Source organism: Petromyzon marinus, unplaced genomic scaffold, assembly GCF_048934315.1.
Source record: "Petromyzon marinus isolate PM22_M1 ecotype Great Lakes invasive population unplaced genomic scaffold, UKy_Petmar_22M1.pri1.0 PM_G_Scaffold_9, whole genome shotgun sequence".
Lineage (NCBI taxonomy): Eukaryota > Metazoa > Chordata > Hyperoartia > Petromyzontiformes > Petromyzontidae > Petromyzon > Petromyzon marinus.
In genome coordinates this window covers 3,926,282-3,998,370 of record NW_027423046.1, presented here as the reverse complement: position 1 = coordinate 3,998,370, position 72,089 = coordinate 3,926,282, and the positions used below count along the sequence as shown (strand labels likewise).

The following is a 72,089-nucleotide window of genomic DNA, read 5'->3' as shown; positions in this document are numbered from 1 at the left end:
CCGAACCCCCGGCAAGGCCATCTACTTAATGACGAGAGAAAATTCACACGAAATCTCCTTTTCAATGAAGTCTTCCAGATGTAAATTGATAAAAGCTTTTAATGAAGAAATAAAATCATCCAATTCAAAACACAACACAATTCAAAGATGTTTCATTTTACAACTTCAAAACGGAGCATGGGGTACTTGCGTGAATGCGTCCTTCGTGTGCAAATGTTGTGACTTTCCTGGCCTGAAGGCCGTCAATGTGTTGAACCCTTATTGGTGCACAGCGTCTCAACAACAGCAGTGGGGTTTGCTTCAACCGATAGGTAACGAACATCCAGACGTCAATCAGCAAGGTGCATTTCTAGCCCTAGTTAGACAAAATCTACGTCAACACGTAAGACAAAACTACAATTCGTGTTGTAGAGAATGTACCTCCTCCTATACGTGTAACTTTCAAGTGGTATGCCTTGTAACTCATGAATGATCCGAGTGTGCTACCTATTTCAAAGACAATGAGTTGCTCCAGAGGCAGATGCTTCGTGGAACACAAAAACACCCTTTGACCTGTATCACAAGAACAACGGGTCTCACCTGAGTTCTCTGTACAAGTTACTTTCAAACACACACACACACTTTGTCCTAACATCACTTATTCAATGTTTGACCCTTACAGATGAAATGTTACAAGTATGCACAAAACCAGACAAGTATACATTCTAAATTTATTGACAGGCATATTAACCATTACTGCAGTGAAATATACTGCATCACGTTACATCGTATTAACAAGAAGCTTTTAAAAAAAGTTGCACAGTCTGCTTCAAAGTGTATGTTAAACATACTATTGTGTCATTCAAAACGAGTAGGCCATTGCATGCTGGCGTCTGAGTGAAATTGTAGCAAATTCTAAACATTACCTACAAACTACACAACTGAGATGACACATCAATCATCGCCCCCTACTGACAGGCTCTTGTCCACATGCAGGCCGGTGCAGGGCCACCACCTTGTGCCACACAGGGGCAGCTGCTACTTGGGGATGCTCTTCGAGTGTTTCAGAAGAGGTACGACACAAAACTCCGAGTTGCTGAGGCAATTAAGCAAGCACCATGTAAAAGCAATTGTTATAACATAGTGAATGCTTGGGAGCTTATTGGCTCGTGCTCCTGGTTAGAGATCTACCCAACCCACGGGCCCACAAAGTGCTCAACTTCACATTACTGTCATTAAAGGCCTGTGACAAAGGTGCATCTATTGTAGCGACATCGTCTCTGGCTTACACATCTACCGGGTCTCCACTTGACTTTGTATTGTCTAGGAGCAAGTCCACCCACACCTCCACTTCCACAAACTGCTGGGAGTTGCCTCACTCTGCCTCAGTCAGAATTCTCCTCCTGCTTCACGTTGCCTTCATCAATGTAAAGGTCCCATTCTGGAGATGAATCTTCATCTTCACATTTTACCTTCACTTCTTCGCTTATCACTTCTTCACATTTCACCTTCACCTCTTCATATTTGACCTTGATACCTTTAAAAGTGTCCAAGCTGGGATTTTCGTCTGGTTCTTGTTTCATGTGGGATGGGCTCATTGCGGCACTTTGACTTTCACAAGCTGATTTCAGACTCCGACTCCGCTCCTTGTGATGCCTTTTTGTTCTCTGGTGTCTTCGAAGAGTTGATGAATCTGCAAACGGCTTCCCGCACAGAGTGCACTTGAAGGGTTTCTCTCCTGTGTGTGTTCTCTGGTGTTTTACAAGATCAAATGACTGTGCAAATGCCTTCCCACAAACACTGCACTTGAAGGGTTTCTCTCCCGTGTGTGTTCTTTGGTGTTTTACAAGATTACATGACTGTGCAAACGCCTTGCCACACACACTGCACCTGAAGGGTTTCTCTCCCGTGTGTGTTCTCTGGTGGATCTGAAAAACTGATGGCCATGCAAATGCCTTGTTACACACAGTACATTTGAAGGGTTTCTCTCCCGTGTGTGTTCTTTGGTGTACTTGAAGATTTGATGAATCTGCAAACGCCTTCCCACACACACTGCACTTGAAGGGTTTCTCTCCCGTGTGTGTTCTCTGGTGTTTTTTTACAACAGATGAACATGCAAACGCCTTCCCACACACAGTGCACTTGCAGGGTTTCTCTCCTGTGTGACTCCTCTGGTGCCGTGTCAGATTTCCAGTCCGGTCCGTGCTGTATGCACGCTGGTCGCATTGTTGACTTGTCATACCGAGCTGCGCTGAGTGCCTTTGCTCCATCAGAACAATTCTGCAGAGGAAGCGTCAGCTGTAGACATAAAAAAAGAATATCCACACCATCTACACGTCAGGCACAGAAGAATGCACACGTGACTTACACGTCTATACTTATTAATATATTCATGATGTAGTGAAAAAGTTTCCCAAATTCATCAGATCTGATGAACGTGCAAATGCCTTCACGCACAGAGTGCACCTGAAGGGTTTCTCTCCACGGGCTGTTATGGCACACAATGAGAGGGAAAATGTCATTAATATGCCTGGACGGCTTCATATCTTCAAGATGAATGTTAACCCAAAACTCTAAGCACACAATTTCGGCTGTCTGACTACAAAAGGAATATTTATGAAAGCTCAATTCAGCTGACATAGCAAAGGGTGTTGAAAACAATACTATTTGCAGAAATGCATAAATTAATGTTCAATCGCAACTTAGAGGTGTGAATCCAGGCTCAGATGTCCTTGAATGCTGGGATGAACAGATCCGACTTCAGCTGAATGTGTGTGCTGTGTTCACCTCCTGTTTCCATTCTTATTAAGAGTTCCAGAGGAAAACAAAAATAAAATATTTTTTTGATACAACCTCCGTGTTCAACAGAGTTAATAGACTTTACTGCAAACACAAACTTGACACTGTCACACACTGCCATGAGTAAACAGGTGGCGGTGTGACCAGCACCAAGCCTGGCCACCTTCATCTGCTCAGCATTAATTCTTCCTCACTCCACCAAGTAATGAATCGAGGATCATCAACATAGCCGAGGCTATCCGTGTCTCTGTCTCTCTCTCCCCGTGGTGAAGGTGTTCCCCTCCACACATTCAGAGTCAACAGCGGCACGCGCTTAGCGTCTATGACCGATAGATACATTGACACACGTATTGTTGGTTCTTTCAATAAAGTCACGTAGATAGAAAATAAAAATAACAGATTAAATTCAATAAGATAAAGACCACTTGTGCTGCGATCGAAACGTCGTGGGTTTATTGCTTTATTTAAAAATATATATTTTTGATTTAAATTATTGTTATTTTCATTTTATTATCTATCTACGTGACTTTACCGAAAGAACCAAGAATATTAATTCCTGCAGTCACCAAAGTTTTAAGTCAAAACATTCACACACGTTGACAAAGCCTCACCTTGTGTTGAGGCTGCCAGGCTAGGTGCTTCTGATAACAAGAGCGGTATAGCAGCTCAAGCGGGCTTGGCCTGCTAACAAAAGAACGAAAATAAAAACTGCGTGAATATTTACAATAAAACAAAGTTACAAAGTGGCGAGCCGGGTGAAGACAAATTAAACTTAAGCGAGATAATTAAAGTGAATGCAATCAGGCGAGGGCAGGAGGCAAGGCCCCGCGTGGCTAGGCCCCGCGTTGTAAAGTTCCAACCTGGACATCGATTCCCATGCTCGCTGCTACTCAACTGACATCCCTACGAGAGAGAGCGAGGCTCTACCTTGGTAAACAACAACCACCACAACCACCACCACAACAACCACCACCACAACCACAACAACCACAATCGCAATGAGAATTTCTCACCTCGGATTCCAGTGCAGGAAGCGATAGCTTCCTGTTACCTCATGACGTAACGCGGCAACAGGTGACGTGACGTCACTTCCAGAATACAAGACACGCTCCTCCTATAATGAGCTGCTCCGTAACTAATTAAATTAGAGAATTAATCAATTATGTTAATGTGACCCGTCCCATGTGTCGTGGGCAATGAACTGGTCGCAATAAACTCGCGACGGCTTTAACGAATACATTATGTTAATGAGCCACCAGTCACTGGGCGTAGCTTTGCCCAAATAAGGATTGGCACTGGAACGATATCGGCAGTGACGCAGACGGAGGGACGTCACGCTCAAGAGCGCAGTGGACGGATGAGGGATGAATACCTTGGTGACATGACGTCACTATCGAGGTACACCTCCCCCTGGCGTTTCACGCCGATGAAGTAATGCTGAGAGATGACGTCACAGAGAGGGATTGGAGTTTAAGTTGATTTAGATTCATTTTCCATTGCTCCCTCCCTTGGGTGCGTGGGCTCAGCTACAACAACAACGTGGACATTATTGTGTATACAGTGTGTGTGTACACTGTGTGTGTGTACACTGTGTGTGTGTATATACTGTGTGTACAATGTGTGTGTGTGTACACTGTGTGTGTGTACACTGTGTATACACTGTGTGTGTATACTGTGTGTGTGTACACTCTGTGTGTGTGTACACTATTGTGTGTACACTGTGTGTACACTGTGTGTGTGTACACTGTGTGTGTGTACACTGTGTGTATACACTGTGTGTGTGTGTACACTGTGTGTGTGTGTACACTGTGTGTGTACACTGTGTTTGTTTACACTGTGTATATACACTGTGTGTACACTGTGTGTGTGTACACTGTGTGTGTACACTGTGTGTGTGTACACTTTGTGTGTGCACTGTGTGTGTACACTGTGTGTGTGTACACTGTGTGTGTACACTGTGTGTGTGTACACTGTGTGTGTGTACACTGTCTGTGTACACTGTGTGTGTGTACACTGTGTTTACACTGTGTGTGTGTGTACACTGTATGTGTACGCTGTGTTTGTGTACACTGTGTGTGTGTGTACACAATGTGTGTGTACACTGTGTGTGTACACTGTGTGTGTATGTACACTGTGTGTGTACACTGTGTGTGTACACTATGTGTGTGTGTACCCTGTGTGTGTGTACACTGTGTGTGTACACTGTGTGTGTACACAATGTGTGTACACTGAGTGTGTGTGTACACTGTGTGTACACTGTGTGTGTGTGTACACTGTGTACACTGTGTGTGTGTGTACACTGTGTGTGTACACTGTGTGTGTGTGTACACTGTGTGTTTACACTGTGTGTACACTGTGTGTGTGTACACTGTGTGTGTGTACACTGTGTGTGTATACTGTGTGTGTACACTGTGTGTGTGTGTGCACTGTGTGTTTACACTGTGTGTATACACTGTGTGTGTGTACACTGTGTGTGTACACTGTGTGTGTACACTGTGTGTTTACACTGTGTGCGTACACTGTGTGTGTGTACACTGTGTGTGTGTACACTGTGTGTGTACACTGTGTGTGTGTGTACACTGTGTGTTTACACTGTGTGTGTACACTGTGTGTGTGTGTACACTGTGTGTGTGTGTACACTGTGTGTGTACACTGTGTGTGTGTGTACACTGTGTGTTTACACTGTGTGTACACTGTGTGTGTACACTGTGTGTGTGTACACCATGCAATATGGCTGACTTGGAAGTCACCTATACAATATGGCAACCAGCACAATGTCCCCCATACACTATGGCTGACTTGGAAGTCACCTATACAACACAACCAGCACAATGTCCCCCATGCAATATGGCTGACTTGGAAGTCACCTATACAATATGGCAAACAGCACAATGTCCCCCATGCACTATGGCTGACTTGGAAGTCACCTATACAACACAACCAGCACTATGTCCCCCAAGCAATATGGCTCACTTGGAAGTCACCTATAGAACATGGCAACCAGCACAATGTCCCCCATGCAATATGGCTGACTTGGAAGTCACCTATACAACATGGCAACCAGCACAATGTCCCCCAAGCAATATGGCTCACTTGGAAGTCACCTATACAACATGGCAACCAGCACAATGTCCCCCATGCAATATGGCTGACTTGGAAGTCACCTATAGGACATGGCAACCAGCACAATGTCCCCCAAGCAATATGGCTGACTTGGAAGTCACCTATACAAGACAAACAGCACAATGTCCCAAATGCAATATGGCTGACTTGGAAGTCACCTATACAACATGGCAACCATCACAATGTCCCCCATGCAATATGGCTGACTTGGAAGTCACCTATACAAGACAACCAGCACAAGGTCCCCCATGCAATATGGCTGACTTGGAAGTCACCTATAGGACATGGCAACCAGCACAATGTCCCCCAAGCAATATGGCTGACTTGGAAGTCACCTATACAATACAACCAGCACAATGTCCCCCATGCAATATGGCTGACTTGGAAGTCACCTATACAACATGGCAACCAGCACAATGTCCCCCATGCAATATGGCTGACTTGGAAGTCACCTATACAATATGGCAACCAGCACAATGTCCCCCATGCACTATGGCTGACTTGGAAGTCACCTATACAACACAATCAGCACAATGTCCCATATGCAATATGGCTGACTTGGAAGTCACCTATACAACATGGCAACCAGCACAATGTCCCCCATGCAATATGGCTGACTTGGAAGTCACCTATACAATATGGCAACCAGCACAATGTCCCCCATACACTATGGCTGACTTGGAAGTCACCTATACAACACAACCAACACAATGTCCCCCATGCAATATGGCTGACTTGGAAGTCACCTATACAACACAACCAGCACAATGTCCCCCAAGCAATATGGCTGACTTGGAAGTCACCTATAGAACATGGCCACCAGCACAATGTCCCCCATGCAATATGGCTGACTTGGAAGTCACCTATACAAGACAACCAGCACAATGTCCCCCATGCAATATGGCTGACTTGGAAGTCACCTATAGAACATGGCCACCAGCACAATGTCCCCCATGCAATATGGCTGACTTGGAAGTCACCTATACAACATGGCAACCAGCACAATGTCCCCAAGCAATATGGCTGACTTGGAAGTCACCTATAGAACATGGCAACCAGCACAATGTCCCCCAAGCAATATGGCTGACTTGGAAGTCACCTATACAAGACAACCAGCACAATGTCTCCCATGCAATATGGCTGACTTGGAAGTCACCTATAGGACATGGCAACCAGCACAATGACCCCCGTGCAATATGGCTGACTTGGAAGTCACCTATACAATACAACCAGCACAATGTCCCCCAGGCAATACGGCTGACTTGGAAGTCACCAATACAACACAACCAGCACAATGTCCCCCATGCAATATGGCTGACTTGGAAGTCACCTAAACAACACAACCAGCACAATGTCCCCCATGCAATATGGCTGACTTGGAAGTCACCTATACAACACAACCAGCACAATGTCCCCCATGCAATATGGCTCACTTGGAAGTCACCTATACAACATGGCAACCAGCACAATGTCCCCCATGCAATATGGCTGACTTGGAAGTCACCTATACAACATGGCAACCAGCACAATGTCCCCCATGCAATATGGCTGACTTGGAAGTCACCTATACAACATGGCAACCAGCACAATGTCCCCCATGCAATATGGCTGACTTGGAAGTCACCTATACAAGACAACCAGCACAATGTCCCCATGCAATATGGCTGACTTGGAAGCCAACTATAGAACATGGCCACCAGCACAATGTACCCCATGCAATATGGCTGACTTGGAAGTCACCTATACAACATGGCAACCAGCACAATGTCCCCCATGCAATATGGCTGACTTGGAAGTCACCTATAGAACATGGCCACAAGCACAATGTCCCCCATGCAACACGGCTGACTTGGAAGTCACCTATACAAGACAACCAGCACAATGTCCCCCATGCAATATGGCTGACTTGGAAGTCACCTATACAACACAACCAGCACAATGTCCCCCAAGCAATATGGCTCACTTGGAAGTCACCTATACAACATGGCAACCAGCACAATGTCCCCCATGCAATATGGCTGATTTGGAAGTCACCTATAGAACATGGCAACCAGCACAATGTCCCCCAAGCAATATGGCTGACTTGGAAGTCACCTATACAAGACAACCAGCACAATTTCCCCCATGCAATATGGCTGACTTGGAAGTCACCTATAGGACATGGCAACCAGCACAATGTCCCCCATGCAATATGGCTGACTTGGAAGTCACCTATACAATACAACCAGCACAATGTCCCCCATGCATTATGGCTGACTTGGAAGTCACCTATACAACATGGCAACCAGCACAATGTCCCCCATGCAATATGGCTGACTTGGAAGTCACCTATACAATATGGCAACCAGCACAATGTCCCCCATGCACTATGGCTGACTTGGAAGTCACCTATACAATACAACCAGCACAATGTCCCATATGCAATATGGCTGACTTGGAAGTCACCTATACAACATGGCAACCAGCACAATGTCCCCCATGCAATATGGCTGACTTGGAAGTCACCTATACAATATGGCAACCAGCACAATGTCCCCCATACACTATGGCTGACTTGGAAGTCACCTATACAACACAACCAGCACAATGTCCCCCATGCAATATGGCTGACTTGGAAGTTACCTATACAATATGGCAACCAGCACAATGTCCCCCATGCACTATGGCTGACTTGGAAGTCACCTATACAACACAACCAGCACAATGTACCCCAAGCAATATGGCTCACTTGGAAGTCACCTATAGAACATGGCAACCAGCACAATGTCCCCCATGCAATATGGCTGACTTGGAAGTCACCTATACAACATGGCAACCAGCACAATGTCCCCCAGGCAATATGGCTCACTTGGAAGTCACCTATACAACATGGCAACCAGCACAATGTCCCCCATGCAATATGGCTGACTTGGAAGTCACCTATACAACATGGCAACCAGCACAATGTCCCCCATGCAATATGGCTGACTTGGAAGTCACCTATACAAGACAACCAGCACAAGGTCCCCCATGCAATATGGCTGACTTGGAAGTCACCTATAGGACATGGCAACCAGCACAATGTCCCCCAAGCAATATGGCTGACTTGGAAGTCACCTATACAAGACAAACAGCACAATGTCCCAAATGCAATATGGCTGACTTGGAAGTCACCTATACAACATGGCAACCAGCACAATGTCCCCCATGCAATATGGCTGACTTGGAAGTCACCTATACAACATGGCAACCAGCACAATGTCCCCCATGCAATATGGCTGACTTGGAAGTCACCTATAGAACATGGCAACCAGCACAATGTCCCCCAAGCAATATGGCTGACTTGGAAGTCACCTATACAAGACAACCAGCACAATTTCCCCCATGCAATATGGCTGACTTGGAAGTCACCTATAGGACATGGCAACCAGCACAATGTCCCCCATGCAATATGGCTGACTTGGAAGTCACCTATACAATACAACCAGCACAATGTCCCCCATGCAATATGGCTGACTTGGAAGTCACCTATACAACATGGCAACCAGCACAATGTCCCCCATGCAATATGGCTGACTTGGAAGTCACCTATACAATATGGCAACCAGCACAATATCCCCCATGCACTAGGGCTGACTTGGAAGTCACCTATACAACACAACCAGCACAATGTCCCATATGCAATATGGCTGACTTGGAAGTAACCTATACAACATGGCAACCAGCACAATGTCCCCCATGCAAAATGGCTGACTTGGAAGTCACCTATACAATATGGCAACCAGCACAATGTCCCCCATACACTATGGCTGACTTGGAAGTCACCTATACAACACAACCAGCACAATGTCCCCCATGCAATATGGCTGACTTGGAAGTCACCTATACAACACAACCAGCACAATGTCCCCCAAGCAATATGGCTGACTTGGAAGTCACCTATAGAACATGGCCACCAGCACAATGTCCCCCATGCAATATGGCTGACTTGGAAGTCACCTATACAAGACAACCAGCACAATGTCCCCCATGCAATATGGCTGACTTGGAAGTCACCTATAGAACATGGCCACCAGCACAATGTCCCCCATGCAATATGGCTGACTTGGAAGTCACCTATACAACATGGCAACCAGCACAATGTCCCCAAGCAACATGGCTGACTTGGAAGTCACCTATAGAACATGGCAACCAGCACAATGTCCCCCAAGCAATATGGCTGACTTGGAAGTCACCTATACAAGACAACCAGCACAATGTCTCCCATGCAATATGGCTGACTTGGAAGTCACCTATACAATACAACCAGCACAATGTCCCCCATGCAATATGGCTGACTTGGAAGTCACCAATACAACACAACCAGCACAATGTCCCCCATGCAATATGGCTGACTTGGAAGTCACCTAAACAACACAACCAGCACAATGTCCCCCATGCAATATGGCTGACTTGGAAGTCACCTATACAACACAACCAGCACAATGTCCCCCATGCAATATGGCTCACTTGGAAGTCACCTATACAACATGGCAACCAGCACAATGTCCCCCATGCAATATGGCTGACTTGGAAGTCACCTATACAACATGGCAACCAGCACAATGTCCCCCATGCAATATGGCTGACTTGGAAGTCACCTATACAACATGGCAACCAGCACAATGTCCCCCATGCAATATGGCTGACTTGGAAGTCACCTATACAAGACAACCAGCACAATGTCCCCATGCAATATGGCTGACTTGGAAGTCACCTATAGAACATGGCCACCAGCACAATGTACCCCATGCAATATGGCTGACTTGGAAGTCACCTATACAACATGGCAACCAGCACAATGTCCCCCAAGCAATATGGCTCACTTGGAAGTCACCTATACAACATGGCAACCAGCACAATGTCCCCCATGCAATATGGCTGACTTGGAAGTCACCTATAGAACATGGCCACAAGCACAATGTCCCCCATGCAACACGGCTGACTTGGAAGTCACCTATACAAGACAACCAGCACAATGTCCCCCATGCAATATGGCTGACTTGGAAGTCACCTATACAACACAACCAGCACAATGTCCCCCAAGCAATATGGCTCACTTGGAAGTCACCTATACAACATGGCAACCAGCACAATGTCCCCCATGCAATATGGCTGACTTGGAAGTCACCTCTACAACATGGCAACCAGCACAATTTCCCCCATGCAATATGGCTGACTTGGAAGTCACCTATACAACATGGCAACCAGCACAATGTCCCCCAAGCAATATGGCTCACTTGGAAGTCACCTATACAACATGGCAACCAGCACAATGTCCCCCATGCAATATGGCTGACTTGGAAGTCACCTATACAACATGGCAACCAGCACAATGTCCCCCATGCAATATGGCTGACTTGGAAGTCACCTATACAAGACAACCAGCACAATGTCCCCCATGCAATATGGCTGACTTGGAAGTCACCTATAGGACATGGCAACCAGCACAATGTCCCCCAAGCAATATGGCTGACTTGGAAGTCACCTATACAAGACAACCAGCACAATGTCCCCCATGCAATATGGCTGACTTGGAAGTCACCTATAGAACATGGCCACCAGCACAATGTCCCCCATGCAATATGGCTGACTTGGAAGTCACTTATACAACATGGCAACCAGCACAATGTCCCCCAAGCAATATGGCTGACTTGGAACTCACCTATAGAACATGGCAACCAGCACAATGTCCCCCAAGCAATATAGCTGACTTGGAAGTCACCTATACAATATGGCAACCAGCACAATGTCCCCCATACACTATGGCTGACTTGGAAGTCACCTATACAACACAACCAGCACAATGTCCCCCATGCAATATGGCTGACTTGGAAGTCACCTATACAACACAACCAGCACAATGTCCCCCAAGCAATATGGCTGACTTGGAAGTCACCTATAGAACATGGCCACCAGCACAATGTCCCCCATGCAATATGGCTGACTTGGAAGTCACCTATACAAGACAACCAGCACAATGTCCCCCATGCAATATGGCTGACTTGGAAGTCACCTATAGAACATGGCCACCAGCACAATGTCCCCCATGCAATATGGCTGACTTGGAAGTCACCTATACAACATGGCAACCAGCACAATGTCCCCAAGCAACATGGCTGACTTGGAAGTCACCTATAGAACATGGCAACCAGCACAATGTCCCCCAAGCAATATGGCTGACTTGGAAGTCACCTATACAAGACAACCAGCACAATGTCTCCCATGCAATATGGCTGACTTGGAAGTCACCTATACAATACAACCAGCACAATGTCCCCCATGCAATATGGCTGACTTGGAAGTCACCAATACAACACAACCAGCACAATGTCCCCCATGCAATATGGCTGACTTGGAAGTCACCTAAACAACACAACCAGCACACTGTCCCCCATGCAATATGGCTGACTTGGAAGTCACCTATACAACACAACCAGCACAATGTCCCCCATGCAATATGGCTCACTTGGAAGTCACCTATACAACATGGCAACCAGCACAATGTCCCCCATGCAATATGGCTGACTTGGAAGTCACCTATACAACATGGCAACCAGCACAATGTCCCCCATGCAATATGGCTGACTTGGAAGTCACCTATACAACATGGCAACCAGCACAATGTCCCCCATGCAATATGGCTGACTTGGAAGTCACCTATACAAGACAACCAGCACAATGTCCCCATGCAATATGGCTGACTTGGAAGTCACCTATAGAACATGGCCACCAGCACAATGTACCCCATGCAATATGGCTCACTTGGAAGTCACCTATACAACATGGCAACCAGCACAATGTCCCCCATGCAATATGGCTGACTTGGAAGTCACCTATAGAACATGGCCACAAGCACAATGTCCCCCATGCAACACGGCTGACTTGGAAGTCACCTATACAAGACAACCAGCACAATGTCCCCCATGCAATATGGCTGACTTGGAAGCCACCTATACAACACAACCAGCACAATGTCCCCCAAGCAATATGGCTCACTTGGAAGTCACCTATACAACATGGCAACCAGCACAATGTCCCCCATGCAATATGGCTGACTTGGAAGTCACCTCTACAACATGGCAACCAGCACAATTTCCCCCATGCAATATGGCTGACTTGGAAGTCACCTATACAACATGGCAACCAGCACAATGTCCCCCAAGCAATATGGCTCACTTGGAAGTCACCTATACAACATGGCAACCAGCACAATGTCCCCCATGCAATATGGCTGACTTGGAAGTCACCTATACAACATGGCAACCAGCACAATGTCCCCCATGCAATATGGCTGACTTGGAAGTCACCTATACAAGACAACCAGCACAATGTCCCCCATGCAATATGGCTGACTTGGAAGTCACCTATAGGACATGGCAACCAGCACAATGTCCCCCAAGCAATATGGCTGACTTGGAAGTCACCTATACAAGACAACCAGCACAATGTCCCCCATGCAATATGGCTGACTTGGAAGTCACCTATAGAACATGGCCACCAGCACAATGTCCCCCATGCAATATGGCTGACTTGGAAGTCACTTATACAACATGGCAACCAGCACAATGTCCCCCAAGCAATATGGCTGACTTGGAACTCACCTATAGAACATGGCAACCAGCACAATGTCCCCCAAGCAATATAGCTGACTTGGAAGTCACCTATACAAGACAACCAGCACAATGTCTCCCATGCAATATGGCTGACTTGGAAGTCACCTATAGGACATGGCAACCAGCACAATGTCCCACATGCAATATGGCTGACTTGGAAGTCACCTATACAATACAACCAGCAAAATGTCCCCCATGCAATATGGCTGACTTGGAAGTCACCAATACAACACAACCAGCACAATGTCCCCCATGCAATATGGCTGACTTGGAAGTCACCTAAACAACACAACCAGCACAATGTCCCCCATGCAATATGGCTGACTTGGAAGTCACCTATACAACACAACCAGCACAATGTCCCCCATGCAATATGGCTCACTTGGAAGTCACCTATACAAAATGGCAACCAGCACAATGTCCCCCATGCAATATGGCTGACTTGGAAGTCACCTATACAACATGGCAACCAGCACAATGTCCCCCATGCAATATGGCTGCTTGGAAGTCACCTATACAACATGGCAACCAGCACAATGTCCCCCATGCAATATGGCTGACTTGGAAGTCACCTATACAAGACAACCAGCACAATGTCCCCATGCAATATGGCTGACTTGGAAGTCACCTATAGAACATGGCCACCAGCACAATGTCCCCCATGCAATATGGCTGACTTGGAAGTCACCTATAGAACATGGCCACCAGCACAATGTCCCCCATGCAATATGGCTGACTTGGAAGTCACCTATACAAGACAACCAGCACAATGTCCCCCATGCAATATGGCTGACTTGGAAGTCACCTATAGAACATGGCCACCAGCACAATGTCCCCCATGCAATATGGCTGACTTGGAAGTCACCTATACAACATGGCAACCAGCACAATGTCCCCAAGCAACATGGCTGACTTGGAAGTCACCTATAGAACATGGCAACCAGCACAATGTCCCCCAAGCAATATGGCTGACTTGGAAGTCACCTATACAAGACAACCAGCACAATGTCTCCCATGCAATATGGCTGACTTGGAAGTCACCTATACAATACAACCAGCACAATGTCCCCCATGCAATATGGCTGACTTGGAAGTCACCAATACAACACAACCAGCACAATGTCCCCCATGCAATATGGCTGACTTGGAAGTCACCTAAACAACACAACCAGCACAATGTCCCCCATGCAATATGGCTGACTTGGAAGTCACCTATACAACACAACCAGCACAATGTCCCCCATGCAATATGGCTCACTTGGAAGTCACCTATACAACATGGCAACCAGCACAATGTCCCCCATGCAATATGGCTGACTTGGAAGTCACCTATACAACATGGCAACCAGCACAATGTCCCCCATGCAATATGGCTGACTTGGAAGTCACCTATACAACATGGCAACCAGCACAATGTCCCCCATGCAATATGGCTGACTTGGAAGTCACCTATACAAGACAACCAGCACAATGTCCCCATGCAATATGGCTGACTTGGAAGTCACCTATAGAACATGGCCACCAGCACAATGTACCCCATGCAATATGGCTGACTTGGAAGTCACCTATACAACATGGCAACCAGCACAATGTCCCCCAAGCAATATGGCTCACTTGGAAGTCACCTATACAACATGGCAACCAGCACAATGTCCCCCATGCAATATGGCTGACTTGGAAGTCACCTATACAACACAACCAGCACAATGTCCCCCAAGCAATATGGCTCACTTGGAAGTCACCTATACAACATGGCAACCAGCACAATGTCCCCCATGCAATATGGCTGACTTGGATGTCACCTATACAACATGGCAACCAGCACAATGTCCCCCATGCAATATGGCTGACTTGGAAGTCACCTCTACAACATGGCAACCAGCACAATTTCCCCCATGCAATATGGCTGACTTGGAAGTCACCTATACAACATGGCAACCAGCACAATGTCCCCCAAGCAATATGGCTCACTTGGAAGTCACCTATACAACATGGCAACCAGCACAATGTCCCCCATGCAATATGGCTGACTTGGAAGTCACCTATACAACATGGCAACCAGCACAATGTCCCCCATGCAATATGGCTGACTTGGAAGTCACCTATACAAGACAACCAGCACAATGTCCCCCATGCAATATGGCTGACTTGGAAGTCACCTATAGGACATGGCAACCAGCACAATGTCCCCCAAGCAATATGGCTGACTTGGAAGTCACCTATACAAGACAACCAGCACAATGTCCCCCATGCAATATGGCTGACTTGGAAGTCACCTATAGAACATGGCCACCAGCACAATGTCCCCCATGCAATATGGCTGACTTGGAAGTCACTTATACAACATGGCAACCAGCACAATGTCCCCCAAGCAATATGGCTGACTTGGAACTCACCTATAGAACATGGCAACCAGCACAATGTCCCCCAAGCAATATAGCTGACTTGGAAGTCACCTATACAAGACAACCAGCACAATGTCTCCCATGCAATATGGCTGACTTGGAAGTCACCTATAGGACATGGCAACCAGCACAATGTCCCCCATGCAATATGGCTGACTTGGAAGTCACCTATACAATACAACCAGCAAAATGTCCCCCATGCAATATGGCTGACTTGGAAGTCACCAATACAACACAACCAGCACAATGTCCCCCATGCAATATGGCTGACTTGGAAGTCACCTAAACAACACAACCAGCACAATGTCCCCCATGCAATATGGCTGACTTGGAAGTCACCTATACAACACAACCAGCACAATGTCCCCCATGCAATATGGCTCACTTGGAAGTCACCTATACAAAATGGCAACCAGCACAATGTCCCCCATGCAATATGGCTGACTTGGAAGTCACCTATACAACATGGCAACCAGCACAATGTCCCCCATGCAATATGGCTGCTTGGAAGTCACCTATACAACATGGCAACCAGCACAATGTCCCCCATGCAATATGGCTGACTTGGAAGTCACCTATACAAGACAACCAGCACAATGTCCCCATGCAATATGGCTGACTTGTAAGTCACCTATAGAACATGGCCACCAGCACAATGTCCCCCATGCAATATGGCTGACTTGGAAGTCACCTATACAACATGGCAACCAGCACAATGTCCCCCATGCAATATGGCTGACTTGGAAGTCACCTATACAAGACAACCAGCACAATGTCCCCATGCAATATGGCTGACTTGGAAGTCACCTATAGAACATGGCCACCAGCACAATGTCCCCCATGCAATATGGCTCACTTGGAAGTCACCTATAGAACATGGCAACCAGCACAATGTCCCCCATGCAATATGGCTGACTTGGAAGTCACCTATACAACATGGCAACCAGCACAATGTCCCCCAGGCAATATGGCTGACTTGGAAGTCACCTATACAACATGGCAACCAGCACAATGTCCCCCATGCAATATGGCTGACTTGGAAGTCACCTATACAACATGGCAACCAGCACAATGTCCCCCATGCAATATGGCTGACTTGGAAGTCACCTATACAACATGGCAACCAGCACAATGTCCCCCAAGCAATATGGCTCACTTGGAAGTCACCTATACAACATGGCAACCAGCACAATGTCCCCCATGCAATATGGCTGACTTGGAAGTCACCTATAGAACATGGCCACAAGCACAATGTCCCCCATGCAACACGGCTGACTTGGAAGTCACCTATACAAGACAACCAGCACAATGTCCCCCATGCAATATGGCTGACTTGGAAGTCACCTATACAACACAACCAGCACAATGTCCCCCAAGCAATATGGCTCACTTGGAAGTCACCTATACAACATGGCAACCAGCACAATGTCCCCCATGCAATATGGCTGACTTGGAAGTCACCTCTACAACATGGCAACCAGCACAATTTCCCCCATGCAATATGGCTGACTTGGAAGTCACCTATACAACATGGCAACCAGCACAATGTCCCCCAAGCAATATGGCTCACTTGGAAGTCACCTATACAACATGGCAACCAGCACAATGTCCCCCATGCAATATGGCTGACTTGGAAGTCACCTATACAACATGGCAACCAGCACAATGTCCCCCATGCAATATGGCTGACTTGGAAGTCACCTATACAAGACAACCAGCACAATGTCCCCCATGCAATATGGCTGACTTGGAAGTCACCTATAGGACATGGCAACCAGCACAATGTCCCCCAAGCAATATGGCTGACTTGGAAGTCACCTATACAAGACAACCAGCACAATGTCCCCCATGCAATATGGCTGACTTGGAAGTCACCTATAGAACATGGCCACCAGCACAATGTCCCCCATGCAATATGGCTGACTTGGAAGTCACTTATACAACATGGCAACCAGCACAATGTCCCCCAAGCAATATGGCTGACTTGGAACTCACCTATAGAACATGGCAACCAGCACAATGTCCCCCAAGCAATATAGCTGACTTGGAAGTCACCTATACAAGACAACCAGCACAATGTCTCCCATGCAATATGGCTGACTTGGAAGTCACCTATAGGACATGGCAACCAGCACAATGTCCCCCATGCAATATGGCTGACTTGGAAGTCACCTATACAATACAACCAGCAAAATGTCCCCCATGCAATATGGCTGACTTGGAAGTCACCAATACAACACAACCAGCACAATGTCCCCCATGCAATATGGCTGACTTGGAAGTCACCTAAACAACACAACCAGCACAATGTCCCCCATGCAATATGGCTGACTTGGAAGTCACCTATACAACACAACCAGCACAATGTCCCCCATGCAATATGGCTCACTTGGAAGTCACCTATACAAAATGGCAACCAGCACAATGTCCCCCATGCAATATGGCTGACTTGGAAGTCACCTATACAACATGGCAACCAGCACAATGTCCCCCATGCAATATGGCCGCTTGGAAGTCACCTATACAACATGGCAACCAGCACAATGTCCCCCATGCAATATGGCTGACTTGAAAGTCACCTATACAAGACAACCAGCACAATGTCCCCATGCAATATGGCTGACTTGGAAGTCACCTATAGAACATGGCCACCAGCACAATGTCCCCCATGCAATATGGCTGACTTGGAAGTCACCTATAGAACATGGCCACCAGCACAATGTCCCCCATGCAATATGGCTGACTTGGAAGTCACCTATACAAGACAACCAGCACAATGTCCCCCATGCAATATGGCTGACTTGGAAGTCACCTATAGAACATGGCCACCAACACAATGTCCCCCATGCAATATGGCTGACTTGGAAGTCACCTATACAACATGGCAACCAGCACAATGTCCCCAAGCAACATGGCTGACTTGGAAGTCACCTATAGAACATGGCAACCAGCACAATGTCCCCCAAGCAATATGGCTGACTTGGAAGTCACCTATACAAGACAACCAGCACAATGTCTCCCATGCAATATGGCTGACTTGGAAGTCACCTATACAATACAACCAGCACAATGTCCCCCATGCAATATGGCTGACTTGGAAGTCACCAATACAACACAACCAGCACAATGTCCCCCATGCAATATGGCTGACTTGGAAGTCACCTAAACAACACAACCAGCACAATGTCCCCCATGCAATATGGCTGACTTGGAAGTCACCTATACAACACAACCAGCACAATGTCCCCCATGCAATATGGCTCACTTGGAAGTCACCTATACAACATGGCAACCAGCACAATGTCCCCCATGCAATATGGCTGACTTGGAAGTCACCTATACAACATGGCAACCAGCACAATGTCCCCCATGCAATATGGCTGACTTGGAAGTCACCTATACAACATGGCAACCAGCACAATGTCCCCCATGCAATATGGCTGACTTGGAAGACACCTATACAAGACAACCAGCACAATGTCCCCATGCAATATGGCTGACTTGGAAGTCACCTATAGAACATGGCCACCAGCACAATGTACCCCATGCAATATGGCTGACTTGGAAGTCACCTATACAACATGGCAACCAGCACAATGTCCCCCAAGCAATATGGCTCACTTGGAAGTCACCTATACAACATGGCAACCAGCACAATGTCCCCCATGCAATATGGCTGACTTGGAAGTCACCTATAGAACATGGCCACAAGCACAATGTCCCCCATGCAACACGGCTGACTTGGAAGTCACCTATACAAGACAACCAGCACAATGTCCCCCATGCAATATGGCTGACTTGGAAGTCACCTATACAACACAACCAGCACAATGTCCCCCAAGCAATATGGCTCACTTGGAAGTCACCTATACAACATGGCAACCAGCACAATGTCCCCCATGCAATATGGCTGACTTGGAAGTCACCTATACAACATGGCAACCAGCACAATGTCCCCCATGCAATATGGCTGACTTGGAAGTCACCTCTACAACATGGCAACCAGCACAATTTCCCCCATGCAATATGGCTGACTTGGAAGTCACCTATACAACATGGCAACCAGCACAATGTCCCCCAAGCAATATGGCTCACTTGGAAGTCACCTATACAACATGGCAACCAGCACAATGTCCCCCATGCAATATGGCTGACTTGGAAGTCACCTATACAACATGGCAACCAGCACAATGTCCCCCATGCAATATGGCTGACTTGGAAGTCACCTATACAAGACAACCAGCACAATGTCCCCCATGCAATATGGCTGACTTGGAAGTCACCTATAGGACATGGCAACCAGCACAATGTCCCCCAAGCAATATGGCTGACTTGGAAGTCACCTATACAAGACAACCAGCACAATGTCCCCCATGCAATATGGCTGACTTGGAAGTCACCTATAGAACATGGCCACCAGCACAATGTCCCCCATGCAATATGGCTGACTTGGAAGTCACTTATACAACATGGCAACCAGCACAATGTCCCCCAAGCAATATGGCTGACTTGGAACTCACCTATAGAACATGGCAACCAGCACAATGTCCCCCAAGCAATATAGCTGACTTGGAAGTCACCTATACAAGACAACCAGCACAATGTCTCCCATGCAATATGGCTGACTTGGAAGTCACCTATAGGACATGGCAACCAGCACAATGTCCCCCATGCAATATGGCTGACTTGGAAGTCACCTATACAATACAACCAGCAAAATGTCCCCCATGCAATATGGCTGACTTGGAAGTCACCAATACAACACAACCAGCACAATGTCCCCCATGCAATATGGCTGACTTGGAAGTCACCTAAACAACACAACCAGCACAATGTCCCCCATGCAATATGGCTGACTTGGAAGTCACCTATACAACACAACCAGCACAATGTCCCCCATGCAATATGGCTCACTTGGAAGTCACCTATACAAAATGGCAACCAGCACAATGTCCCCCATGCAATATGGCTGACTTGGAAGTCACCTATACAACATGGCAACCAGCACAATGTCCCCCATGCAATATGGCTGCTTGGAAGTCACCTATACAACATGGCCACCAGCACAATGTCCCCCATGCAATATGGCTGACTTGGAAGTCACCTATACAAGACAACCAGCACAATGTCCCCATGCAATATGGCTGACTTGGAAGTCACCTATAGAACATGGCCACCAGCACAATGTCCCCCATGCAATATGGCTGACTTGGAAGTCACCTATACAACATGGCAACCAGCACAATGTCCCCCATGCAATATGGCTGACTTGGAAGTCACCTATACAAGACAACCAGCACAATGTCCCCATGCAATATGGCTGACTTGGAAGTCACCTATAGAACATGGCCACCAGCACAATGTCCCCCATGCAATATGGCTCACTTGGAAGTCACCTATAGAACATGGCAACCAGCACAATGTCCCCCATGCAATATGGCTGACTTGGAAGTCACCTATACAACATGGCAACCAGCACAATGTCCCCCAGGCAATATGGCTCACTTGGAAGTCACCTATACAACATGGCAACCAGCACAATGTCCCCCATGCAATATGGCTGACTTGGAAGTCACCTATACAACATGGCAACCAGCACAATGTCCCCCATGCAATATGGCTGCTTGGAAGTCACCTATACAACATGGCAACCAGCACAATGTCCCCCATGCAATATGGCTGACTTGGAAGTCACCTATACAAGACAACCAGCACAATGTCCCCATGCAATATGGCTGACTTGGAAGTCACCTATAGAACATGGCCACCAGCACAATGTCCCCCATGCAATATGGCTGACTTGGAAGTCACCTATACAACATGGCAACCAGCACAATGTCCCCCATGCAATATGGCTGACTTGGAAGTCACCTATACAAGACAACCAGCACAATGTCCCCATGCAATATGGCTGACTTGGAAGTCACCTATAGAACATGGCCACCAGCACAATGTCCCCCATGCAATATGGCTCACTTGGAAGTCACCTATAGAACATGGCAACCAGCACAATGTCCCCCATGCAATATGGCTGACTTGGAAGTCACCTATACAACATGGCAACCAGCACAATGTCCCCCAGGCAATATGGCTCACTTGGAAGTCACCTATACAACATGGCAACCAGCACAATGTCCCCCATGCAATATGGCTGACTTGGAAGTCACCTATACAACATGGCAACCAGCACAATGTCCCCCATGCAATATGGCTGACTTGGAAGTCACCTATGCAAGACAACCAGCACAAGGTCCCCCATGCAATATGGCTGACTTGGAAGTCACCTATAGGACATGGCAACCAGCACAATGTCCCCCAAGCAATATGGCTGACTTGGAAGTCACCTATACAGGACAAACAGCACAATGTCCCAAATGCAATATGGCTGACTTGGAAGTCACCTATACAACATGGCAACCAGCACAATGTCCCCCATGCAATATGGCTGACTTGGAAGTCACCTATACAACATGGCAACCAGCACAATGTCCCCCAAGCAATATGGCTCACTTGGAAGTCACCTATACAACATGGCAACCAGCACAATGTCCCCCATGCAAATGGCTGACTTGGAAGTCACCTATACAACATGGCAACCAGCACAATGTCCCCCATGCAATATGGCTGACTTGGAAGTCACCTATACAAGACAACCAGCACAATGTCCCCCATGCAATATGGCTGACTTGGAAGTCACCTATAGGACATGGCAACCAGCACAATGTCCCCCAAGCAATATGGCTGACTTGGAAGTCACCTATACAAGACAACCAGCACAATGTCCCCCATGCAATATGGCTGACTTGGAAGTCACCTATAGAACATGGCCACCAGCACAATGTCCCCCATGCAATATGGCTGACTTGGAAGTCACTTATACAACATGGCAACCAGCACAATGTCCCCCAAGCAATATGGCTGACTTGGAACTCACCTATAGAACATGGCAACCAGCACAATGTCCCCCAAGCAATATAGCTGACTTGGAAGTCACCTATACAAGACAACCAGCACAATGTCTCCCATGCAATATGGCTGACTTGGAAGTCACCTATAGGACATGGCAACCAGCACAATGTCCCCCATGCAATATGGCTGACTTGGAAGTCACCTATACAATACAACCAGCAAAATGTCCCCCATGCAATATGGCTGACTTGGAAGTCACCAATACAACACAACCAGCACAATGTCCCCCATGCAATATGGCTGACTTGGAAGTCACCTAAACAACACAACCAGCACAATGTCCCCCATGCAATATGGCTGACTTGGAAGTCACCTATACAACACAACCAGCACAATGTCCCCCATGCAATATGGCTCACTTGGAAGTCACCTATACAAAATGGCAACCAGCACAATGTCCCCCATGCAATATGGCTGACTTGGAAGTCACCTATACAACATGGCAACCAGCACAATGTCCCCCATGCAATATGGCTGCTTGGAAGTCACCTATACAACATGGCAACCAGCACAATGTCCCCCATGCAATATGGCTGACTTGGAAGTCACCTATACAAGACAACCAGCACAATGTCCCCATGCAATATGGCTGACTTGGAAGTCACCTATAGAACATGGCCACCAGCACAATGTCCCCCATGCAATATGGCTGACTTGGAAGTCACCTATACAACATGGCAACCAGCACAATGTCCCCCATGCAATATGGCTGACTTGGAAGTCACCTATACAAGACAACCAGCACAATGTCCCCATGCAATATGGCTGACTTGGAAGTCACCTATAGAACATGGCCACCAGCACAATGTCCCCCATGCAATATGGCTCACTTGGAAGTCACCTATAGAACATGGCAACCAGCACAATGTCCTCCATGCAATATGGCTGACTTGGAAGTCACCTATACAACATGGCAACCAGCACAATGTCCCCCAGGCAATATGGCTCACTTGGAAGTCACCTATACAACATGGCAACCAGCACAATGTCCCCCATGCAATATGGCTGACTTGGAAGTCACCTATACAACATGGCAACCAGCACAATGTCCCCCATGCAATATGGCTGACTTGGAAGTCACCTATACAAGACAACCAGCACAAGGTCCCCCATGCAATATGGCTGACTTGGAAGTCACCTATAGGACATGGCAACCAGCACAATGTCCCCCAAGCAATATGGCTGACTTGGAAGTCACCTATACAAGACAAACAGCACAATGTCCCAAATGCAATATGGCTGACTTGGAAGTCACCTATACAACATGGCAACCAGCACAATGTCCCCCATGCAATATGGCTGACTTGGAAGTCACCTATACAACATGGCAACCAGCACAATGTCCCCCATGCAATATGGCTGACTTGGAAGTCACCTATAGAACATGGCAACCAGCACAATGTCCCCCAAGCAATATGGCTGACTTGGAAGTCACCTATACAAGACAACCAGCACAATTTCCCCCATGCAATATGGCTGACTTGGAAGTCACCTATAGGACATGGCAACCAGCACAATGTCCCCCATGCAATATGGCTGACTTGGAAGTCACCTATACAATACAACCAGCACAATGTCCCCCATGCAATATGGCTGACTTGGAAGTCACCTATACAACATGGCAACCAGCACAATGTCCCCCATGCAATATGGCTGACTTGGAAGTCACCTATACAATATGGCAACCAGCACAATGTCCCCCATGCACTAGGGCTGACTTGGAAGTCAGCTATACAACACAACCAGCACAATGTCCCATATGCAATATGGCTGACTTGGAAGTAACCTATACAACATGGCAACCAGCACAATGTCCCCCATGCAATATGGCTGACTTGGAAGTCACCTATACAACACAACCAGCACAATGTCCCCCATGCAATATGGCTGACTTGGAAGTCACCTATACAACACAACCAGCACAATGTCCCCCAAGCAATATGGCTGACTTGGAAGTCACCTATAGAACATGGCCACCAGCACAATGTCCCCCATGCAATATGGCTGACTTGGAAGTCACCTATACAAGACAACCAGCACAATGTCCCCCATGCAATATGGCTGACTTGGAAGTCACCTATACAAGACAACCAGCACAATGTCCCCCATGCAATATGGCTGACTTGGAAGTCACCTATAGAACATGGCCACCAGCACAATGTCCCCCATGCAATATGGCTGACTTGGAAGTCACCTATACAACATGGCAACCAGCACAATGTCCCCAAGCAACATGGCTGACTTGGAAGTCACCTATAGAACATGGCAACCAGCACAATGTCCCCCAAGCAATATGGCTGACTTGGAAGTCACCTATACAAGACAACCAGCACAATGTCTCCCATGCAATATGGCTGACTTGGAAGTCACCTATACAATACAACCAGCACAATGTCCCCCATGCAATATGGCTGACTTGGAAGTCACCAATACAACACAACCAGCACAATGTCCCCCATGCAATATGGCTGACTTGGAAGTCACCTAAACAACACAACCAGCACAATGTCCCCCATGCAATATGGCTGACTTGGAAGTCACCTATACAACACAACCAGCACAATGTCCCCCATGCAATATGGCTCACTTGGAAGTCACCTATACAACATGGCAACCAGCACAATGTCCCCCATGCAATATGGCTGACTTGGAAGTCACCTATACAAAATGGCAACCAGCACAATGTCCCCCATGCAATATGGCTGACTTGGAAGTCACCTATACAACATGGCAACCAGCACAATGTCCCCCATGCAATATGGCTGACTTGGAAGTCACCTATACAAGACAACCAGCACAATGTCCCCATGCAATATGGCTGACTTGGAAGTCACCTATAGAACATGGCCACCAGCACAATGTACCCCATGCAATATGGCTGACTTGGAAGTCACCTATACAACATGGCAACCAGCACAATGTCCCCCAAGCAATATGGCTCACTTGGAAGTCACCTATACAACATGGCAACCAGCACAATGTCTCCCATGCAATATGGCTGACTTGGAAGTCACCTATAGAACATGGCCACAAGCACAATGTCCCCCATGCAACACGGCTGACTTGGAAGTCACCTATACAAGACAACCAGCACAATGTCCCCCATGCAATATGGCTGACTTGGAAGTCACCTATACAACACAACCAGCACAATGTCCCCCAAGCAATATGGCTCACTTGGAAGTCACCTATACAACATGGCAACCAGCACAATGTCCCCCATGCAATATGGCTGACTTGGAAGTCACCTATACAACATGGCAACCAGCACAATGTCCCCCATGCAATATGGCTGACTTGGAAGTCACCTCTACAACATGGCAACCAGCACAATTTCCCCCATGCAATATGGCTGACTTGGAAGTCACCTATACAACATGGCAACCAGCACAATGTCCCCCAAGCAATATGGCTCACTTGGAAGTCACCTATACAACATGGCAACCAGCACAATGTCCCCCATGCAATATGGCTGACTTGGAAGTCACCTATACAACATGGCAACCAGCACAATGTCCCCCATGCAATATGGCTGACTTGGAAGTCACCTATACAAGACAACCAGCACAATGTCCCCCATGCAATATGGCTGACTTGGAAGTCACCTATAGGACATGGCAACCAGCACAATGTCCCCCAAGCAATATGGCTGACTTGGAAGTCACCTATACAAGACAACCAGCACAATGTCCCCCATGCAATATGGCTGACTTGGAAGTCACCTATAGAACATGGCCACCAGCACAATGTCCCCCATGCAATATGGCTGACTTGGAAGTCACTTATACAACATGGCAACCAGCACAATGTCCCCCAAGCAATATGGCTGACTTGGAACTCACCTATAGAACATGGCAACCAGCACAATGTCCCCCAAGCAATATGGCTGACTTGGAAGTCACCTATACAAGACAACCAGCACAATGTCTCCCATGCAATATGGCTGACTTGGAAGTCACCTATAGGACATGGCAACCAGCACAATGTCCCCCATGCAATATGGCTGACTTGGAAGTCACCTATACAATACAACCAGCAAAATGTCCCCCATGCAATATGGCTGACTTGGAAGTCACCAATACAACACAACCAGCACAATGTCCCCCATGCAATATGGCTGACTTGGAAGTCACCTAAACAACACAACCAGCACAATGTCCCCCATGCAATATGGCTGACTTGGAAGTCACCTATACAACACAACCAGCACAATGTCCCCCATGCAATATGGCTCACTTGGAAGTCACCTATACAACATGGCAACCAGCACAATGTCCCCCATGCAATATGGCTGACTTGGAAGTCACCTATACAACATGGCAACCAGCACAATGTCCCCCATGCAATATGGCTGCTTGGAAGTCACCTATACAACATGGCAACCAGCACAATGTCCCCCATGCAATATGGCTGACTTGGAAGTCACCTATACAAGACAACCAGCACAATGTCCCGATGCAATATGGCTGACTTGGAAGTCACCTATAGAACATGGCCACCAGCACAATGTCCCCCATGCAATATGGCTGACTTGGAAGTCACCTATACAACATGGCAACCAGCACAATGTCCCCCATGCAATATGGCTGACTTGGAAGTCACCTATACAAGACAACCAGCACAATGTCCCCATGCAATATGGCTGACTTGGAAGTCACCTATAGAACATGGCCACCAGCACAATGTCCCCCATGCAATATGGCTCACTTGGAAGTCACCTATACAACATGGCAACCAGCACAATGTCCCCCATGCAATATGGCTGACTTGGAAGTCACCTATACAACATGGCAACCAGCACAATGTCCCCCATGCAATATGGCTGCTTGGAAGTCACCTATACAACATGGCAACCAGCACAATGTCCCCCATGCAATATGGCTGACTTGGAAGTCACCTATACAAGACAACCAGCACAATGTCCCCATGCAATATGGCTGACTTGGAAGTCACCTATAGAACATGGCCACCAGCACAATGTCCCCCATGCAATATGGCTGACTTGGAAGTCACCTATAGAACATGGCCACCAGCACAATGTCCCCCATGCAATATGGCTGACTTGGAAGTCACCTATACAACATGGCAACCAGCACAATGTCCCCAAGCAATATGGCTGACTTGGAAGTCACCTATAGTACATGGCAACCAGCACAATGTCCCCCAAGCAATATGGCTGACTTTGAAGTCACGTATACAAGACAACCAGCACAATGTCTCCCATGCAATATGGCTAACTTGGAAGTCACCTATAGGACATGGCAACCAGCACAATGTCCCCCATGCAATATGGCTGACTTGGAAGTCACCTATACAATACAACCAGCACAATGTCCCCCATGCAATATGGCTGACTTGGAAGTCACCAATACAACACAACCAGCACAATGTCCCCCATGCAATATGGCTGACTTGGAAGTCACCTAAACAACACAACCAGCACAATGTCCCCCATGCAATATGGCTGACTTGGAAGTCACCTATACAACACAACCAGCACAATGTCCCCCATGCAATATGGCTCACTTGGAAGTCACCTATACAACATGGCAACCAGCACAATGTCCCCCATGCAATATGGCTGACTTGGAAGTCACCTATACAACATGGCAACCAGCACAATGTCCCCCATGCAATATGGCTGACTTGGAAGTCACCTATACAACATGGCAACCAGCACAATGTTCCCCATGCAATATGGCTGACTTGGAAGTCACCTATAGAACATGGCCACCAGCACAATGTCCCCCATGCAATATGGCTCACTTGGAAGTCACCTATACAACATGGCAACCAGCACAATGTCCCCCATGCAATATGGCTGACTTGGAAGTCACCTATACAACATGGCAACCAGCACAATGTCCCCCATGCAATATGGCTGCTTGGAAGTCACCTATACAACATGGCAACCAGCACAATGTCCCCCATGCAATATGGCTGACTTGGAAGTCACCTATACAAGACAACCAGCACAATGTCCCCATGCAATATGGCTGACTTGGAAGTCACCTATAGAACATGGCCACCAGCACAATGTCCCCCATGCAATATGGCTGACTTGGAAGTCACCTATAGAACATGGCCACCAGCACAATGTCCCCCATGCAATATGGCTGACTTGGAAGTCACCTATACAACATGGCAACCAGCACAATGTCCCCAAGCAATATGGCTGACTTGGAAGTCACCTATAGAACATGGCAACCAGCACAATGTCCCCCATGCAATATGGCTGACTTGGAAGTCACCTTTACAATACAACCAGCACAATGTCCCCCATGCAATATGGCTGACTTAGAAGTCACCAATACAACACAACCAGCACAATGTCCCCCATGCAATATGGCTGACTTGGAAGTCACCTAAACAACACAACCAGCACAATGTCCCCCATGCAATATGGCTGACTTGGAAGTCACCTATACAACACAACCAGCACAATGTCCCCCATGCAATATGGCTCACTTGGAAGTCACCTATACAACATGGCAACCAGCACAATGTCCCCCATGCAATATGGCTGACTTGGAAGTCACCTATACAACATGGCAACCAGCACAATGTCCCCCATGCAATATGGCTGACTTGGAAGTCACCTATACAACATGGCAACCAGCACAATGTCCCCCATGCAATATGGCTGACTTGGAAGTCACCTATACAAGACAACCAGCACAATGTCCCCATGCAATATGGCTGACTTGGAAGTCACCTATAGAACTTGGACACCAGCACAATGTCCCCCATGCAATATGGCTGACTTGGAAGTCACCTATACAACATGGCAACCAGCACAATGTCCGCCAAGCAATATGGCTCACTTGGAAGTCACCTATACAACATGGCAACCAGCACAATGTCCCCCATGCAATATGGCTGACTTGGAAGTCACCTATAGAACATGGCCACCAGCACAATGTCCCCCATGCAACACGGCTGACTTGGAAGTCACCTATACAAGACAACCAGCACAATGTCCCCCATGCAATATGGCTGACTTGGAAGTCACCTATACAACACAACCAGCACAATGTCCCCCAAGCAATATGGCTCACTTGGAAGTCACTTATACAACATGGCAACCAGCACAATGTCCCCCATGCAATATGGCTGACTTGGAAGTCACCTATAGAACATGGCAACCAGCACAATGTCCCCCATGCAACACGGCTGACTTGAAAGTCACCTATAGAACATGGCCACCAGCACAATGTCCCCCATGCAATATGGCTGACTTGGAAGTCACCTATACAAGACAACCAGCACAATGTCCTCCATGCAATATGGCTGACTTGGAAGTCACCTATAGAACATGGCCACCAGCACAATGTCCGCCATGCAATATGGCTGACTTGGAAGTCACCTATACAACATGGCAACCAGCACAATGTCCCCCATGCAATATGGCTGACTTGGAAGTCACCTATACAACATGGCAAACAGCAAAATGTCCCCCATGCAATATGGCTGACTTGGAAGTCACCTATAGGACATGGCAACCAGCACAATGTCCCCCATGCAATATGGCTGACTTGGAAGTCACCTATACAATACAACCAGCACAATGTCCCCAATGCAATATGGCTGACTTGGAAGTCACCTATACAAGACAACCAGCACAATGTCCCCCATGCAATATGGCTGACTTGGAAGTCACCTATAGAACATGGCCACCAGCACAATGTCCCCCATGCAATATGGCTTACTTGGAAGTCACCTATACAACATGGCAACCAGCACAATGTCCCCCAAGCAATATGGCTGACTTGGAAGTCACCTATACAACATGGCAACCAGCACAATGTCCCCCAAGCAATATGGCTGACTTGGAAGTCACCTATACAACATGGCAACCAGCACAATGTCCCCCATGCAATATGGCTGACTTGGAAGTCACCTATACAACATGGCAACCAGCACAATGTCCCCCATGCAATATGGCTGACTTGGAAGTCACCTATACAACATGGCAACCAGCACAATGTCCCCCAAGCAATATGGCTCACTTGGAAGTCACCTATACAACATGGCAACCAGCACAATGTCCCCCATGCAATATGGCTGACTTGGAAGTCACCTATAAAACATGGCCACAAGCACAATGTCCCCCATGCAACACGGCTGACTTGGAAGTCACCTATACAAGACAACCAGCACAATGTCCCCCATGCAATATGGCTGACTTGGAAGTCACCTATACAACACAACCAGCACAATGTCCCCCAAGCAATATGGCTCACTTGGAAGTCACCTATACAACATGGCAACCAGCACAATGTCCCCCATGCAATATGGCTGACTTGGAAGTCACCTCTACAACATGGCAACCAGCACAATTTCCCCCATGCAATATGGCTGACTTGGAAGTCACCTATACAACATGGCAACCAGCACAATGTCCCCCAAGCAATATGGCTCACTTGGAAGTCACCTATACAACATGGCAACCAGCACAATGTCCCCCATGCAATATGGCTGACTTGGAAGTCACCTATACAACATGGCAACCAGCACAATGTCCCCCATGCAATATGGCTGACTTGGAAGTCACCTATACAAGACAACCAGCACAATGTCCCCCATGCAATATGGCTGACTTGGAAGTCACCTATAGGACATGGCAACCAGCACAATGTCCCCCAAGCAATATGGCTGACTTGGAAGTCACCTATACAAGACAACCAGCACAATGTCCCCCATGCAATATGGCTGACTTGGAAGTCACCTATAGAACATGGCCACCAGCACAATGTCCCCCATGCAATATGGCTGACTTGGAAGTCACTTATACAACATGGCAACCAGCACAATGTCCCCCAAGCAATATGGCTGACTTGGAACTCACCTATAGAACATGGCAACCAGCACAATGTCCCCCAAGCAATATAGCTGACTTGGAAGTCACCTATACAAGACAACCAGCACAATGTCTCCCATGCAATATGGCTGACTTGGAAGTCACCTATAGGACATGGCAACCAGCACAATGTCCCCCATGCAATATGGCTGACTTGGAAGTCACCTATACAATACAACCAGCAAAATGTCCCCCATGCAATATGGCTGACTTGGAAGTCACCAATACAACACAACCAGCACAATGTCCCCCATGCAATATGGCTGACTTGGAAGTCACCTAAACAACACAACCAGCACAATGTCCCCCATGCAATATGGCTGACTTGGAAGTCACCTATACAACACAACCAGCACAATGTCCCCCATGCAATATGGCTCACTTGGAAGTCACCTATACAAAATGGCAACCAGCACAATGTCCCCCATGCAATATGGCTGACTTGGAAGTCACCTATACAACATGGCAACCAGCACAATGTCCCCCATGCAATATGGCTGCTTGGAAGTCACCTATACAACATGGCAACCAGCACAATGTCCCCCATGCAATATGGCTGACTTGGAAGTCACCTATACAAGACAACCAGCACAATGTCCCCATGCAATATGGCTGACTTGGAAGTCACCTATAGAACATGGCCACCAGCACAATGTCCCCCATGCAATATGGCTGACTTGGAAGTCACCTATAGAACATGGCCACCAGCACAATGTCCCCCATGCAATATGGCTGACTTGGAAGTCACCTATACAAGACAACCAGCACAATGTCCCCCATGCAATATGGCTGACTTGGAAGTCACCTATAGAACATGGCCACCAACACAATGTCCCCCATGCAATATGGCTGACTTGGAAGACACCTATACAACATGGCAACCAGCACAATGTCCCCAAGCAACATGGCTGACTTGGAAGTCACCTATAGAACATGGCAACCAGCACAATGTCCCCCAAGCAATATGGCTGACTTGGAAGTCACCTATACAAGACAACCAGCACAATGTCTCCCATGCAATATGGCTGACTTGGAAGTCACCTATACAATACAACCAGCACAATGTCCCCCATGCAATATGGCTGACTTGGAAGTCACCAATACAACACAACCAGCACAATGTCCCCCATGCAATATGGCTGACTTGGAAGTCACCTAAACAACACAACCAGCACAATGTCCCCCATGCAATATGGCTGACTTGGAAGTCACCTATACAAGACAACCAGCACAATGTCCTCCATGCAATATGGCTGACTTGGAAGTCACCTATAGAACATGGCCACCAGCACAATGTCCGCCATGCAATATGGCTGACTTGGAAGTCACCTATACAACATGGCAACCAGCACAATGTCCCCCATGCAATATGGCTGACTTGGAAGTCACCTATACAACATGGCAAACAGCAAAATGTCCCCCATGCAATATGGCTGACTTGGAAGTCACCTATAGGACATGGCAACCAGCACAATGTCCCCCATGCAATATGGCTGACTTGGAAGTCACCTATACAATACAACCAGCACAATGTCCCCAATGCAATATGGCTGACTTGGAAGTCACCTATACAAGACAACCAGCACAATGTCCCCCATGCAATATGGCTGACTTGGAAGTCACCTATAGAACATGGCCACCAGCACAATGTCCCCCATGCAATATGGCTTACTTGGAAGTCACCTATACAACATGGCAACCAGCACAATGTCCCCCAAGCAATATGGCTGACTTGGAAGTCACCTATACAACATGGCAACCAGCACAATGTCCCCCAAGCAATATGGCTGACTTGGAAGTCACCTATACAACATGGCAACCAGCACAATGTCCCCCATGCAATATGGCTGACTTGGAAGTCACCTATACAACATGGCAACCAGCACAATGTCCCCCATGCAATATGGCTGACTTGGAAGTCACCTATACAACATGGCAACCAGCACAATGTCCCCCAAGCAATATGGCTCACTTGGAAGTCACCTATACAACATGGCAACCAGCACAATGTCCCCCATGCAATATGGCTGACTTGGAAGTCACCTATAAAACATGGCCACAAGCACAATGTCCCCCATGCAACACGGCTGACTTGGAAGTCACCTATACAAGACAACCAGCACAATGTCCCCCATGCAATATGGCTGACTTGGAAGTCACCTATACAACACAACCAGCACAATGTCCCCCAAGCAATATGGCTCACTTGGAAGTCACCTATACAACATGGCAACCAGCACAATGTCCCCCATGCAATATGGCTGACTTGGAAGTCACCTCTACAACATGGCAACCAGCACAATTTCCCCCATGCAATATGGCTGACTTGGAAGTCACCTATACAACATGGCAACCAGCACAATGTCCCCCAAGCAATATGGCTCACTTGGAAGTCACCTATACAACATGGCAACCAGCACAATGTCCCCCATGCAATATGGCTGACTTGGAAGTCACCTATACAACATGGCAACCAGCACAATGTCCCCCATGCAATATGGCTGACTTGGAAGTCACCTATACAAGACAACCAGCACAATGTCCCCCATGCAATATGGCTGACTTGGAAGTCACCTATAGGACATGGCAACCAGCACAATGTCCCCCAAGCAATATGGCTGACTTGGAAGTCACCTATACAAGACAACCAGCACAATGTCCCCCATGCAATATGGCTGACTTGGAAGTCACCTATAGAACATGGCCACCAGCACAATGTCCCCCATGCAATATGGCTGACTTGGAAGTCACTTATACAACATGGCAACCAGCACAATGTCCCCCAAGCAATATGGCTGACTTGGAACTCACCTATAGAACATGGCAACCAGCACAATGTCCCCCAAGCAATATAGCTGACTTGGAAGTCACCTATACAAGACAACCAGCACAATGTCTCCCATGCAATATGGCTGACTTGGAAGTCACCTATAGGACATGGAAACCAGCACAATGTCCCCCATGCAATATGGCTGACTTGGAAGTCACCTATACAATACAACCAGCAAAATGTCCCCCATGCAATATGGCTGACTTGGAAGTCACCAATACAACACAACCAGCACAATGTCCCCCATGCAATATGGCTGACTTGGAAGTCACCTAAACAACACAACCAGCACAATGTCCCCCATGCAATATGGCTGACTTGGAAGTCACCTATACAACACAACCAGCACAATGTCCCCCATGCAATATGGCTCACTTGGAAGTCACCTATACAAAATGGCAACCAGCACAATGTCCCCCATGCAATATGGCTGACTTGGAAGTCACCTATACAACATGGCAACCAGCACAATGTCCCCCATGCAATATGGCTGCTTGGAAGTCACCTATACAACATGGCAACCAGCACAATGTCCCCCATGCAATATGGCTGACTTGGAAGTCACCTATACAAGACAACCAGCACAATGTCACCATGCAATATGGCTGACTTGGAAGTCACCTATAGAACATGGCCACCAGCACAATGTCCCCCATGCAATATGGCTGACTTGGAAGTCACCTATAGAACATGGCCACCAGCACAATGTCCCCCATGCAATATGGCTGACTTGGAAGTCACCTATACAAGACAACCAGCACAATGTCCCCCATGCAATATGGCTGACTTGGAAGTCACCTATAGAACATGGCCACCAACACAATGTCCCCCATGCAATATGGCTGACTTGGAAGTCACCTATACAACATGGCAACCAGCACAATGTCCCCAAGCAACATGGCTGACTTGGAAGTCACCTATAGAACATGGCAACCAGCACAATGTCCCCCAAGCAATATGGCTGACTTGGAAGTCACCTATACAAGACAACCAGCACAATGTCTCCCATGCAATATGGCTGACTTGGAAGTCACCTATACAATACAACCAGCACAATGTCCCCCATGCAATATGGCTGACTTGGAAGTCACCAATACAACACAACCAGCACAATGTCCCCCATGCAATATGGCTGACTTGGAAGTCACCTAAACAACACAACCAGCACAATGTCCCCCATGCAATATGGCTGACTTGGAAGTCACCTATACAACACAACCAGCACAATGTCCCCCATGCAATATGGCTCACTTGGAAGTCACCTATACAACATGGCAACCAGCACAATGTCCCCCATGCAATATGGCTGACTTGGAAGTCACCTATACAACATGGCAACCAGCACAATGTCCCCCATGCAATATGGCTGACTTGGAAGTCACCTATACAAGACAACCAGCACAATGTCCCCATGCAATATGGCTGACTTGGAAGTCACCTATAGAACATGGCCACCAGCACAATGTACCCCATGCAATATGGCTGACTTGGAAGTCACCTATACAACATGGCAACCAGCACAATGTCCCCAAAGCAATATGGCTCACTTGGAAGTCACCTATACAACATGGCAACCAGCACAATGTCTCCCATGCAATATGGCTGACTTGGAAGTCACCTATAGAACATGGCCACAAGCACAATGTCCCCCATGCAACACGGCTGACTTGGAAGTCACCTATACAAGACAACCAGCACAATGTCCCCCATGCAATATGGCTGACTTGGAAGTCACCTATACAACACAACCAGCACAATGTCCCCCAAGCAATATGGCTCACTTGGAAGTCACCTATACAACATGGCAACCAGCACAATGTCCCCCATGCAATATGGCTGACTTGGAAGTCACCTATACAACATGGCAACCAGCACAATGTCCCCCATGCAATATGGCTGACTTGGAAGTCACCTCTACAACATGGCAACCAGCACAATTTCCCCCATGCAATATGGCTGACTTGGAAGTCACCTATACAACATGGCAACCAGCACAATGTCCCCCAAGCAATATGGCTCACTTGGAAGTCACCTATACAACATGGCAACCAGCACAATGTCCCCCATGCAATATGGCTGACTTGGAAGTCACCTATACAACATGGCAACCAGCACAATGTCCCCCAAGCAATATAGCTGACTTGGAAGTCACCTATACAAGACAACCAGCACAATGTCTCCCATGCAATATGGCTGACTTGGAAGTCACCTATAGGACATGGCAACCAGCACAATGTCCCCCATGCAATATGGCTGACTTGGAAGTCACCTATACAATACAACCAGCAAAATGTCCCCCATGCAATATGGCTGACTTGGAAGTCACCAATACAACACAACCAGCACAATGTCCCCCATGCAATATGGCTGACTTGGAAGTCACCTAAACAACACAACCAGCACAATGTCCCCCATGCAATATGGCTGACTTGGAAGTCACCTATACAACACAACCAGCACAATGTCCCCCATGCAATATGGCTCACTTGGAAGTCACCTATACAAAATGGCAACCAGCACAATGTCCCCCAAGCAATATAGCTGACTTGGAAGTCACCTATACAAGACAACCAGCACAATGTCTCCCATGCAATATGGCTGACTTGGAAGTCACCTATAGGACATGGCAACCAGCACAATGTCCCCCATGCAATATGGCTGACTTGGAAGTCACCTATACAATACAACCAGCAAAATGTCCCCCATGCAATATGGCTGACTTGGAAGTCACCAATACAACACAACCAGCACAATGTCCCCCATGCAATATGGCTGACTTGGAAGTCACCTAAACAACACAACCAGCACAATGTCCCCCATGCAATATGGCTGACTTGGAAGTCACCTATACAACACAACCAGCACAATGTCCCCCATGCAATATGGCTCACTTGGAAGTCACCTATACAACATGGCAACCAGCACAATGTCCCCCATGCAATATGGCTGCTTGGAAGTCACCTATACAACATGGCAACCAGCACAATGTCCCCCATGCAATATGGCTGACTTGGAAGTCACCTATACAAGACAACCAGCACAATGTCCCCATGCAATATGGCTGACTTGGAAGTCACCTATAGAACATGGCCACCAGCACAATGTCCCCCATGCAATATGGCTGACTTGGAAGTCACCTATACAACATGGCAACCAGCACAATGTCCCCCATGCAATATGGCTGACTTGGAAGTCACCTATACAAGACAACCAGCACAATGTCCCCATGCAATATGGCTGACTTGGAAGTCACCTATAGAACATGGCCACCAGCACAATGTCCCCCATGCAATATGGCTCACTTGGAAGTCACCTATAGAACATGGCAACCAGCACAATGTCCCCCATGCAATATGGCTGACTTGGAAGTCACCTATACAACATGGCAACCAGCACAATGTCCCCCAGGCAATATGGCTCACTTGGAAGTCACCTATACAACATGGCAACCAGCACAATGTCCCCCATGCAATATGGCTGACTTGGAAGTCACCTATACAACATGGCAACCAGCACAATGTCCCCCATGCAATATGGCTGACTTGGAAGTCACCTATACAAGACAACCAGCACAAGGTCCCCCATGCAATATGGCTGACTTGGAAGTCACCTATAGGACATGGCAACCAGCACAATGTCCCCCAAGCAATATGGCTGACTTGGAAGTCACCTATACAAGACAAACAGCACAATGTCCCAAATGCAATATGGCTGACTTGGAAGTCACCTATACAACATGGCAACCAGCACAATGTCCCCCATGCAATATGGCTGACTTGGAAGTCACCTATACAACATGGCAACCAGCACAATGTCCCCCATGCAATATGGCTGACTTGGAAGTCACCTATAGAACATGGCAACCAGCACAATGTCCCCCAAGCAATATGGCTGACTTGGAAGTCACCTATACAAGACAACCAGCACAATTTCCCCCATGCAATATGGCTGACTTGGAAGTCACCTATAGGACATGGCAACCAGCACAATGTCCCCCATGCAATATGGCTGACTTGGAAGTCACCTTTACAATACAACCAGCACAATGTCCCCCATGCAATATGGCTGACTTGGAAGTCACCTATACAACATGGCAACCAGCACAATGTCCCCCATGCAATATGGCTGACTTGGAAGTCACCTATACAATATGGCAACCAGCACAATGTCCCCCATGCACTAGGGCTGACTTGGAAGTCAGCTATACAACACAACCAGCACAATGTCCCATATGCAATATGGCTGACTTGGAAGTAACCTATACAACATGGCAACCAGCACAATGTCCCCCATGCAATATGGCTGACTTGGAAGTCACCTATACAACACAACCAGCACAATGTCCCCCATGCAATATGGCTGACTTGGAAGTCACCTATACAACACAACCAGCACAATGTCCCCCAAGCAATATGGCTGACTTGGAAGTCACCTATAGGACATGGCAACCAGCACAATGTCCCCCAAGCAATATGGCTGACTTGGAAGTCACCTATACAAGACAAACAGCACAATGTCCCAAATGCAATATGGCTGACTTGGAAGTCACCTATACAACATGGCAACCAGCACAATGTCCCCCATGCAATATGGCTGACTTGGAAGTCACCTATACAACATGGCAACCAGCACAATGTCCCCCATGCAATATGGCTGACTTGGAAGTCACCTATAGAACATGGCAACCAGCACAATGTCCCCCAAGCAATATGGCTGACTTGGAAGTCACCTATACAAGACAACCAGCACAATTTCCCCCATGCAATATGGCTGACTTGGAAGTCACCTATAGGACATGGCAACCAGCACAATGTCCCCCATGCAATATGGCTGACTTGGAAGTCACCTTTACAATACAACCAGCACAATGTCCCCCATGCAATATGGCTGACTTGGAAGTCACCTATACAACATGGCAACCAGCACAATGTCCCCCATGCAATATGGCTGACTTGGAAGTCACCTATACAATATGGCAACCAGCACAATGTCCCCCATGCACTAGGGCTGACTTGGAAGTCAGCTATACAACACAACCAGCACAATGTCCCATATGCAATATGGCTGACTTGGAAGTAACCTATACAACATGGCAACCAGCACAATGTCCCCCATGCAATATGGCTGACTTGGAAGTCACCTATACAACACAACCAGCACAATGTCCCCCATGCAATATGGCTGACTTGGAAGTCACCTATACAACACAACCAGCACAATGTCCCCCAAGCAATATGGCTGACTTGGAAGTCACCTATAGAACATGGCCACCAGCACAATGTCCCCCATGCAATATGGCTGACTTGGAAGTCACCTATACAAGACAACCAGCACAATGTCCCCCATGCAATATGGCTGACTTGGAAGTCACCTATACAAGACAACCAGCACAATGTCCCCCATGCAATATGGCTGACTTGGAAGTCACCTATAGAACATGGCCACCAGCACAATGTCCCCCATGCAATATGGCTGACTTGGAAGTCACCTATACAACATGGCAACCAGCACAATGTCCCCAAGCAACATGGCTGACTTGGAAGTCACCTATAGAACATGGCAACCAGCACAATGTCCCCCAAGCAATATGGCTGACTTGGAAGTCACCTATACAAGACAACCAGCACAATGTCTCCCATGCAATATGGCTGACTTGGAAGTCACCTATACAATACAACCAGCACAATGTCCCCCATGCAATATGGCTGACTTGGAAGTCACCAATACAACACAACCAGCACAATGTCCCCCATGCAATATGGCTGACTTGGAAGTCACCTAAACAACACAACCAGCACAATGTCCCCCATGCAATATGGCTGACTTGGAAGTCACCTATACAACACAACCAGCACAATGTCCCCCATGCAATATGGCTCACTTGGAAGTCACCTATACAACATGGCAACCAGCACAATGTCCCCCATGCAATATGGCTGACTTGGAAGTCACCTATACAACATGGCAACCAGCACAATGTCCCCCATGCAATATGGCTGACTTGGAAGTCACCTATACAACATGGCAACCAGCACAATGTCCCCCATGCAATATGGCTGACTTGGAAGTCACCTATACAAGACAACCAGCACAATGTCCCCATGCAATATGGCTGACTTGGAAGTCACCTATAGAACATGGCCACCAGCACAATGTACCCCATGCAATATGGCTGACTTGGAAGTCACCTATACAACATGGCAACCAGCACAATGTCCCCCAAGCAATATGGCTCACTTGGAAGTCACCTATACAACATGGCAACCAGCACAATGTCCCCCATGCAATATGGCTGACTTGGAAGTCACCTATAGAACATGGCCACAAGCACAATGTCCCCCATGCAACACGGCTGACTTGGAAGTCACCTATAGAAGACAACCAGCACAATGTCCCCCATGCAATATGGCTGACTTGGAAGTCACCTATACAAGACAACCAGCACAATGTCTCCCATGCAATATGGCTGACTTGGAAGTCACCTATACAATACAACCAGCACAATGTCCCCCATGCAATATGGCTGACTTGGAAGTCACCAATACAACACAACCAGCACAATGTCCCCCATGCAATATGGCTGACTTGGAAGTCACCTAAACAACACAACCAGCACAATGTCCCCCATGCAATATGGCTGACTTGGAAGTCACCTATACAACACAACCAGCACAATGTCCCCCATGCAATATGGCTCACTTGGAAGTCACCTATACAACATGGCAACCAGCACAATGTCCCCCATGCAATATGGCTGACTTGGAAGTCACCTATACAACATGGCAACCAGCACAATGTCCCGCATGCAATATGGCTGACTTGGAAGTCACCTATACAACATGGCAACCAGCACAATGTCCCCCATGCAATATGGCTGACTTGGAAGTCACCTATACAAGACAACCAGCACAATGTCCCCATGCAATATGGCTGACTTGGAAGTCACCTATAGAACATGGCCACCAGCACAATGTACCCCATGCAATATGGCTGACTTGGAAGTCACCTATACAACATGGCAACCAGCACAATGTCCCCCAAGCAATATGGCTCACTTGGAAGTCACCTATACAACATGGCAACCAGCACAATGTCCCCCATGCAATATGGCTGACTTGGAAGTCACCTATAGAACATGGCCACAAGCACAATGTCCCCCATGCAACACGGCTGACTTGGAAGTCACCTATACAAGACAACCAGCACAATGTCCCCCATGCAATATGGCTGACTTGGAAGTCACCTATACAACACAACCAGCACAATGTCCCCCAAGCAATATGGCTCACTTGGAAGTCACCTATACAACATGGCAACCAGCACAATGTCCCCCATGCAATATGGCTGACTTGGAAGTCACCTATACAACATGGCAACCAGCACAATGTCCCCCATGCAATATGGCTGACTTGGAAGTCACCTCTACAACATGGCAACCAGCACAATTTCCCCCATGCAATATGGCTGACTTGGAAGTCACCTATACAACATGGCAACCAGCACAATGTCCCCCAAGCAATATGGCTCACTTGGAAGTCACCTATACAACATGGCAACCAGCACAATGTCCCCCATGCAATATGGCTGACTTGGAAGTCACCTATACAACATGGCAACGAGCACAATGTCCCCCAAGCAATATAGCTGACTTGGAAGTCACCTATACAAGACAACCAGCACAATGTCTCCCATGCAATATGGCTGACTTGGAAGTCACCTATAGGACATGGCAACCAGCACAATGTCCCCCATGCAATATGGCTGACTTGGAAGTCACCTATACAATACAACCAGCAAAATGTCCCCCATGCAATATGGCTGACTTGGAAGTCACCAATACAACACAACCAGCACAATGTCCCCCATGCAATATGGCTGACTTGGAAGTCACCTAAACAACACAACCAGCACAATGTCCCCCATGCAATATGGCTGACTTGGAAGTCACCTATACAACACAACCAGCACAATGTCCCCCATGCAATATGGCTCACTTGGAAGTCACCTATACAAAATGGCAACCAGCACAATGTCCCCCATGCAATATGGCTGACTTGGAAGTCACCTATACAACATGGCAACCAGCACAATGTCCCCCATGCAATATGGCTGCTTGGAAGTCACCTATACAACATGGCAACCAGCACAATGTCCCCCATGCAATATGGCTGACTTGGAAGTCACCTATACAAGACAACCAGCACAATGTCCCCATGCAATATGGCTGACTTGGAAGTCACCTATAGAACATGGCCACCAGCACAATGTCCCCCATGCAATATGGCTGACTTGGAAGTCACCTATACAACATGGCAACCAGCACAATGTCCCCCATGCAATATGGCTGACTTGGAAGTCACCTATACAAGACAACCAGCACAATGTCCCCATGCAATATGGCTGACTTGGAAGTCACCTATAGAACATGGCCACCAGCACAATGTCCCCCATGCAATATGGCTCACTTGGAAGTCACCTATAGAACATGGCAACCAGCACAATGTCCCCCATGCAATATGGCTGACTTGGAAGTCACCTCTACAACATGGCAACCAGCACAATTTCCCCCATGCAATATGGCTGACTTGGAAGTCACCTATACAACATGGCAACCAGCACAATGTCCCCCAAGCAATATGGCTCACTTGGAAGTCACCTATACAACATGGCAACCAGCACAATGTCCCCCATGCAATATGGCTGACTTGGAAGTCACCTATACAACATGGCAACGAGCACAATGTCCCCCAAGCAATATAGCTGACTTGGAAGTCACCTATACAAGACAACCAGCACAATGTCTCCCATGCAATATGGCTGACTTGGAAGTCACCTATAGGACATGGCAACCAGCACAATGTCCCCCATGCAATATGGCTGACTTGGAAGTCACCTATACAATACAACCAGCAAAATGTCCCCCATGCAATATGGCTGACTTGGAAGTCACCAAAACAACACAACCAGCACAATGTCCCCCATGCAATATGGCTGACTTGGAAGTCACCTAAACAACACAACCAGCACAATGTCCCCCATGCAATATGGCTGACTTGGAAGTCACCTATACAACACAACCAGCACAATGTCCCCCATGCAATATGGCTCACTTGGAAGTCACCTATACAAAATGGCAACCAGCACAATGTCCCCCATGCAATATGGCTGACTTGGAAGTCACCTATACAACATGGCAACCAGCACAATGTCCCCCATGCAATATGGCTGCTTGGAAGTCACCTATACAACATGGCAACCAGCACAATGTCCCCCATGCAATATGGCTGACTTGGAAGTCACCTATACAAGACAACCAGCACAATGTCCCCATGCAATATGGCTGACTTGGAAGTCACCTATAGAACATGGCCACCAGCACAATGTCCCCCATGCAATATGGCTGACTTGGAAGTCACCTATACAACATGGCAACCAGCACAATGTCCCCCATGCAATATGGCTGACTTGGAAGTCACCTATACAAGACAACCAGCACAATGTCCCCATGCAATATGGCTGACTTGGAAGTCACCTATAGAACATGGCCACCAGCACAATGTCCCCCATGCAATATGGCTCACTTGGAAGTCACCTATAGAACATGGCAACCAGCACAATGTCCCCCATGCAATATGGCTGACTTGGAAGTCACCTATACAACATGGCAACCAGCACAATGTCCCCCAGGCAATATGGCTCACTTGGAAGTCACCTATACAACATGGCAACCAGCACAATGTCCCCCATGCAATATGGCTGACTTGGAAGTCACCTATACAACATGGCAACCAGCACAATGTCCCCCATGCAATATGGCTGACTTGGAAGTCACCTATACAAGACAACCAGCACAAGGTCCCCCATGCAATATGGCTGACTTGGAAGTCACCTATAGGACATGGCAACCAGCACAATGTCCCCCAAGCAATATGGCTGACTTGGAAGTCACCTATACAAGACAAACAGCACAATGTCCCAAATGCAATATGGCTGACTTGGAAGTCACCTATACAACATGGCAACCAGCACAATGTCCCCCATGCAATATGGCTGACTTGGAAGTCACCTATACAACATGGCAACCAGCACAATGTCCCCCATGCAATATGGCTGACTTGGAAGTCACCTATAGAACATGGCAACCAGCACAATGTCCCCCAAGCAATATAGCTGACTTGGAAGTCACCTATACAAGACAACCAGCACAATTTCCCCCATGCAATATGGCTGACTTGGAAGTCACCTATAGGACATGGCAACCAGCACAATGTCCGCCATGCAATATGGCTGACTTGGAAGTCACCTATACAATACAACCAGCACAATGTCCCCCATGCAATATGGCTGACTTGGAAGTCACCTATACAACATGGCAACCAGCACAATGTCCCCCATGCAATATGGCTGACTTGGAAGTCACCTATACAATATGGCAACCAGCACAATGTCCCCCATGCACTAGGGCTGACTTGGAAGTCAGCTATACAACACAACCAGCACAATGTCCCATATGCAATATGGCTGACTTGGAAGTAACCTATACAACATGGCAACCAGCACAATGTCCCCCATGCAATATGGCTGACTTGGAAGTCACCTATACAACACAACCAGCACAATGTCCCCCATGCAATATGGCTGACTTGGAAGTCACCTATACAACACAACCAGCACAATGTCCCCCAAGCAATATGGCTGACTTGGAAGTCACCTATAGAACATGGCCACCAGCACAATGTCCCCCATGCAATATGGCTGACTTGGAAGTCACCTATACAAGACAACCAGCACAATGTCCCCCATGCAATATGGCTGACTTGGAAGTCACCTATACAAGACAACCAGCACAATGTCCCCCATGCAATATGGCTGACTTGGAAGTCACCTATAGAACATGGCCACCAGCACAATGTCCCCCATGCAATATGGCTGACTTGGAAGTCACCTATACAACATGGCAACCAGCACAATGTCCCCAAGCAACATGGCTGACTTGGAAGTCACCTATAGAACATGGCAACCAGCACAATGTCCCCCAAGCAATATGGCTGACTTGGAAGTCACCTATACAAGACAACCAGCACAATGTCTCCCATGCAATATGGCTGACTTGGAAGTCACCTATACAATACAACCAGCACAATGTCCCCCATGCAATATGGCTGACTTGGAAGTCACCAATACAACACAACCAGCACAATGTCCCCCATGCAATATGGCTGACTTGGAAGTCACCTAAACAACACAACCAGCACAATGTCCCCCATGCAATATGGCTGACTTGGAAGTCACCTATACAACACAACCAGCACAATGTCCCCCATGCAATATGGCTCACTTGGAAGTCACCTATACAACATGGCAACCAGCACAATGTCCCCCATGCAATATGGCTGACTTGGAAGTCACCTATACAACATGGCAACCAGCACAATGTCCCCCATGCAATATGGCTGACTTGGAAGTCACCTATACAACATGGCAACCAGCACAATGTCCCCCATGCAATATGGCTGACTTGGAAGTCACCTATACAAGACAACCAGCACAATGTCCCCATGCAATATGGCTGACTTGGAAGTCACCTATAGAACATGGCCACCAGCACAATGTACCCCATGCAATATGGCTGACTTGGAAGTCACCTATACAACATGGCAACCAGCACAATGTCCCCCAAGCAATATGGCTCACTTGGAAGTCACCTATACAACATGGCAACCAGCACAATGTCCCCCATGCAATATGGCTGACTTGGAAGTCACCTATAGAACATGGCCACAAGCACAATGTCCCCCATGCAACACGGCTGACTTGGAAGTCACCTATACAAGACAACCAGCACAATGTCCCCCATGCAATATGGCTGACTTGGAAGTCACCTATACAACACAACCAGCACAATGTCCCCCAAGCAATATGGCTCACTTGGAAGTCACCTATACAACATGGCAACCAGCACAATGTCCCCCATGCAATATGGCTGACTTGGAAGTCACCTATACAACATGGCAACCAGCACAATGTCCCCCATGCAATATGGCTGACTTGGAAGTCACCTCTACAACATGGCAACCAGCACAATTTCCCCCATGCAATATGGCTGACTTGGAAGTCACCTATACAACATGGCAACCAGCACAATGTCCCCCAAGCAATATGGCTCACTTGGAAGTCACCTATACAACATGGCAACCAGCACAATGTCCCCCATGCAATATGGCTGACTTGGAAGTCACCTATACAACATGGCAACCAGCACAATGTCCCCCATGCAATATGGCTGACTTGGAAGTCACCTATACAAGACAACCAGCACAATGTCCCCCATGCAATATGGCTGACTTGGAAGTCACCTATAGGACATGGCAACCAGCACAATGTCCCCCAAGCAATATGGCTGACTTGGAAGTCACCTATACAAGACAACCAGCACAATGTCCCCCATGCAATATGGCTGACTTGGAAGTCACCTATAGAACATGGCCACCAGCACAATGTCCCCCATGCAATATGGCTGACTTGGAAGTCACTTATACAACATGGCAACCAGCACAATGTCCCCCAAGCAATATGGCTGACTTGGAACTCACCTATAGAACATGGCAACCAGCACAATGTCCCCCAAGCAATATGGCTGACTTGGAAGTCACCTATACAAGACAACCAGCACAATGTCTCCCATGCAATATGGCTGACTTGGAAGTCACCTATAGGACATGGCAACCAGCACAATGTCCCCCATGCAATATGGCTGACTTGGAAGTCACCTATACAATACAACCAGCAAAATGTCCCCCATGCAATATGGCTGACTTGGAAGTCACCAATACAACACAACCAGCACAATGTCCCCCATGCAATATGGCTGACTTGGAAGTCACCTAAACAACACAACCAGCACAATGTCCCCCATGCAATATGGCTGACTTGGAAGTCACCTATACAACACAACCAGCACAATGTCCCCCATGCAATATGGCTCACTTGGAAGTCACCTATACAACATGGCAACCAGCACAATGTCCCCCATGCAATATGGCTGACTTGGAAGTCACCTATACAACATGGCAACCAGCACAATGTCCCCCATGCAATATGGCTGCTTGGAAGTCACCTATACAACATGGCAACCAGCACAATGTCCCCCATGCAATATGGCTGACTTGGAAGTCACCTATACAAGACAACCAGCACAATGTCCCCATGCAATATGGCTGACTTGGAAGTCACCTATAAAACATGGCCACCAGCACAATGTCCCCCATGCAATATGGCTGACTTGGAAGTCACCTATACAACATGGCAACCAGCACAATGTCCCCCATGCAATATGGCTGACTTGGAAGTCACCTATACAAGACAACCAGCACAATGTCCCCATGCAATATGGCTGACTTGGAAGTCACCTATAGAACATGGCCACCAGCACAATGTCCCCCATGCAATATGGCTCACTTGGAAGTCACCTATACAACATGGCAACCAGCACAATGTCCCCCATGCAATATGGCTGACTTGGAAGTCACCTATACAACATGGCAACCAGCACAATGTCCCCCATGCAATATGGCTGCTTGGAAGTCACCTATACAACATGGCAACCAGCACAATGTCCCCCATGCAATATGGCTGACTTGGAAGTCACCTATACAAGACAACCAGCACAATGTCCCCATGCAATATGGCTGACTTGGAAGTCACCTATAGAACATGGCCACCAGCACAATGTCCCCCATGCAATATGGCTGACTTGGAAGTCACCTATAGAACATGGCCACCAGCACAATGTCCCCCATGCAATATGGCTGACTTGGAAGTCACCTATACAACATGGCAACCAGCACAATGTCCCCAAGCAATATGGCTGACTTGGAAGTCACCTATAGTACATGGCAACCAGCACAATGTCCCCCAAGCAATATGGCTGACTTTGAAGTCACCTATACAAGACAACCAGCACAATGTCTCCCATGCAATATGGCTAACTTGGAAGTCACCTATAGGACATGGCAACCAGCACAATGTCCCCCATGCAATATGGCTGACTTGGAAGTCACCTATACAATACAACCAGCACAATGTCCCCCATGCAATATGGCTGACTTGGAAGTCACCAATACAACACAACCAGCACAATGTCCCCCATGCAATATGGCTGACTTGGAAGTCACCTAAACAACACAACCAGCACAATGTCCCCCATGCAATATGGCTGACTTGGAAGTCACCTATACAACACAACCAGCACAATGTCCCCCATGCAATATGGCTCACTTGGAAGTCACCTATACAACATGGCAACCAGCACAATGTCCCCCATGCAATATGGCTGACTTGGAAGTCACCTATACAACATGGCAACCAGCACAATGTCCCCCATGCAATATGGCTGACTTGGAAGTCACCTATACAACATGGCAACCAGCACAATGTTCCCCATGCAATATGGCTGACTTGGAAGTCACCTATAGAACATGGCCACCAGCACAATGTCCCCCATGCAATATGGCTCACTTGGAAGTCACCTATACAACATGGCAACCAGCACAATGTCCCCCATGCAATATGGCTGACTTGGAAGTCACCTATACAACATGGCAACCAGCACAATGTCCCCCATGCAATATGGCTGCTTGGAAGTCACCTATACAACATGGCAACCAGCACAATGTCCCCCATGCAATATGGCTGACTTGGAAGTCACCTATACAAGACAACCAGCACAATGTCCCCATGCAATATGGCTGACTTGGAAGTCACCTATAGAACATGGCCACCAGCACAATGTCCCCCATGCAATATGGCTGACTTGGAAGTCACCTATAGAACATGGCCACCAGCACAATGTCCCCCATGCAATATGGCTGACTTGGAAGTCACCTATACAACATGGCAACCAGCACAATGTCCCCAAGCAATATGGCTGACTTGGAAGTCACCTATAGAACATGGCAACCAGCACAATGTCCCCCATGCAATATGGCTGACTTGGAAGTCACCTTTACAATACAACCAGCACAATGTCCCCCATGCAATATGGCTGACTTAGAAGTCACCAATACAACACAACCAGCACAATGTCCCCCATGCAATATGGCTGACTTGGAAGTCACCTAAACAACACAACCAGCACAATGTCCCCCATGCAATATGGCTCACTTGGAAGTCACCTATACAACATGGCAACCAGCACAATGTCCCCCATGCAATATGGCTGACTTGGAAGTCACCTATACAACATGGCAACCAGCACAATGTCCCCCATGCAATATGGCTGACTTGGAAGTCACCTATACAACATGGCAACCAGCACAATGTCCCCCATGCAATATGGCTGACTTGGAAGTCACCTATACAAGACAACCAGCACAATGTCCCCATGCAATATGGCTGACTTGGAAGTCACCTATAGAACTTGGACACCAGCACAATGTCCCCCATGCAATATGGCTGACTTGGAAGTCACCTATACAACATGGCAACCAGCACAATGTCCGCCAAGCAATATGGCTCACTTGGAAGTCACCTATACAACATGGCAACCAGCACAATGTCCCCCATGCAATATGGCTGACTTGGAAGTCACCTATAGAACATGGCCACCAGCACAATGTCCCCCATGCAACACGGCTGACTTGGAAGTCACCTATACAAGACAACCAGCACAATGTCCCCCATGCAATATGGCTGACTTGGAAGTCACCTATACAACACAACCAGCACAATGTCCCCCAAGCAATATGGCTCACTTGGAAGTCACTTATACAACATGGCAACCAGCACAATGTCCCCCATGCAATATGGCTGACTTGGAAGTCACCTATAGAACATGGCAACCAGCACAATGTCCCCCATGCAACACGGCTGACTTGAAAGTCACCTATAGAACATGGCCACCAGCACAATGTCCCCCATGCAATATGGCTGACTTGGAAGTCACCTATACAAGACAACCAGCACAATGTCCTCCATGCAATATGGCTGACTTGGAAGTCACCTATAGAACATGGCCACCAGCACAATGTCCGCCATGCAATATGGCTGACTTGGAAGTCACCTATACAACATGGCAACCAGCACAATGTCCCCCATGCAATATGGCTGACTTGGAAGTCACCTATACAACATGGCAAACAGCAAAATGTCCCCCATGCAATATGGCTGACTTGGAAGTCACCTATAGGACATGGCAACCAGCACAATGTCCCCCATGCAATATGGCTGACTTGGAAGTCACCTATACAATACAACCAGCACAATGTCCCCAATGCAATATGGCTGACTTGGAAGTCACCTATACAAGACAACCAGCACAATGTCCCCCATGCAATATGGCTGACTTGGAAGTCACCTATAGAACATGGCCACCAGCACAATGTCCCCCATGCAACATGGCTTACTTGGAAGTCACCTATACAACATGGCAACCAGCACAATGTCCCCCAAGCAATATGGCTGACTTGGAAGTCACCTATACAACATGGCAACCAGCACAATGTCCCCCAAGCAATATGGCTGACTTGGAAGTCACCTATACAACATGGCAACCAGCACAATGTCCCCCATGCAATATGGCTGACTTGGAAGTCACCTATACAATATAGCAACCAGCACAATGTCCCCCATGCAATATGGCTGACTTGGAAGTCACCTATACAATACAACCAGCACAATGTCCCCCAAGCAATATGGCTGACTTGGAAGTCACCTATAGAACATGGCCACCAGCACAATGTCCCCCATGCAATATGGCTGACTTGGAAGTCACCTATACAAGACAACCAGCACAATGTCCCCCATGCAATATGGCTGACTTGGAAGTCACCTATACAACATGGCAACCAGCACAATGTCCCCCATGCAATATGGCTGACTTGGAAGTCACCTATAGGACATGGCAACCAGCACAATGTCCCCCATGCAATATGGCTGACTTGGAAGTCACCTATACAATACAACCAGCACAATGTCCCCCATGCAATATGGCTGACTTGGAAGTCACCTATACAACATGGCAACCAGCACAATGTCCCCCAAGCAATATGGCTCACTTGGAAGTCACCTATACAACATGGCAACCAGCACAATGTCCCCCATGCAATATGGCTGAAGTCACCTATAGAACATGGCCACCAGCACAATGTCTCCCATGCAACACGGCTGACTTGGAAGTCACCTATACAAGACAACCAGCACAATGTCCCCCATGCAATATGGCTGACTTGGAAGTCACCTATACAACACAACCAGCACAATGTCCCCCAAGCAATATGGCTCACTTGGAAGTCACCTATAGAACATGGCAACCAGCACAATGTCCCCCATGCAATATGGCTGACTTGGAAGTCACCTATACAACATGGCAACCAGCACAATGTCCCCCAAGCAATATGGCTCACTTGGAAGTCAGCTATACAACATGGCAACCAGCACAATGTCCCCCATGCAATATGGCTGACTTGGAAGTCACCTATAGAACATGGCCACCAGCACAATGTCCCCCATGCAACACGGCTGACTTGGAAGTCACCTATACAAGACAACCAGCACAATGTCCCGAATGCAATATGGCTGACTTGGAAGTCACCTATACAACACAACCAGCACAATGTCCCCCAAGAAATATGGCTCACTTGGAAGTCACTTATACAACATGGCAACCAGCACAATGTCCCCCATGCAATATGGCTGACTTGGAAGTCACCTATAGAACATGGCAACCAGCACAATGTCCCCCATGCAACACGGCTGACTTGGAAGTCACTTATAGAACATGGCCACCAGCACAATGTCCCCCATGCAATATGGCTGACTTGGAAGTCACCTATACAAGACAACCAGCACAATGTCCTCCATGCAATATGGCTGACTTGGAAGTCACCTATAGAACATGGCCACCAGCACAATGTCCCCCATGCAATATGGCTGACTTGGAAGTCACCTATACAACATGGCAACCAGCACAATGTCCCCCATGCAATATGGCTGACTTGGAAGTCACCTATACAACATGGCAAACAGCACAATGTCCCCCATGCAATATGGCTGACTTGGAAGTCACCTATAGGACATGGCAACCAGCACAATGTCCCCCATGCAATATGGCTGACTTGGAAGTCACCTATACAATACAACCAGCACAATGTCCCCAATGCAATATGGCTGACTTGGAAGTCACCTATACAAGACAACCAGCACAATGTCCCCCATGCAATATGGCTGACTTCGAAGTCACCTATAGAACATGGCCACCAGCACAATGTCCCCCATGCAATATGGCTTACTTGGAAGTCACCTATACAACATGGCAACCAGCACAATGTCCCCCAAGCAATATGGCTGACTTGGAAGTCACCTATACAACATGGCAACCAGCACAATGTCCCCCAAGCAATATGGCTGACTTGGAAGTCACCTATACAACATGGCAACCAGCACAATGTCCCCCATGCAATATGGCTGACTTGGAAGTCACATATACAATATAGCAACCAGCACAATGTCCCCCATGCAATATGGCTGACTTGGAAGTCACCTATACAATACAACCAGCACAATGTCCCCCAAGCAATATGGCTGACTTGGAAGTCACCTATAGAACATGGCCACCAGCACAATGTCCCCCATGCAATATGGCTGACTTGGAAGTCACCTATACAAGACAACCAGCACAATGTCCCCCATGCAATATGGCTGACTTGGAAGTCACCTATACAACATGGCAACCAGCACAATGTCCCCCATGCAATATGGCTGACTTGGAAGTCACCTATAGGACATGGCAACCAGCACAATGTCCCCCATGCAATATGGCTGACTTGGAAGTCACCTATACAATACAACCAGCACAATGTCCCCCATGCAATATGGCTGACTTGGAAGTCACCTATACAACATGGCAACCAGCACAATGTCCCCCATGCAATATGGCTGAAGTCACCTATAGAACATGGCCACCAGCACAATGTCTCCCATGCAACACGGCTGACTTGGAAGTCACCTATACAAGACAACCAGCACAATGCCCCCCATGCAATATGGCTGACTTGGAAGTCACCTATACAACACAACCATCACAATGTCCCCCAAGCAATATGGCTCACTTGGAAGTCACCTATAGAACATGGCAACCAGCACAATGTCCCCCATGCAATATGGCTGACTTGGAAGTCACCTATACAACATGGCAACCAGCACAATGTCCCTCAAGCAATATGGCTCACTTGGAAGTCACCTATACAACATGGCAACCAGCACAATGTCCCCCATGCAATATGGCTGACTTGGAAGTCACCTATACAACATGGCAACCAGCACAATGTCCCCCATGCAATATGGCTGACTTGGAAGTCACCTATACAAGACAACCAGCACAAGGTCCCCCATGCAATATGGCTGACTTGGAAGTCACCTATAGGACATGGCAACCAGCACAATGTCCCCCAAGCAATATGGCTGACTTGGAAGTCACCTATACAACATGGCAACCAGCACAATGTCCCCCATGCAATATGGCTGACTTGGAAGTCACCTAAACAACATGGCAACCAGCACAATGTCCCCTATGCAATATGGCTGACTTGGAAGTCACCTATAGAACATGGCAACCAGCACAATGTCCCCCAAGCAATATGGCTGACTTGGAAGTCACCTATACAAGACAACCAGCACAATTTCCCCCATGCAATATGGCTGACTTGGAAGTCACCTATAGGACATGGCAACCAGCACAATGTCCCCCATGCAATATGGCTGACTTGGAAGTCACCTATACAATACAACCAGCACAATGTCCCCCATGCAATATGGCTGACTTGGAAGTCACCTATACAACATGGCAACCAGCACAATGTCCCCCATGCAATATGGCTGACTTGGAAGTCACCTATACAATATGGCAACCAGCACAATGTCCCCCATGCACTATGGCTGACTTGGAAGTCACCTATACAACACAACCAGCACAATGTCCCATATGCAATATGGCTGACTTGGAAGTCACATATACAATATAGCAACCAGCACAATGTCCCCCATGCAATATGGCTGACTTGGAAGTCACCTATACAACACAACCGGCACAATGTCCCCCAAGCAATATGGCTGACTTGGAAGTCACCTATAGAACATGGCCACCAGCACAATGTCCCCCATACAATATGGCTGACTTGGAAGTCACCTATACAAGACAACCAGCACAATGTCCCCCATGCAATATGGCTGACTTGGAAGTCACCTATAGAACATGGCCACCAGCACAATGTCCCCCATGCAATATGGCTGACTTGGAAGTCACCTATACAACATGGCAACCAGCACAATGTCCCCCAAGCAATATGGCTCACTTGGAAGTCACCTATACAACATGGCAACCAGCACAATGTCCCCCATGCAATATGGCTGACTTGGAAGTCACCTATAGAACATGGCCACAAGCACAATGTCCCCCATGCAACACGGCTGACTTGGAAGTCACCTATACAAGACAACCAGCACAATGTCCCCCATTCAATATGGCTGACTTGGAAGTCACCTATACAACACAACCAGCACAATGTCCCCCAAGCAATATGGCTCACTTGGAAGTCACCTATACAACATGGCAACCAGCACAATGTCCCCCATGCAATATGGCTGACTTGGAAGTCACCTATACAACATGGCAACCAGCACAATGTCCCCCATGCAATATGGCTGACTTGGAAGTCACCTCTACAACATGGCAACCAGCACAATTTCCCCCATGCAATATGGCTGACTTGGAAGTCACCTATACAACATGGCAACCAGCACAATGTCCCCCAAGCAATATGGCTCACTTGGAAGTCACCTATACAACATGGCAACCAGCACAATGTCCCCCATGCAATATGGCTGACTTGGAAGTCACCTATACAACATGGCAACCAGCACAATGTCCCCCATGCAATATGGCTGACTTGGAAGTCACCTCTACAACATGGCAACCAGCACAATTTCCCCCATGCAATATGGCTGACTTGGAAGTCACCTATACAACATGGCAACCAGAACAATGTCCCCCAAGCAATATGGCTGACTTGGAAGTCACCTATACAAGACAACCAGCACAATGTCCCCCATGCAATATGGCTGACTTGGAAGTCACCTATAGAACATGGCCACCAGCACAATGTCCCCCATGCAATATGGCTGACTTGGAAGTCACCTATACAACATGGCAACCAGCACAATGTCCCCCAAGCAATATGGCTGACTTGGAAGTCACCTATAGAACATGGCAACCAGCACAATGTCCCCCAAGCAATATGGCTGACTTGGAAGTCACCTATACAAGACAACCAGCACAATGTCTCCCATGCAATATGGCTGACTTGGAAGTCACCTATAGGACATGGCAACCAGCACAATGTCCCCCATGCAATATGGCTGACTTGGAAGTCACCTATACAATACAACCAGCACAATGTCCCCCATGCAATATGGCTGACTTGGAAGTCACCAATACAACACAACCAGCACAATGTCCCCCATGCAATATGGCTGACTTGGAAGTCACCTAAACAACACAACCAGCACAATGTCCCCCATGCAATATGGCTGACTTGGAAGTCACCTATACAACACAACCAACACAATGTCCCCCATGCAATATGGCTCACTTGGAAGTCACCTATACAACATGGCAACCAGCACAATGTCCCCCATGCAATATGGCTGACTTGGAAGTCACCTATACAACATGGCAACCAGCACAATGTCCCCCATGCAATATGGCTGCTTGGAAGTCACCTATACAACATGGCAACCAGCACAATGTCCCCCATGCAATATGGCTGACTTGGAAGTCACCTATACAAGACAACCAGCACAATGTCCCCATGCAATATGGCTGACTTGGAAGTCACCTATAGAACATGGCCACCAGCACAATGTCCCCCATGCAATATGGCTGACTTGGAAGTCACCTATAGAACATGGCCACCAGCACAATGTCCCCCATGCAACACGGCTGACTTGGAAGTCACCTATACAAGACAACCAGCACAATGTCCCCCATGCAATATGGCTGACTTGGAAGTCACCTATACAACACAACCAGCACAATGTCCCCCAAGCAATATGGCTGACTTGGAAGTCACCTATAGAACATGGTCACCAGCACAATGTCCCCCATGCAATATGGCTGACTTGGAAGTCACCTATACAACATGGCAACCAGCACAATGTCCCCAAGCAATATGGCTGACTTGGAAGTCACCTATAGAACATGGCAACCAGCACAATGTCCCCCAAGCAATATGGCTGACTTGGAAGTCACCTATACAAGACAACCAGCACAATGTCTCCCATGCAATATGGCTGACTTGGAAGTCACCTATAGGACATGGCAACCAGCACAATGTCCCCCATGCAATATGGCTGACTTGGAAGTCACCTATACAATACAACCAGCACAATGTCCCCCATGCAATATGGCTGACTTGGAAGTCACCAATACAACACAACCAGCACAATGTCCCCCATGCAATATGGCTGACTTGGAAGTCACCTAAACAACACAACCAGCACAATGTCCCCCATGCAATATGGCTGACTTGGAAGTCACGTTTGAATACGACGTTTCGCTGGTAATTACATCCAGCATTATCGGGCAATTCGCCAGAATGGTAAAGCCCTCACTTACTCCCGGTCTTAAATAGAGCAGCAGCAGGGTGACGTCTTCATTTAACTCATTCAGGTGCAGTGATTATATAATCGATTGGTGATCAGTGACAGCGCCGTGACTACACGGGACGTCGCGCTTGACTTGAGCAAAAGGCAGACGGCACAAAGAATGAAGACGCACAATGTGACACTGTGAACTTGCGAGACGATTTCGTTTTGCGCGTGCAACAATCACCGCCATTCTGCTGGGTAAAATGTGTAGTACTCTTTGGTTCTATTTGGTAAAGTCACGTAGGTGAAAATAAAATAACAAAAAATCACGACGTTTCGGCCACAACACAAGCGGCCTTCATCAGGTGAAGGGACGAGACTGTCTGGAGGACAGCGCTGACTTTACCCAATAGAACCAAAGAGCATGGATCCTAGCAGTCACGAAAGCTTTAAATCTAGAATTAAAATGTGTAGTCCAATCGCTTGGCACTAAACATTTTATTTAAATGTGAAGACATTTGTCGATCCACTGCTGGATAAATTCCTCCACCACGATGTTTCTGCCATGGGGGTTGTTTGACCATCATTCACCACATTGGTCAGTGTGGATTGGTGAAGGACAGGTAGGTGCCCGGAATTAGTTCAGATATCACTCGCTACTGATGTCATCCGTGATCAGTAATCAAACTTGAGTCGCTGCTGGGTTCATAGTGCATTGCGCTAACAATTGCACCGCTACTACACCTTAAACATTGAATGTCATCATTGACCACGATCAATCCACAGCTGGATGAAGACCTCCCGGTGCTATCCGTGTACCTGCTTGAGTCCCGAGTGGTTGGGGTCATCTGAGTGCAAGTGGTGTGTGGTTATCCACGTCGGGTGAGTTTCCTCACCAACCTGCATTGACCAGGGTATAATGACTAATGGTCACGTATCTTCCCCACAATTTTAACGCATCTTGATACATTAACCTGAATCTGAAAATTTGAAATATTCATCATTACGAGGAAATAAAACAGGAAGGAGACAGACTTCTAAACATGGATTTCTCTGTTAGATGCAGTCATTTGATGCCACTATTTGTGATGTCTCAGGGAACACGATGTGACAAATCAAGCATACCAGCTTATATGGAAGAATGTCTCGATTCCAGCTCTCAAATCAACAGATAGACACGATGCTTATATAAATAACCACATTGTACAGCTTACCGACCTACCAAGGAGTTGACGCGTTCTTTCGCTGTCTTCTAGTACACAGGTAACTATAGGCTACAACAGGTGTTTCGTAAAGCCAGTAGATACACTTTTCTGCGGCCCACTTTTCACTTCCCACAAAATCAGCAGCCTGCAATACAATGCAGCGATACGGTCCAATTTACACTTCAATGGCGACTAATGGGAGATGCGAATGGACCGTGGAAGACTGGCCCACAAACTTCAGTTTGAGAATGCAGAGGACTGGAGGGAAAAATGCCAAGGAAATCCTGATCGGATACCCCCCCCCCCCAATCTCTCTCTACGAAGAGTTGACGGCGGGGATTTGAGAGGCGGCAGCAGCAGCAGCAGATGGTGGCCGTACGCTTGTGGCAGCGAAGCCCCGAGTAGCCGTCTGTGCAGGTGCACACGCCAGGGAGCCGCGCAGCGCCCGCCGTTGACGCAGCCATCTCGGCACAGCGCTGTTCGGGGGGCATCGCCAGAGGCGCACGGGAGGAGGAGCCTTTAGCCGTCGGCAGAATCCTTGCATCGGGTAGAGCGGCCCCAGACATCGTCGTCGTCGTCATTGTCGTCGGCCGCTAAGTGATCGGAGTGGCGATGATGACGCATTGGCGAATGTTCGTGCGTGTGTATGTGGTCACAACGGTGACTTCCTGGGCCTCAATTATGTCGGCTCAGACTTAAATGAGTACCTGGTGTGCTGTGGATACGTCAGCATTGGGGCGACAAAAGCGGCTTTGGGGCCGTCCATAAATGACGTCACGCGATTTTGGACGATTTTTGACCCCCCCCCCCCCTCGTTATTGTCACAAATGTCTGACCCCCCCCCAAAAAAAAAAGATAAAACATGCTTCAAATCGCTTTAAACGATTGTCATTGTAGTGCGTATTTATTGTGCCGCTGCACTCTGATGTTGTAGGAGAAAACATTTATTAACAAGTCTATTTAATTAAGTGGAACGTGTTGTCTATATTTATTTAAAGTTGCGCATTTTGATGTGACGTCACATTTCTCACCCCCCCCCTCGTCACGCATCGTCACAAATGTCTGACCCCCCCCCCCCCAGGTGCGTGACGTCATTTATGGACGACCCCTTTGGCGTGGTGTTGGCCACACCGCCTACTCGATACAAGACGTACACAAGCTGAAGAATCAGACTGGCGAACGAGAGGCACAATTGAAAGAAATACATCGTGACACGGTTGGCATAGATGAGGTGAGAAGGAAAGGAGAGCACCCCATACCTCTGAAGAGTGGCATAACCTTTCCTATCATAGGGGCACAGCTGACAGTAATTCTAGAGGAATGGGATCATATTATTGCTGTCTCTGAGAATCGCGCTTCGTGTTTGATCGCTCTCATCGGATAGGGCGACCTGAAAAACTGGCGGTGTACTTTCGGGTTACCAGAGCACAGAATGCAAGCTCACATTCACTCGAGTAAGATGGGCTGCAAGCACAGTGGCCAGATGTTAACTACCTCGCCTGGTATACAGGAGGTCGTTGGTTCGATCTCGACTGACGCCTGCTGCTGTATATTTGGATGTTCTCCCCTTGATCGTGTGGCTTTTTCTCCGAGTCCTCCGGTTTTTCCCTCCCAATTCAGAAGCATGCGTTTGGAGTATTTGGCTGCTAGAAATTTTCACACGATAAGCCACTTCGTTGAGCTATCATTTGTGGCCAGGTCGCTTCTAAAAAAAAAGAGCTTTATAGCTCAGTGGGCCCTGGTAAAATAAAAAATAGTTTTAATTTAGTATGAGAACGCAACATTCTCGTCGGCAATGGCATAAGACAGGAGGCGGCAGTGTATACGTGGTGCATCTGCGTTCGAGGCTTAGCCAATTTTCACAGCCTCAGATCAATCCACTGCTGGATGATGCCTTTCCCCATATTATATGGGTTGCTTGACCATACTGCACCACACTGGTCAATGCGGTTTGTTTGAAGGGGTCCAGATATCACTTCCAATTCATGTTATAGTCATTCCCTGTAATCGAACTTACAGTGAGGGAAAAAAGTATTTGATCCCCTGCTGATTTTGTACGTTTGCCCACTGACAAAGAAATGATCAGTCTATAATTTTCATGGTAGGTTTATTTGAACAGTGAGAGACAGAATAACAACAACAAAAATCCAGAAAAACGCATGTCAAAAATGTTATAAATTGATTTGCATTTTAATGAGGGAAATAAGTATTTGACCCCTCTGCAAAACATGACTTAGTACTTGGTGGCAAAACCCAGGAGTGTCCCACTTTTGTAGAGGAAACCTTTACAGCAAAATCATCAAACACCCACCACCCCCACCACACTACCGTTCCCAAAGTCCGCCGAGTGGAAGGTCATGGCAACGGAAGAAAGTCGACTGATCTTTCACGAGGCCAGGACTCCCCACGCCCATGTCTGAGGGTTCTAAGGTCAACTGTAGTTTAGATTAAAAAAATATCTGAATGCAACTGCAACTCACAAAATAACAAAATTAACCCAGAATGCACCAAATCTCGTCAGATCTTTGAAGCTCAACCGGGGAAGAGCCTGGGTTGAGTGCTTAATTTGAAGACTGTCTGGGAAAAGCAGACATTTTAGGCCTTGCGCTGCAAGTTGGCCAACAGATGTCGGTGTACGGTGACGCTTTTTATATTCTTGGTTCTTTCGGTAAAGTCACGTAGCAGGGAAACAATAAAATAATAAAAATATAAAACATCTATGCAGTTGTCGAGTGTTACCCCCCCCCCCACCACCTTTCGTATGCACAGGTAATCTCCGAGTTACTCCGGTTTCCTCTCACGAGCCAAACAAGCTACAAAGGAATTGGTCGAACATCTGAACGCTGGAACTTCATGAATACAAAATCTCAGAAACAGTCAGGATTTCCTGAGTAAATGAACGGGAAACAAATATTCTGACAGTACTATTATTAGTATTATCACCCACAGATGCGCATGTGAACGCCGTTTTGTCAACAGCGCTGGATGCAGCAACAATACGTTCCTAACCTGAAGCCACGAAAAACCTCCCCTATGCATTAAGTGCCTGGCATGAGCAATTCACATTTTTCAGATTCCGTATTCAAAGATCGCACGTGTCCAAAACCAACGGCGCCACGTTCAAGTTGAAACCGGTTCCTTGCGAAGCCTCGGGAGGTACCGGTGGGGCGAGTGGGAGGACGTGTCTCATGGTGGGTCCCCCCCCCACCCCAAACTCCCCCTTCTCTCTCCTCGCCGTCCGTCTCGATCTCCACCGCGGTTCTAGTTTCTGTACCGTGCCGCAACATCGGACCACAGCCTCTGCATGTCCTCCAGGCCCCTGGTCCAGAGCTCGCGTAGCTTCACCCAGCCGGTGCGCGCCGTTATCAGCAGGTAGTCGGCGTTCTGCGGGTATCGCAGGATCGTGTAGCGGGCCATGACCAGCGACTGGCAGAACCTGCGGGGAAAAGTAGACCATGTTGTTGTTGTCGCCGTTGCTGTCGTGACGGTTAATATCGTTTGTTATTCAAGAGGGTTTTTGCTGCCGACTTGTTGATCGGCTGGGATTTTAGCGTCCAGGAATCGCAGCCATAGTTGGATCAAGTCTCGTGGTCAGCAGCAGAAGTGCCAGCAGAAGGAAAGTCGCCGTCTTCATCTTCCTCGTCTCCAGCAGCAGCAGCAGCAGCAGCAGCGTGATCAGCAACATGATCGTAAACAACATCGCTATGAGTGTCTTTTCTATAATCATCATCATCACCGTCATCAGCAGCATCCGTAGAAGTGCTGTTAGCAACATCATGGTAATCAGCATTATTATGTCTTAACTGTTACTGATCCCCCCCGTTCACCAATACACATTAACCAGCATGGTGAAGTATGGTCAACCACCGTGACAATCGACATGGCATTGGCAAGACCTTCATTCATCATTGGTCTGATGAAGAGCTTTAAATAAATAATAAAGCACGTGTTTTTTTGCCGCACAATCATCGAGTTTATCGGATTCTCGCCAGACTTGGATTAATTCTCGTTACGCAACCGCCACAGGTTTTTGAAGCCAACGTTTCCCGATGCGGCCAACGGCGATCCGGGCAGACCCGACCCGACCTGCCCCGGCCCCCCTCCCCACCTCCGCTCTCACCTGCACGCCACCAGGAAGTAAACGGCCCTCCTCTCGTCCTCGGTGAGGGCCTGCACGCTCTCGTAGCCGGCCAGGACGTGACCCCCGGCCTCCATCGCCTCTCCGCTCTCCACCATCATGTACATGATGGCCATGGCCAGGTCGTACACGTGGTAGCCGAACATCATCGAGTTGAGGTCCACAACGCCGGAGACGCGGTGCCGCGGAGCTCCCTCCGCCGACTTGGGCCCCTGCTGCTGCTGCTGCTGCTCACAAAATAACAAAATTAACCCAGAATGCACCAAATCTCGTCAGATCTTTGAAGCTCAACCGGGGAAGAGCCTGGGTTTAGTGCTTAATTTGAAGACTGTCTGGGAAAAGCAGACGTTTTAGGCCTTGCGCTGCAAGTTGGCCAACAGATGTCGGTGTACGGTGACGCTTTTTATATTCTTGGTTCTTTCGGTAAAGTCACGTAGCAGGGAAACAATAAAATAATAAAAATATAAAACATCTATGCAGTTGTCGAGTGTTACCCCCCCCCCCACCACCTTTCGTATGCACAGGTAATCTCCGAGTTACTCCGGTTTCCTCTCACGAGCCAAACAAGCTACAAAGGAATTGGTCGAACATCTGAACGCTGGAACTTCATGAATACAAAATCTCAGAAACAGTCAGGATTTCCTGAGTAAATGAACGGGAAACAAATATTCTGACAGTACTATTATTAGTATTATCACCCACAGATGCGCATGTGAACGCCGTTTTGTCAACAGCGCTGGATGCAGCAACAATACGTTCCTAACCTGAAGCCACGAAAAACCTCCCCTATGCATTAAGTGCCTGGCATGAGCAATTCACATTTTTCAGATTCCGTATTCAAAGATCGCACGTGTCCAAAACCAACGGCGCCACGTTCAAGTTGAAACCGGTTCCTTGCGAAGCCTCGGGAGGTACCGGTGGGGCGAGTGGGAGGACGTGTCTCATGGTGGGTCCCCCCCCCACCCCAAACTCCCCCTTCTCTCTCCTCGCCGTCCGTCTCGATCTCCACCGCGGTTCTAGTTTCTGTACCGTGCCGCAACATCGGACCACAGCCTCTGCATGTCCTCCAGGCCCCTGGTCCAGAGCTCGCGTAGCTTCACCCAGCCGGTGCGCGCCGTTATCAGCAGGTAGTCGGCGTTCTGCGGGTATCGCAGGATCGTGTAGCGGGCCATGACCAGCGACTGGCAGAACCTGCGGGGAAAAGTAGACCATGTTGTTGTTGTCGCCGTTGCTGTCGTGACGGTTAATATCGTTTGTTATTCAAGAGGGTTTTTGCTGCCGACTTGTTGATCGGCTGGGATTTTAGCGTCCAGGAATCGCAGCCATAGTTGGATCAAGTCTCGTGGTCAGCAGCAGAAGTGCCAGCAGAAGGAAAGTCGCCGTCTTCATCTTCCTCGTCTCCAGCAGCAGCAGCAGCAGCGTGATCAGCAACATGATCGTAAACAACATCGCTATGAGTGTCTTTTCTATAATCATCATCATCACCGTCATCAGCAGCATCCGTAGAAGTGCTGTTAGCAACATCATGGTAATCAGCATTATTATGTCTTAACTGTTACTGATCCCCCCGTTCACCAATACACATTAACCAGCATGGTGAAGTATGGTCAACCACCGCGACAATCGACATGGCATTGGCAAGACCTTCATTCATCATTGGTCTGATGAAGAGCTTTAAATAAATAATAAAGCACGTGTTTTTTTGCCGCACAATCATCGAGTTTATCGGATTCTCGCCAGACTTGGATTAATTCTCGTTACGCAACCGCCACAGGTTTTTGAAGCCAACGTTTCCCGATGCGGCCAACGGCGATCCGGGCAGACCCGACCCGACCTGCCCCGGCCCCCCTCCCCACCTCCGCTCTCACCTGCACGCCACCAGGAAGTAAACGGCCCTCCTCTCGTCCTCGGTGAGGGCCTGCACGCTCTCGTAGCCGGCCAGGACGTGACCCCCGGCCTCCATCGCCTCTCCGCTCTCCACCATCATGTACATGATGGCCATGGCCAGGTCGTACACGTGGTAGCCGAACATCATCGAGTTGAGGTCCACAACGCCGGAGACGCGGTGCCGCGGAGCTCCCTCCGCCGACTTGGGCCCCTGCTGCTGCTGCTGCTGCTCGCTTCCCGCGGTCACCTCCTGCACCAGGATGTTGTCGTCATTGAAGTCACCGTGGATTATGCCTGCAGCGAGGGGGAACGTCGAATTTGATTTCGTCCGTTGTCTTTTATTGTTGACCGTCCTCCCCTCGTCGCCGTCGTCATCGTTCGTGCCCGTGCCGTTTTTATTCCGGCCGCACGATTGGTGTTGCGCAAGCCGCGTATGCGGGTCTAAGAACGGCCCCCGCAGAGTCTCAGTGAATAACCGACTTCTTCTCCTCCCTTCAAAGGCACATAATTACAATAACCCACCAGCGTCGTACAACCCTGTACAGGGGCGAGATATGGAGCGGTGTGTAGTGGTATGCACACCGCATCACGAGCCCTTGATTCCCGGCCATGGAGAACATCACTGATATCTGAACCAGTCCTGGGATCCTACCTACCTCCTCACCGACCAGCATGGTGAAGGAGGCAAAACAACCCCCATGACCCTACACAGCCTGGGAATGCCTTCGTCCAGATAGTGCATTAACAAAGGGCTGTACATTATTATTATGAGTATATGTGTAACAAAAACTGTTGAACACAATTTAGCATCCATTGAAAAATGATTTGGTAGAAATTACAATTATGATTTATATACAGTAGCGTCTGAATGTAATAACCCTGTCATTTGATTCACCTGTGATCAGTGTCTGTGCGAGTGTCCCCCATTACATGCATGCCTTGTAATGCATCTGTGTATGCTGGGTAAAAGTAATCACGTAAAGCACATTGCAAAGAAAATGCTTGCCACAAATGAATCACAATACCTTGCTGATCTCGTCAAGCAGCATAAACCATCACGCGAATTCGGGTGATCCTCGCAGCGGCTTTTGGCTAACCATCGAACAAACAAAGACGGTCACCGCATCGCGCGCTTTCAGATGCACTTCTGCGGCCGTCTGAAAAGCTCTTCTTTCCGATATTAGGAAGGCACTGGAGCTATGCACTTTTAAACCTAGATTGAACACTAATTTATTTTTGAACTGATTTTTTGTGTTTAGTTTGTTGTCCTTCCCCCGCACCTCCGATTAGCACGGTTGGCTACGTACGGTGCAAAAGAAGTTCAACGTACACACGTACGCGGCACCCGTCGTGGCTTCAAGGCCTCGTCGGTGGCCTGAAGCGCCCCTCGCCCCCTGAGGCATGGAGCTACGTCCCGGGTGAAGCTGCGAGGCGAGCGTACATCTGGTAAACTTGTGCAGGTTGGGTTGGATCTCCTCGCGGAACTTGGCGATGACCTCCCTGACCAGACCCTGGTTGGGGTCGCCGTCCAGAGTGAAGAGGTAGGACTCGAGCAGGTGGGTGTTTGACAGGTTCCAGATGAAATCGTCTCGTTGCAGGGAGTGCAGGAAAGGGTGCTCAAACTATGCAGATGTTTAAAAACGAAGGCGGTAAGATGACAAAAAATGCAATACGAGATTAACATCGCATTGGCCAGTTGAGTACACATGTAAGTTAAAGGCAGCAAAACGTCAAGCTAGCAAAGGATAGTCTTCGTTTCAGAAAAGATGTTCTCCTTGACTTATTATTTTCTCTTCGGTTTTTTTCGGTAAAGTCACGTAGGTAAAACTATAAAATAAAAGAATAAATGAAAAAACAACTACATTTTTTTTCATTCTATCATTTTATAGTTGTACCTACGTGACTTTACCGAAAAAACCAAAGAGTATGAATCCTTGCAGTCACGAAAGCTAAAAATCTAGACTTATTATGCTGCTGAGGGTGGGGCTGCCCAAGTCCTGCGTGCGGCTGGCAAATGTTTGATTGGTATTTGTGAATAACAGGACACTTGAATGGATCTGAGAAGTAGTTTTGTGAGATCACCTTCTGTGGGCCATTCTCTAACCAGAGGTGATGCACAGAATGAGATGTTTTTTTTCCATCTCATGACATGGCACCAATTAGCACAACTCATACAGCCCTTATCAAGGCACTGCCGTATTCAGTGTTGGTCATGTAGGGTGTTTGACCATACTTCGCCAAACTGGTCAGTGTAGGTTGGTGAAGGATAGAGGACAAGGGGGGGTGGGCAGGACTGGTTCATATATCACTTGCCACGAATGTTAGCCGTGGCCGGAAATAAAACTCAGGTGGCCGGGTTCGTAGCGCAGTGTGCTCACAACTGCGCCACCGCTCCACCCCGACGCTTGGAATAAAATTTGGGGGGGGGGAAAACAAAAATACGTTGCTTGAAAACCAGCCATTCGATCACTTGGAAGGACTCTCACGTTGCTAATTATGAACAGCTGCGTACGTTCCGAGCGAGTGGGCTCGTTACGTCACATTACACTTGCTTACCGAGAGAAAAGGCTCGCCGAGACTCAAGACTTTTTTTTTAAGATTGTCGCAGTAAGGGGTTGGGGAAACTATCGCTCCGCATTTCCCAATGAAGTAATTTGCGAGTTATTTCTTTTTTGCCTTTTTACTTTGGCGAATATTCTCATATTCTTGTTTCTTTCGGTAAAGTCACGTAGAAGGGAAACAATAAAATAATAAAAATATAAAACAATAGAATTTTCACGACGTTTCGACTGCAACACAAGCAATCATCATCAGGTGTGAAAACCACAACAAGAATTTTTTTTTCTTTCAAATTTCCTTGTTGTGGTTTTCACACCTCATGACGATTGCTTGTGTTGCAGTCGAAACGTCGTGAGAATTTTATTATTTTATATTTTTTATTATTTCATTGTTTCCCTTCTACGTGGTGACTTTACCGAAAGCAACAAGAATATGAATCCCTGCAGTCTCACGTCACGTGTCAAGAGGCGCTCGTGCGCTCGTACCTGCTGCAGGGCTTGGTGGATGCTCGCTGCCAGCTTGCCCACCTGGTAGTACAGGCTGCCATCCGCCAGCACCCTGGACAGCGGCACGCCGGGCAGGTACGTGAGCAGCCGCACGTTGAACTCCTTCTCTCCTTCGCCGCAGTCTGAGAATTCACAGCAGGAGTCGCCACCGAGGTCAAGAGGTCACCACGGTTAGTGAAATCTCACCGTCGCTTCCTTTTGCTGGAACATAAAAAGCTGTTCGGAAGCTGATATCGGAACCTCCAAGGTCTGGCCAAAGTGTCAACTCACCACTTTGCGCCCTGTGTTCATTACCCACGTGCTATACTACACAGGGTCTCTTATGAATTGCTCAACTGATAGCCAAGGCTACTATTCTTTTTTTTAGGAAATTAAGCGACAATTTGCTGCTCAGCATGAAATGGTTAATAACAATAATGAACGTGCTAAGTCCGATATATAACGCACGTAAAATTCGTGTAGTCTTTAAAACGGCAATCTCTCAAGCAACTTGAATCGAGTATTTCTGTTCCCCCCCCCCCCCCCCCCCCAAAATTAGCAAATTGGAGTGATTTTTTCCTCATGACTTTCTTTCACGGTACTATTAACGCAGAAATTAATAACACGAACGCATTCCGAAATTCGCATTCCTATATGGCCGTGTTGTCTAAACCGCTGTAGCTAAATAAAGCATTTGAGAGGAATAATACCTCGCCACACCCATGCGTAAGGCATCCGCCAAAGTTGCAACGTGGCACGCAACCCTCACGCCTTAGCGGACGCTGGCCGGAACCGGGGGCAATTCGCCCAGGTTCGGGCCAGAATGGATACGTCAGCACACGAGTCTAGCTGAATTCCCTGGGTTCAGCTTGAGCAAATTACTTAGGAGCAGGGCGAATGGGGGCCCCATCTGCATCAGGAGGCGACTTTTGTCGCTCGTTCCATCACGTAAATATAAGGGTCAGCGGCATTCCGTGATCTTCGCATTCTAAACACGGCATTGGGCGGCGATGTCAGCTCACGCGATGAACCCCGAGCCTGGGTTTAAAGGAGCGCTGCTAGCCCAGGCATTATAATCAGAATATGTACTTTTACTGGAGTAATCCGATGAGCTATGAAGCACTTTGCTTTACAAATGTTTAGCAGCCCAGTGTTGTCCCAACTACAGCCCGTGGGCCAAGCCCGAACCACCAAAATTAATTCATTTTGGTCTACAGGACAACTATCCCGCCACGCCTTACAAGAACTAATTAAGTACATGTCTCAGTCAGCAATACTCACTTGAAATTACACACGACAACCGTCGCCCCCGCGCCCTCCCCGCAACTTAAAAGTTTGACAAGACCCTCCCGATACTCACTGAGGCTCTGCTGTGAAAACAAGTGTAACGATGATGATTACAATCATAATATTAATATACGTGATGTGATGCAGGAGGCCGGAGTGGGTGTGGGGGAGAGATAAGCTCTGTATCGACATGTTTGCATTTCTCTAAATCTCTCCTCTTGCGGATAGATCTTTCTCCTATCTCTTCCATATAAATATCATATTTCTGATTAAATCTCTCTCTGAATGAGTTAAATGATGACATCACCCTGCTGCTCTATTTAAGACCGGGAGCAAGTGAGGGCTTCACCATTCAGGTGAATTGCCCGATGATGCTGGATGTAATTACTAGCGAAACGTCGTACTCAAATATTGTAAATGTTGTGGATTCACTCTTCATCACACCGGTGGGCTAAAGTAGTGAACTATTTTATCTGTTGTCAACGTGACACATTTTTTACTGTTTGGCTGTGTCGGGTGGTGGAGGGTTATGACACATTTATAAATAACGCGATCTCACCCAAAAACCTTTATCATGAATAAATCTCTCTCATATCTCTACATTATATTGCTTGTGACATCTCTCTCCCATCTATGCTTGTTCATGTAATACATGGTTTTGGTTTGACGTGTTCCCCTTGTCAGCCAATCCGGAACTCGATGCAAAGAGTTTGACGTTTGCTTCTCTGTGCCATTAAAACGTCTCAGGGTCTCGTGGGAAGATAAGCAGAAACAAAAATTACGATTTAGGTTTTGTAAGTATGTTGAAATTCTTTCGCACCATACATACGTAGCCAACCGTGCTCATCGGAGGTGTGGGGAGGTGGAACACACTGTGCAGTTGGCGAATGGCGGTGTCGGTGAACTGTACAAACATTATATCTACCAACCTGCAGGTCAGTAGATGAGAAAACAGCAAGTGTGCTTCTGATCTCTCACCACAGATGTTATCGTCTCGTCCATGTGGCTTTGCTGTGAGCAGTCATTCCAGTTTCATCTCACACACCAAACATTGTTTTTTTAATAAATATGAAGAATTTACAAAATATCACAATGTGGACCTTGGGCCAGTACCAACAAGCAGTGCGTTACATCCACCAACCTCACAAAAACTAAAAAGTATGATCCTTTTACATCGCTTATCGTCAGTGGAGTGCGACCCAGTATTATACCACCGCCTCATGCTCGGATATTGATCGTTGTCTTTGCAAGTATAAACCAATGCTGTGTTCGTATGATTACTATCAGCCTATGACTAAATCACCTGGAATGTGCCCTATCATAAGATCTGAAAGCTTAGCAGGTTGAGCCTGGATTAGGGCTTCTATGGGTGACAATCGTGCATTAAACAGGCATCACAGGCTGCTGCGTGGTGCTATGTTGTGGGGGCCAGAGTTCAGTTGCAGCAAAATCAATTGTACTGCACTGTACATCTATTAAACTTGATTTGTCACTTTCGTGACTGCAGGAATGACTCTTTGGTTTTTTAGGTAAAGTCACGTAGAAATAAGAAATAATAAAATTACATAATAGCATACGACGTTTTGATTGCAACGCAAGCAATCATCAGGCATAGAAGAGCTAAATTTAAGAGAGAGGAAACACAGAACCGCAGATATATATACAGACACCTAAGTGGAGGGAGTTCACACACAGACACAAAGAGAGACACAACGTACGGAGCACAGAGAGATAGGGTCTCTGTGCCGAGTCCTTAGCATGTAGGGGGAGACAAAGAGAGATGGACAAGCACATCAAATAGAACAAGATTTAGTATTATGTACATCTTTTCTCCAATGTCTCTGCTCCCGGGACCCACGCAGGCGCAGCTCACCGATGCTCTCGAGCGACATGATCTTCCCGCTGACGTTGTCCACCACCTCCTGCATGGGGAAGCCCATCTCCCGCAGGAACCTCATCATAGCCATCTGCACCTCGAGCATCTGCGGCCGCTGGCTGTCCCGCGTGTTGGTGACCTTGAGCACGAACTGGCGACCGTCGCGCGCCAGCACGTGGTAGTTCTGGTCGATGTAGCTCGCCAGCGGGCTCACCCCCGCCACGCTCACCCCGTAGAGGCGCTCCACCAGCTTCGCCGCGCGGGACTCGCTGAGGCACGGCTTCTCGTGCTCGTGGCCATCGTCCTGCGGCGCGGCTTGCATCGTCTTCAACGGACAAAACGAGGGCAATCAAAAAGCTTTTGGGTTTTGCGAGTGCACGTTGGCGTCCGCTCTATCCGTGCAGCGCAAGGCGCCTCCGATGAGCACGGTTGGCTACGTACGGTGCGAAACAAGCTCAGCATACACACGAGGCTACACCCTGGAGGCGCTACGCTTCACGGACAGCCCACAGTAGTTGTCGCATTTACAGAGTTGTGCCGACACACGTGGCATACTACTTATTTAAATTACATCTCCGAGATCTTTAGCATCCGACTGTGAAGCAGACAGTGCGCAATATTTTCAGTTCATACACCCACAGCGTTAACCGGGGCGGTCGTGGGACTCGTACCACAAACATCTGCAACGCGCTACCGCTCGGCCATGAAGTCAATCGATCGATCAGCGATCAATAAACACGTCTCTTTGCTCGCATCACATTTAATAGCGACACATTTCACCGAACAGAAAAGCACCACTTAAACATGTCAGATATAAGATTCGTAATAACAGAGAATTCTCCTTGTGTATTTCAGTGGAAATACAGCCAGTGCCTGATAAAGTAGCAATACTGTAACTGGAATTTTAACAAGAACCGTGGGTTTCTGCAGCATTGGGGAGCTGCAGCTATGGCCCACCGAGTAAACACCTTGTCCCGTAAGCACGAAATCACGTGTTCAAATTCCACTGGATGTGTAATTGTGTGAATAATAATCAGGGCTTAATCTGTCACTGAATATTTTCCGGGTCGCTGGTGCGGAGTGGAGTGGGCAGCACAGCCCCGGTAGCCACGGCGATAGCGAAAGGTACACACTGGACGTGGTGTGCCGGGTGTCAGCAGATTTTTCAGAGTCGCTGACACAGGGCATCCCTGGCCGAAATTATTTCCATACACATGTAAAAGGCAAAGTTGTGATTATGTGTGTCTGTTCAAAATGTTTAGCGTACTTCCCGACATGCAACAAACTTGAAATTTGCCATGTGGGTACTTTCCAGACTGTACACCACGCAAAAATTATTAAAATACACTTTTGTGTTTTTTCGGGGGGGAGGAGGGGAGGGGAGCTCAATAATGCATTTTTTTCTGCACGGC

The 72,089-nt window shown here is 47.7% G+C and overlaps 2 protein-coding genes across 2 annotated transcripts; both read right to left on the bottom strand.

Annotated features, from left to right (window-relative positions):
• Nucleotides 1–698: 698 nt before the first annotated feature.
• Nucleotides 699–3,859, bottom strand: LOC142921757 (uncharacterized). The gene is made up of 3 exons (XM_076063077.1): nucleotides 3,792–3,859; nucleotides 3,390–3,462; nucleotides 699–2,277 (listed from the first exon to the last, which is right to left on the bottom strand). Exon 3 carries the CDS (start codon nucleotides 2,247–2,249, stop codon nucleotides 1,365–1,367), a length of 885 nt encoding a protein of 294 aa, XP_075919192.1. The 5' UTR covers nucleotides 2,250–2,277; nucleotides 3,390–3,462; nucleotides 3,792–3,859; the 3' UTR covers nucleotides 699–1,364.
• Nucleotides 3,860–60,516: 56,657 nt separating this feature from the next.
• On the bottom strand, nucleotides 60,517–70,999 carry LOC142921810 (hydroxylysine kinase-like). The gene is made up of 6 exons (XM_076063146.1): nucleotides 70,675–70,999; nucleotides 67,515–67,657; nucleotides 65,912–66,092; nucleotides 64,452–64,764; nucleotides 62,566–63,774; nucleotides 60,517–61,881 (listed from the first exon to the last, which is right to left on the bottom strand). The coding sequence occupies exons 1-5, from the start codon at nucleotides 70,997–70,999 to the stop codon at nucleotides 63,600–63,602; spliced, it is 1,137 nt and encodes a 378-aa protein (XP_075919261.1). The 3' UTR covers nucleotides 60,517–61,881; nucleotides 62,566–63,599.
• Between the last annotated feature and the right edge of the window lie 1,090 nt (nucleotides 71,000–72,089).

Bases quoted from the DNA above. Each gene is read 5' to 3' on its own strand.
- LOC142921757 (XM_076063077.1), bottom strand. From the start codon at position 2,249: ATGGAGCAAAGGCACTCAGCGCAGCTCGGTATGACAAGTCAACAATGC.
- LOC142921810 (XM_076063146.1), bottom strand. From the start codon at position 70,999: ATGCAAGCCGCGCCGCAGGACGATGGCCACGAGCACGAGAAGCCGTGC. The intron at 67,658-70,674 runs GTGAGCTGCGCC...GTGAATTCTCAG, and splicing joins CATGTCGCTCGAGAGCATCG to ACTGCGGCGAAGGAGAGAAG. The intron at 66,093-67,514 runs GTACGAGCGCAC...ACATCTGCATAG, and splicing joins TCCACCAAGCCCTGCAGCAG to TTTGAGCACCCTTTCCTGCA.